Genomic DNA, 51,151 nt, shown 5'->3' with positions numbered 1-51,151 from the left:
GAAAAAAAGAAAGTATTAGGCCATTTAATACTATAAATCAGCTGGTATCTAGGTACTGTATAAAGTGACGTGAGACATGTACATTGACAGCACAGTTGAGTGGAGCGATACCATATGGGCAAATAAGTCCTTTTGCATGCAGCCCAGTTTGTTATGTGACAAGTGTCCCTGAACTGACAAGTTTGGGAGGCAAAATCAAAACTGTAAGTGTTACGAGTGTGTTTGAAGTTAGGGATTCTAGAGAATAGTGTGAAAAGTCTTGAAGATTGTTAATAAATTGCCTAGATGTGGAGCTGTAATTCTTTGAGACAGATTAGTGTCACAGGCTGATATGGGGACATTGATTTCAAATTAACTGCAAATTCCAGTTGGTTCGTTTCTTAAAAAAACACCGTGTGCACGCTACACAATTTATTTTCCTGCAATTTTGCTTATTGTAGTCTTTCCAGCAGACTTAGCAAATTGTTTTTAAGAAGTCTTCATATTGTCCATATGCCACAGACCAAAAAAAATCTGTAATCATCTGAGCAGAATTGTTTCGGTTCATTTGTAATTGTATAGATATGGCTTTCTTCTACAGCAGTTTCTCAGTTTTTGTATTGGTCAGGTAAATATAAAAAGTCCTCGGAGACATTGTTACTGTAGATCGTGCTTCAATTTTTTTTCTTTTAAGTTGATACAGTACATAACAGTAAGTTGAAGATCTGATATATTAGGAAACCTAGAAATAGTGTAGCGTTTTTAGGTTTCTTTTAGGCGATCATCCGGCACTAAGCGGAGAATTAGGGCTAGTATAAAAATATTGTAGGGCTAGCACTGTTACACTGCAGCAATATGGCGGGTGGATCCTGTGCTCTAATACGACTATGGCAAGACATCTGCTCAGAGCTTATATGTTCTCCTTGCAGGTGACTAATGTCAATGGCGTCCACAAGCAGTTTTTCAAGGCTCACTCAAACATTGTCTGCAACCTATTAAAGTCTATGGGAGTTTTAAAAAAAAAAAGAAAGAAAGTGAAATTGGATGTTACATGCATATTCACTGCATTTTTTATGCATGTTGCCAGGAAACTGGTAGAAAAAAGGGAATGTCTATTGTTCATCCTTGTGAGGTTTCTTTTTGCATGTGTGAAAAACTGCTAATATGAACATAAAAACATGCATAAGCAGAAAAAAAACCACTAAAAAAAATGTACATACACACATTTTTCACAGGCCAAAATTGCACACGCCCATGTAAAGGAGGTCATAGACTTTTCTTATACCTGTACTTTGATCGGCAATTTGCCTCTATATTTGTATGCCAAAACCACTACTGAGTCTAAAAACGAAAAGCGATGCAAATCTTTTGCTTACACCGATTCTCTGTAGGTTCCGTTTTATGGTTTTGGCTTATAAAAACGGATATAAAATAGAGACCAGAATACTGCTCTGTGAAAGTGGTCGTATAATAACCTGTATATACTTTTCTAGGACTAGGCGATTATGATAATGGAGTATACAGTATCTGTTCTACTGATGACAGATTACAGCTGGAAAGCAATCATATGTCACATGAAAATGAATCTGCTGTTTGATAAGTTCTTAACGAATGGACAAATTGTCATTTCAAATTAAAGATTTTAGAAGTATACAAAGGTTGCTTCAGTGTGTACAATTTTATTATTTCTTCATACCAACACAGTCTTGATGCAAAGCGAGGTATAGATATCCTACAAATTTTTGCAATTAAAAGAGTTTATTTTAACAGTGTAGTGCCTTGATCACATATCTTTTACAGACAAATTAAAAAGGGAAGCCGCCTTTGGTTAACTGGCAATCTATAACCACTCAACGTAAGATTTAGCATGTATAATATATCTCTGTATTCCTTTTACTGTTTTACATATTTTTCAGCTCATTATTACTTCGTTAAGAGGTGTTTCTGCCTGGGAACTATCAATAAGTAGGGTAATTTATGGTGATGGATTTTATTATACAGCCTGTCTCTTGAATATGTGAAAACTCAAAAACACAATCAATACTCAGAAAAAGGCTGTATTCACTAGGTGGATTTTATTATGCAAGTGTTGTGCATTGCAAAACACACAAAACTCACACAAAAATAGAACCCGTTATTTGCAATGCGTCTATCTACGTGGGAGATAGAACATGCTGCCATTTCCTATTTTTTGGCCGATCTTGGCCATTATTTCCTATGGGAATGTAAAAAAAAACAAAACAAAAAAAAAATTATATATATATATCCATCTATCACACTGGCATGCAGATGTGATTTTCACATGCGTGAAAAATAGATTGCACTTGCATAACAACCACATGTTTACCAATACATTTTTCTCACAAAACGCATTGCACTCGCAGGCTAACTCACATATTTGCAGACACAATATGGGTCTGCACTAGAGATGAGCAAGCATACTCGCTAAGGGCAATTACTCGATCGAGCATTGCCCTTAGCGGGTACCTGCCCGCTCGGAAGAAAAGATTCAGCTGCCGGCGGCGGGGGAGAGCAGGGAAGAACGGAGGGGAGAATCTCTCTCTCCCCCCCGCTCACTGCCGCAACTCACCTCTCACCCGCGCCGGCAGCCAAACCTTGTCTTCCGAGCAGGCAGGTACTCGCTAAGGACAATGCTCGATCGAGTAATTGTCCTTAGCGAGTATGCTCGCTCATCTCTAGTCTGCACTCCTCGGATCAATATCACACTTGCCCATGTAAATGCAGCCTAAAGCCAGCTTCACACGGGCAAAACAAAAACCACACAAAACTTGTGCGTTGCAAGATGCACGAACAATGGTTTCATGCATCACAGCGCGATGCGGGAAACAAATCGCAGCACGTCCTATCTTTAGGCGTGCCCTCACAATGCGTGCTAAGTGCATGCGAGGTCTCCCACTGAAAACAATGGGGGGGGGGGGGGGGGGGGGACTCCACGATCCTCCGCTGCAGCCGTCAGCCATGGCGAAGGATCGCTACTTTCCTGAAGTGACGCAAGGTGGTTTTAACATTAAAAAAAAATAATCGGACGTTGGTGAGTGCGATATTGTACTGATTCATGGCCCGATATCGCACTTGCCCGCGTGAAGTTAGCCTAAGGGTCCTTTGCACATAACAGAAGCTTCAGTTTTCCAAAAATCTTTATTTGGTCAAAATGAGGATTGAATTGCTCCAAAAGCGAAAAGTAGAAACTGAAACTTTCTCTTTATCGTGTCCCCCCCTCTACCTCATTCGAGATCTGTTAAAAGCAGTTTTCTACATTGCATAGTACAGAGGAACTGAAAAATAAATGGAAACAGCAGATGGAAGTTATATTTGCTGGCTAAAATGCAAATGTAAGACACAGTTTTAAACCGTTATTTTCAGGCTCAATAGACGAGACATACCTCTACAGCCATCAGTTTTGGGTGCTCCAGTGCAATTACAACTGGCTACTCTTACATATTACTAAGAGTATGATTCCACATCAGAGAAAATCCACGTGCATATTACAATGACTGGAGTCCACAATACAAATCTATCATTTTTCTGCTGTGGGTTTGTTAAAACGCCATTCATTTAGTTTGTATTGTACATTGTTGTGGAATTTTGGTGTGCATCCCGTAACCGAAGTTCTGCAACAATACCACAATGTGTAAACTGACCCTAAAAAGCATTAAAAAAAACAACCAAAAAACCTATAATGTGGATTATAAAAGGCCACAATAAATCAATTTGGTCGTTTGAATGCATTTCTGTACAGTTATGTCTACACTTCAGATCCAGTCATTGTGGGTCTAGATTTGGTGCACGAATAGGTTAGGCTGTTATATTTCCATTACTCCGTTTATCTCTGGTACCCAAATCTAAGAAAATCATTATGGATAAGACTGACAAGCAGGAGGAAGCTTTCACTTGTTTTCGAAAGATTACCAAGTTTTATAATAACTAATGTTGATTAATATGAAAGTGGCTCCTCGTGTCCTGAAGTGGTAGCTGTACCTCTTTTCTAACTATATTGCCTTCTTTCTTACTATAAAGGACGCTTTCAGCTGAGTAGGATACATGTATGCCATTCGTTTTAATTCATCTTCCCACAGAGAGGCGTAACTTAAAGCTCCTGGGCCCCAATGCAAAACCTGTAACAGGGCCCCCAACTATAATGCTTTATTCGTAGTACTAGGCTACCTATAAGGAGAGGAGAGGCCTTATGGGCCCCCTAAGGATCCTGGGCCCGGGTGCAACCGCATGCCCTACACCAGTATTCCCATAGACTTCTCTCTATGAAAAAAATGCATGTAAAATACAGTTTGTAATTCATGGCAGTGAAAAGTGGAAAAAGCCACAAAACACTGTGTGAAGGAAGCCTTGGAGACAGAGTAAGATACAGAAATGCAAATACAGACTTTTTTGCATAGATGTCATGTAAGAGAACAGTAGTGAGCCATAGTATAGCACCCACAGACTTCTAAGTGGGGTAAATATCTCCATAATAGAACCCCATTAGGGGCACAACAAAGCTGAGCTGCACAAAGGCCATGTGACCAATGAACGTGACCAAATAGGCAAGAGAAGAAGCTGTGACCTCTTCAAAAAGTTCATCGTTGGCCCGTGACTAATCTGATATTGATGACCTAACCTGAGGTTATGTCATCAATATTTCCATTCAGGAAAACCTCTTTGGGATTCTCTCAGAGTCTGCTTTTTTTTTTTTTTAAAAGCCTGATATATTGCATCCGATTGTTTTTGAGGAAGGTTACACTTTGAGGGTATGACATTCCACAACATTTTCTGCGATGTGGGGAAATACCCTGAGCAGGGATGTTCTGGTGGCGTTTTCGTGTTCACACAGATTTTTCGTTTGGCTTTTTTTTTTCTCTCTCTACAGAAGCTATAGGAAAACACGTGACAAGACCCAGATGCGCTGCGATTTTGAAAAGTGTAATGGACTACAAAATAGTCACCAAAAGTGAGTAAAAAGACCACAAAAAATGCTGTTTGTAGGGCTCTTTATATCTTACTACTGACTTACACAATTGCATGCAGCAGTTACAAAAAAAAATGCCAGCGGGAAATATGCTTTTGTGCGCAAATCGCTATTTTAGTAGCCCATGTTTCCCTATGGAGTCTGCAGTTTTCTAGCACCGCATAGCAGCCACACATGCTATGTGAGAAAACTGCCTGCTATAGAGATCCACGCAAAAAAAAGAGAAAGGGTTAGAGACAGTTCATTCACAATTGGTCTGATAATTAATTCTCTTTGCGCATAAAAAAACCGCACGATAAAAATCGGGACCACACGCGATGTTAGAATTTTCCAGAGAAAATCGCAAGCGTATAGCTGCGATGCAATTTTCCTGCATCCAAATTGCTATCGCCAGTGTGCAAGAGGCCTTAATCTGATTACACACAATTGAACCACTTGTGTGGAAACTTTATGAAAATGTCCCCACAGTAGATAAGACAGAAATATATCAGATAGAAAAAATACTATTGAATAATGAATTGCAATCTCTCTAAATAAGTTAAAGGGGTTTTCTGAGAACCTCAAGCATTGGTGGCAGTGGGGGGACACATAACTAAAAACACATAAAGACACATAACATAAAAAAAAAAAAAGAAACATAAAAAACAACAGTCTCTACTCGCCTCCTGTTGGCAGCACTGCTCTCCATCCTCCGATTTACAGGATATCACCTGTCAGATGCCGCCTTGCCAGACTGCCGAAACAGCCATCCGGTGCTGCTGGGAGCACGTTTCTTTTATATAGTTTTAGGCATGGGGAGCCCAAAATTATGTAAAAGAAATAACTCGGAAAACCCTTTCAGGGCCATCCAAGAAATAAGAATTGATTCTTAGACCTTTTTAAAGCAAGTTCTTTTCATATCCTTCCTTGATATTTATCTAACTTTGTAATATACACTTCTTTCAATCCTTCGCTATTTTTAAGATTTCTGCTTGTTAGCGAATCAAACAAAAGTATAATTAGAAAATTCTATAACTTTTCATTACTTCATGATTAAACTTTATTTACATAAGACTGGACAATCCCTCAAGACAACGTATAGCTGAAGCACCCAAATACTAATAAAAACTCAGAATGATCACTATTTCAGTGCCTTTCACTTACTGTATACAGTGAAGCATTGCTGATAACATGTAATGAATCTTTAGATGTCTATACACTGGTTACAAGGCACTTCAACCAACATCAGGATAAAAGGCACAAGTCATAAAAGTGTTATTTGGGATGTGATCCACCTGAGGAGGAGTGGGGAGAACATTCACAAGCTTATAGGGAAAGCCATAGCAAACAGGGGTGTCAGCTGGAGTCTAGTGGTGTCCACATTAGTCAATCATCCAAAGTCTGCGGGTAGTTTTAGGATGTTAAAGGCCAGGCTGGAGAATTAATTAAATAGGAATGTCGCCAGTCCGTGTTTTAATCAGTTCTTTATAGGAGTTTAAAAAAAACTTAAAAGCAACCCCCGGGTCCTGGAAAAAACAAAAGATGGCCGCACGGCTTCTCTGACTACCTGATAAACTACCGATGCACAGTGTAATACACTACACGCTGCTCTCATTGGCTAGTGCTGCTTACATGGGCAGCACTAACCAATCATAGCAGCATGCAGTGTCTTAGACTACCGATATATACTAATGCATAGTGTGTATCAGGTAGTTATAGAGGAGCAGTGCGACAAGGACCAGAGAGACGCTTTAAAGGTGTATGTCTGGGATACAAAATTATTTCAAGTCCTTTGAATGGTCAAATAAGACAAAATGATGCAATGTTTTTGTTGAATAACCCCTTTAACATTTATCACTGATCAATAAGTTACATTATAAATCTGTGATTGCTGGGGTCTGACTGCTGGGACCTTCATAGAACTTGAGAACAGCGCAACCCAAGTCCCCTTAGTGAATGAAGCAGCAGTGTGTATGCGTGACCACCGCTCCACTCACTTGTGCAGCATTAGCCAAGGATATTGCTCTGCCATCTCCATAGACCGTGAACGGAGCGGTGGTCACATATGTGCATCACGGCTTCATTCATTACATGGATTCAGGGTGCACAGTTTTCATGATTCTTTGGGATTCCTGTGATCACACCTCCAGCAATCATTCATCATGGCGTCTATCTCGCTGCGGAGCAAGTGGTGGCATATACTCACAATATGTTATCGGTCTGTAAGCCTAGAATACCCCTTCAATGAACACTATGATTTGGTTAGAAGGTAAAAAGCTTTTTCCAAACGTAGTAGAACTGTTAAGACTGATAGAAGATGACACTTTTTGGAGTGTCAAAACTAAAAATCTATATTACAAAAGTAAAAAAGGAGGCCAGTTTTATTATTAAGCCTCATTCACACTTGTGTCAATTGTTCAGCAGATCAGTATTGTTAAGCCAAAAACAGGAACGACTCCAAAAGGCAAAAGACAAAATCTTTCCATTATACTGAATTTCTTTTTGTTCCTATCACTATTTGGCTTAGAATTACTGATACAAAATACTGACTTAAACATGGCCGTGTGAACGAAGCCTTATGTAGATAATACACGTATTACAGTCTTCACATTATCCAAGAAATTAACACCTTGGTGCTGGAGATGAGCGAGCACGCTCGTTTAAGGCTGCTACTCGATCAAATAGTCTTGTCAAGTAACTGTGTACTCGCCCGAGCAGCATGCAGGGGGGAGGCGGGGGGAGAGAGAGAGCTCTCTCTCTCCCCCCACCCATTCCCGCCGCCCATCCTCGGATGCTGCTCCGGCGAGTACAGTTACTCGCTAAGACTGCTACTCGATCGAGTAGCAGCCTTAAACGAACGTGCTCGCTCATCTCTACTTGGTGCTGAATGTGCGATGAAGGAAGAATTTGGTTAAAAAAAATTAAATAATCAGATTATTTTGTCTACAAGCTTCACTCTGAGAAATAAATAAGACTTTAATAGTGTACTAAGCTTAACATCTGTTAGTTGCTCTACTTACTGTCCCCCCCTTAAAGGGGATTTACTGTCTCACAAAACTGATGGCATATTGCTCAGATATGTCAGAACTTCATGATTGGTGGGGGTCCATCCTCTGAGACCACACCGATAAGGGGGGCAGAGCATACGGTTTTCTCCTGTGCAGGGAACTGTAGAGCAGGTTGGCTGAAGTTTCCTGCACAGCCGGGTACCCAGCAGAGCTGCGCTGCAGGAAACAAATCAGAATAGGATGCAGGATAGGTGGGGGTCCCAGAGGTTGGAAGCCCCCTGATTAAAAAAAGACTGTATGAAATGGGAAAAAACTCTTTAAGAGAGGTGACCACTGATTAATCACATCTTGAGCTTATTAGAACTCATGATTGATATACTTTCATCTAGCACGTAAAAGATCATCCAAGCATTCCAGGTTTATAAGGGCCAATACAATCAGTAAGCGCCGCCTGCAGCCTCCATACAAAGCATCAGCTCTTTGCACTGGCAATTCTGAATTCAAGCCAACGGCTGCCACTTGCCAAACAGCAACCACCAAGATACCCTGGGCACAATATTGTTAAAATGGGAACCCATCACTAGGATAGGCTTTTGTATATATGCCCTACCAACAACTACTTCCTCATGGACACTTCTACTCAACTTCTTACACATGCCCTAATCCAAAAGTGAGCCTCTACTAGTGTCGCAATTTGTTTAAAAAGGAACATATCAGGTCTTTAAAGGGACATTAACCTTCCAGACAACTTACAGTTTGTAATAGCCTATATATCTCATCAATTTTGAATATACTTCCATGAAAAATGGTGTTTTATCACTGTAAATCAAGTGTCTGCCACTACGAGTCTCCCATCCAGCTCCTCTGCAATCCACTGTCTTGTTTAGCTGTGGGGGATGATGCACAAGCTGCTCCCTGCACTCACAGGCTGACAGATCTGCAGGCACTGTGTCTGAAATTGCCACAGTCCCTGCTATTACAGCATGTGTGTACATTTTATATTCTTACTACCATATGGCAAGAATATGTCTGAATACCTATCTCCTCCTCCCTGCTGATTAGTCCAGAGACAGAACAATTCAGCATGAGAAGTGAGGGAAAGGAAGTACAGGACAGTGAACTACTAATAGAATATGGGATGCTTACAACACGCCCCCTCCTTGAAAGTGAACTGCAGGACAGAGGAAAAATGGGAAAGGCCATTTTGAATTTAAAAGCATGAAACGGGGTGCAAACAGCAACAAATGAATCAAAGAGGAGAATCTGTTATGTTTTAGAAAACGTAGGTATGCTATAATCATTTCTGGACTGCAGAAACTACTGTGTAATGAAAAACGTACTGGATTTTCAGCGGTCTGTCTCTTATACTGATAGGTTCAGCTGTTTTGGAAAACTTATGGTTGAAAGTGTGCAGGGCTGGTCACAAATTTACTCCTTTCTTCCGCCTTCCACTATCCCCTTCCGCAGACTGACAGGTCACTCCATATGCACAATAATGCAGAGAGACCATCAGTCAGCAGCAGGAGGTGGGGTGAGCAGTGACTTTATGAATACTCATAAGTCATACCTCTTTGCCTGTGCTGCACACTTCCAAATGTAGATTTCCCAAGACTGTTGAGCAATCAGTATAAGTGATAAACAGTTGAAATCAGTGTCTACCACAATGCTGTAGTGCCCGTGGTCCGGCGACCTGATAGATTCCTTTTAAGGCTTATGTTATACCAAATGGATTCCTACACGAAAAAATATCTTCTCTTTCCTTGTCCAGAACATACTCACATACCGCACCTCATATTCTCAGGGTCCACCCTAAAATGAATTTGGAAAAAAAACAATATATAGGGACGTGATATAGGTGACATTTACAAAAAAAGAGTTAATTTCATATGGATGAACAGGACAGGACCAGATGTCACGTGTAGTAAAGTAGAATATAAGATACTATGTATTGTCAGATGATTGTACTCAATGTTCTTGTGGTTTGCACCACTCCAAGCGATTAAATAGATTTCCAGGCAGCAGCAGACACTGTGGAGGTATCTCAGGAGTTAGCATATGTATGTATAGCTCTACTAGTTTATCTTCTTAGTGTAGGAATACTTTGGCCCATTTAGAATCTTGCTGAACGTTGACGGAATTTTACAAATGCGTAGATGGCCACAGCAGCTAGAATTACAGGCACCACAATCGCTGCCAACGACGTCCCTTCAGAGTCTCTGTCACTTTTACTTCCCAAAGGACCATTTAGATGATTCTAGTAAAAGAAAAATTTAAAAAAGGAGTAAGCGGTGCAAATATGACATTTTTTTAAAATTACACACAAAGAAAAATAATCCTCAAAAACAAACAGCATCTTGTAGTAAAACATTTTGGTGGCTCTTGACAAGTATCAAGAATTCGGCAATAAGCCCAGGTTCCTGGTATTGTACCCGAACACCACACAGTTGTAACTGACTGTAGAGATCAGCCCGGGAAGGGATGACTACATGGAAGTGGCTTCTCAAGTCCCCGTTAAAATAGAGAGCAGGGCAAATATGTTGTTAAGGGTACTGCACCTGGTACATTTAAAGCAACTCCCTATTGTTTTCAGGATAAAAGGTCTGTCACATGCTCTGGCCAATCCAGAGCAGTGTCTAGATGGCGGCGGCCATCTTGACCAATCAAAATCGGCACGGAAACCTGCAGAACAGAGGGGGGGGGGGGGGGGGGGGCTTCCAAAGTCAAGTGCAGGTATTTAGGGGCCCTAGAAGTTAATTCTCCACCAATCATTAAGTGATGGTCTATCCTAGCAATATGTCATCACTTAGGCCGCATTTAAGCTCTTAGTGATGGCGCCATAGTGTTTTTACATCCTAGCCAAGTGGGCTTTAATCCTGTGGGACGAAAAAAACATGGACCCCCTGAGGATTAAAGCCCCGTGGGCTGTGAACGTGACAGCTCCTTGCTGTTGGTTCCCAGAGATAGCCAACATGGAGCAGTTATGGGGGGCTGTGGGAAGCTGGCCTCCCGTTAATGCGATCGGCGCTATCAAAAAGATAAAATGTTAGAGTTTCAGCTCCCCTCACGGATCACATTCATGACAGGGGCTAAAACTACTTACCCCCATCCTCTGCAATGTCTCGCTATGATCTGGTCTGGAACGGACCCTCCATTGTCTTCTGCGCATGCGCGCCCAAGTGAAAATGGCGACGCATGCGCAGACAACCAGATTGGCGCAGGATATTTAAAGAAAAAAAAAATCTATTTCCCGGCTACTTAAAGGTAGCCAGGAAGCAGGAGATGTCACTAGGAATCACGGTGGCCAGTTTCCGGTTCGTGATCACCGCTATCCAATGGATAATAGTGATCACGGAATAGTTGTAAAAAGTACAAAGAGGATTTTTTTACTCAACGTAAAATCTCTTCCTAGTCTTGTCATTGGGGGACACAGCAAAGACCGTGGGATATAGCTACTACTGCTAGGAGGCGACGCTAAGCACAAAACGTGTTAGCTCGGCCCACTGGTTATATTCTTCACTGACGACATTCGGCTAATCGGTTTGTATGCCAGCAGTAGGAGCAGCCATGCGGGAACCGAAAAAAACAACAACAGATAGCAATATGACACAAAGGTTCTAACGGTGCTGAAAACACAGCACCATGTGCAACTTACAGAACCAGGGTCCTGGCCAGGACACAAAATAGTGTCATATAGAAAGGAAGAAAGAGTGGGTGCTGTGTCCCCCAATGACGAGACAAGAGAGATTTTATGGCGAGTTGGGGGACACAGCAAAGACTGTGGGACGTTCAAAAGCAGTCCCCGAGGGAGGCAAAAAGGAAAATCCCCAACACACGTTGTCAATTTACAGCCACCTGTAACCTTCCGCCTAGCAAAGAGTCGGCTGACGCAATAAGTATGCATTCGGTAGAACTTGTGTAGGGAAAATGTGTAGGGACAAACAGGAGCCTCCCCCCCCCACACCCTTGCAAGGCGGAGGCACCATTGCCGACCGCCAATGAGGCTCCCACTGCCCTTTGAGAGTGTGTTGTCACCCGAAATGGCGGTGTCTTACCCATAGCCCAGTAGGCCTCAACCAGCACTGAGCAGATCCAGCGTGAGATGACGACTTTTAGAGGCCGCAAGACTATGACTCGGACACTCCAGTATCACGAATAGAGAGTCAGAGCGTCTGAATGACGAAGTCTGTTCCAAATAGATCTTCAGAGCTTGCACTAGGTCTAAAGCGTGCAGAGCCCGCCCCCTTGGGTGGACTGCCACCAGACAGAGCGACGGCAGCACAAGGTCTTTATTGATATGGAAAGACACCACCTTGGAGAGAAGAGAAGGAACTAGACGCAATACAACCTGATCCTAGTGGAACCCTGCACAGGGTGGCTTCGCTGTGACCTAGAAGACCCTTCGGAGGGAAGTAACCGCCACCAGGAAGGCTACCTTCTAGGATAACAATCACCATGGTACCCTTGCTCGCCACACGAGATAACATGTAGCTCGGGGTAAATCTAGTACCGTATGCAGGTACTCTTTCCCCATTTTGGAGGAACCACATGTCTCAGTAGGACCAGAATCACACTAAGGTTGACCGCAGTTGCCCTCCTGAGTAGGGGTAGATTGGAGAGTAATACTACTCCATCAACCTGCAGGAGGAGGTGGAGCCATGCCGCCTAGGAATAGGGCACATAGCCATTGGTCAGGTGGTTCGGGGAACACAGATTATGCAAACACAATAGATCGCACAGCAGCTAATACCTACATGCCCATGGCAGCACCAACCAAGCCATGTGACTGCATGCAGAACACCCCTGGCTACACAGAAACCGCCGCGCAGCAGCTACCCCTACCAGCGGCCGGGCCATACCTTAAAAGCCGCACGGCAGCTGGTCTATATCTTAAAGCCATCTATACATCAAAAGCTGCACAGCGGCTGGACTATACCACATTAAGCCGCATAGTAAAACACAACATGCTTTACCCACAATACCTGGCTTAGGAGGCCAGTGCCTTATCCATTAGGCCACTGGGGCTACATGTACTGACGGCGGCAATCAGTTCCTCCTGGATACATCAGACACGCAGGAGAATGACACTGTTCACAGCCGGGTATAGCAGAACAGACATACAGAAGTATGACACAGAAATTGCGCAGAAATGCAGGAACAGACATACAGAAGTATGACACAGTTCACACACAATGCGTGACGGAGTGCCAGCACATCCGCAGTGTGTGCAGAAGCCTCTGGAAAGGTACTCTGTGGTCACCGGCCGGGCATCGGGTCAAATTCTGCTGTGGGAATCCGCATGCGGGGTCCGACCCGCCCGTGTGCAGAAGTCCTCTGGCGATGTCCCCTGACGGCATCTTTATCAGTTGACCTTTCCCCAACTTCGGCGCATGCACAAGTCGGCAAAATGGGGGATGCAAGCGCAGAAGCTGGGAAGGGTATGGGAAATGTAAAATCTCCTTGCTACTAAAAGGTAGCCAAAAGCCTGGAGCAGGGATTGAGGGCCGCTGTGAGGGGTCACGTGATAAAATATGAAAGTTTATTTTTTGTACTCTAACTTGCATTAATTCCTGGGAAAAAAATGGAGGTCAAAATACTCATGACACCCCAGTGAATATATTAAGGGGTGTAGTTTTAAAAATGGGGTCATTTGTGGGGTATCTATCATTCTGACACCTATGAGCCTTTGTAATCTTGGCTTGATGTAGGAAAACAAAGTGTTCCTCAAAACGTTGATAAGTAATGTTAAATTTGTATGTCTCCTGAATGGTATAAAACATATACATACATATCTTTGCAAAAATGTGTACAGTATGTTTGCACATATTTAAAGGGGTTGTCCCGCGGCAGCAAGTGGGGTTATGCACTTCTGTATGGCCATATTAATGCACTTTGTAATATACATCGTGCATTAAATATGAGCCATACAGAAGTTATTCACTTACCTGCTCCGTTGCTAGCGTCCCCGTCGCCATGGAGCCGTCTAACTTCAGCGTCTAATCGCCCGATTAGACGCGCTTGCGCAGATAGGCCTTTTCCCTTCGGCTCGGCAGCAGCGGCGTTCTGGCTCCGCCCCCTTGTACGCGGCACCGCGTAGCTCTGCCCCGTCACATGTGCCGATTCCAGCCTCCTGATTGGCTGGAATCATCACATGTGACGGGGCGGAGCTACGCGATGACGCGTACAAGGGGCGGAGCCAGAACGCCGCTGCTGCCGAGCCGAAGGGAAAAGGCCTATCTGCGCAAGCGAGTCTAATCGGGCGATTAGACGCTGAAGTTAGACGGCACCATGGCGACGGGGACGCTAGCAACGGAGCAGGTAAGTGAATAACTTCTGTATGGCTCATATTTAATGCACGATGTATATTACAAAGTGCATTAATATGGCCATACAGAAGTGCATAACCCCACTTGCTGCCGTGGGACAACCTCTTTAAGATATTACAGTTGAAAATGTGAAAAAAACAACATTTTTTCCAAAATGTTTCCAATTTTAGCATTTTTAATAAATATTCGTAAATTCTTTCAGTCTATTTTTGCCACCTAAATGAAGTACAACATGTGGCGAAAAAACAATGTCAGAATTACTTGGATATGCAAAACCTTTACAGAGTTATTCTATGTTAAAGTGACACGTCAGATTTCCAAAATTTGGCTCCGTCACTAAGGCGCAAACAGGCTTCGTCACTAAGGGGTTTAAACGGACGAGTGAAATATCGGTCTGAGAAACAGATAATAGTTGTAAAAATGTAATTTTCATAGCAAATGCGATGCGATTTTTAACTTGCCCATAGCAAATAACGGACGTTTTTTTCTGATCTCGGCCTGCTGCATTTTTTCAGTCTCCCAGCAAAACAAGAAGGAGAAAAATTTTTTTTTAAATTGCACATATAAATAGACCTTGATTTTCTTGCACAAATATAGCTTCAGTGAGACCTCTCAGGGTCCGCTTATACTGCCGTTAACCATTTCCAGTTCTCTGTTCCATGAGGAACAGAGAAACTGAAATAAAAACAGAGTTAAAAGTTTCTGCTTTATTCCTCATGGATTTTAATTTAATTTTTTTAAATGGAAAGATTTCCGTATATTTTGATTCTGTTTTACTTCAGTTTTTCAAACTGCACTATATCTTCTGTATGAAAAATAGAACCAAATGAAACTAAATTCAATGGAAATATTTGCTTTATTTAATTCTAAAAAATTGAAGTCACAGGGGAATAACAAACATAATTCTGTTTCTCTGCTCAGACAGAACAAAGAACAAAAAAACTTCAGTATTGCAGTATATGTTTTTTCTGCAGGCATTCTATTAGGACAAGTCACAGGCCAGTCTTAATAGGCAAAAATTAATGACAGCCCTGGGTGCCTTCAAGAAGGTCCCTGGTTGCCATACCCTGATGGTGTCTCCCGATCTCATTGCGGGTGGACCATTCTGGAGCCTTGAACACGGATTGGAGCATTTAAATGCTGTCAGAATTGTCAACTGCATTTAAAGGGTTAGCAGCCCCAATCAGAGGCAAACATTGATTGCGGACGGGTGTCAACTGTCAAAGACAGCTTACATGAGCCGTGTATGGAGCAAGCTTGTGCTCCATACAAACGTTGCACACCCACGATGTGTATGTATGTGTGTGTATAATAAATAAATATATATATATATATATATATATATATATATATATATATATATATATATATATATACACACACACACACACATATACACATATACACATACATACACACACACATTCTGGGGCACTAAGTCAATGTGCCAATGTATCTTGCTGGAAACAGTAATTTAAGATCACGTCTAAGGATAAATGGACAATCACGCGTGCCTTATTAATACGGACACCAGGATTGTGAATTTAACAAGTGTACCTAGGTGGTCTGTAGTATTGCAAGGGTTAAAGTGAGATCAAATCTGGAGAAGAAAAACTTTAACATAATGCTGAGAAGTTAAAATGGAACATGGTGAATTGTTTTATGTTGTGAAGCAGAACTCATCACCCATGGGAGAAGGCCGGCAGGTCAAACCTGTAGAGGGATCCTGGCACAGAGCTGACAGCAAAAGGCAGAGCGAAAGAGCTGAAGAGCAAAAGGCCGCTTCTCTGCGTTCATAGCGGTAACATCTAACGGCTCTTATGTGCATCCCTATTTGTAGAATGACCAATGCAGGGGTGTTCTATAGAACTCCCCTCAGACAGAGCAGGAGTGCAGAGGCTCTGGAGGGAAGCTGGCCTCCTGTTCTGTGTAATTCATGTTAGACCAAGGCAGGGAAAGAGTAAAGAATCAGAGCTGACAGCCTGTATGTCTACTGAGATCAATGGCTGACGGAGTTAGGTGGAACACATCTGCTGCCATCTATTTTTAATGGGTAAACCCAGATAAAATCTGTTTCTATGGCTACAACTAAAAATTGTGATCGTACAGAAGTTATTCTGGCAAACACAAGTCACAATATATCTTTCTTTGTAAAGTCAATTTCACTAATTAAATGTAAATATATTAACAAAGTGGACAGGAAATAAAAATAACCCCCCACAGCGGTGGTCACCAAGCTGTTCCAGACTCCTGAATGGCTAAAGCACCTGGTTTTCTTATGACTACATTTGGAAAGTTTTCAGACCCGGTCACTTGTTTTACATTTTGTTATGTTGTGGCATTGTGCAAAAAAAAAAAAAAATTTCCACATCATTCTGCACTCAGTACCTCATAGTGACAAAGTGATAACAGAACGGTAAAAGTCTTTGTAATTTTTTAAATAAAACACGAAAAACTAAAGTTTTGCATCAACTTAAGTCTGTACTCCGTACTTAGTTGAAGCTCCTTTGGCAGTGATTGCAGCCTCCAGTTGTCTTGGGTATGATGCCACAAGGTTTGCACACCTGGATTTGGAAATTTTCCGCCATTCTTCTATGTAGATCCTCTCAAGCTCTGTCATGTTGGATGGGGGCCGTCTGTGGACAGACATTCTCAGATCTCTCCAGAGATGTTCGACAGAGATCAAGTCAGGGATCTGTCTGGGCCTCTCAAGGACATTCACAGAGTTGTCCCTAAGCCGCTCCTGTGTTGTCTTGGCTGTGTGCTGAGGGTCATTGCCTTGTTGGAAGGTGAATGCTCTTCCCAGTCTGAGGCCTCTAGCACTCTGGATCAGGTTTTCATTTACTGTACTTTGCTCCATTCAGTTTTCCATCAATCCTGACAAGTCTTCCTGTCCCAGTCATTGAAGAACACCCCCACGACATGATGCGGTCTTCTTTGTAATTAAATAGGCAGGTCTGCTATACAGTAGCCTGGAGATACATCTATTATCATTCCAGTAGAGGTTAAGCAAGAATAGCCGACTAAATGTGAATGTAGCGAGGTGGCCTCATTGTAATTGTAGGTTTTATAGAACCGTGCTCTCTCAATGCAGGGATGGTATTGAGCAGGTGATGAGCAGCGCCTGTTTTCCTCAGACATAATGCTTAGAATTGAGGCCAAAAAGTTAAATCTTTGTTTTGATCAGACGAGAAAATCTTGTTTCTTTCGGTCTGAGCCCTAGAGAAGCTTTTTGGCAAACTCTAGGTGGTCTTTCATGTGTCTTTTACTGAGCAGGGACTTCTTTCTGGCCACTCTGCCATAAATCTCAGATTGGTGGAGTGATAGTTTATCTTCTGGAAGTTTCTCCCATCTGCACACAGGATCTTTGGAACTTGGACAGAGTGACCATTGGATTCTTAGGTCATCTCTCTTACCAAGACCCTTCTACCCAGATTACTTAGGTCGGTCAGCCAGCTCTAAGAACAGTCCTGGTTGTTCTAAACATCTTCCATTTAAGAATTATGGAGACCGCAGTGCTCTTGGGAACTTTTAGTGCAGCAGAATTTTTTTCGTAACCTTCTCCAGATCTGTGCCTTTACACAATCAGATCTTTGAGCTCTACAGGTCATTTTTTCTACTCATGGCTTCGTTTTGGCTCTGATATAAATTGTGAGTGGCGAGATCTGATTTAGACAGGTGGGTGTCTCTTTTAAATGAATTCCAATCAACTGAATTTACCACTGGTGACTCCAATCAAGGTGTAGAAACCTCTTATAAGGATAAAAAGAAATGGGAGGCCCCCAGAACTAAATGTCAAGTGTCATCCCAAGGAGTAGGAATACTTATATCAATGCAAACGGTTTTCATTTTTTTAAAAATGCACAAGATTTCTTCCAGTCTGTGTTCACTTTGTCATTATGGTGTATTGAGTGCAGAAAACGTGATTCTTTTTTTGTATTTGCACAAAGGCACAACATAAACTGTAAAAAAGAGAAAGCGTCTGAAGACTTTCCAAACAGATTGTACTTCTGCCAATAATTGGACAACAGACAAGTGGGCATCATTTGCATTTCAATCTTTAGTATAAGAATTGGGGCAGTACTAGTGGGCAAACAACCACTTATGTGATTTCCATGTATATGATGAGGTCTCATGAAAAGGAACTCATCCCCCTATCCACAAGATAGGTAATAAATATCTGATTAGTGGGGGTCCAACTGCAAAGGCCCCATCTATTACAAGAATAGGGGTCCCGAAAGTGTCTTGGAGACTTGCTGGGATAGCAGAGTATAAGCACTCAGGTAGTGTACACGCATGGCCACTACTTGTCTTCAGTGGGGGTCCCAGCAATCAGATCTCCAGCAGATACTTATTCCCTACCCTGTGAATACATGCTTTTCATGGAACCACCCTTTAAAGTTTTAATTGATAAAAAGCGTGGCTTATCAAGACAACTCCTTTTTAAATAGCAGCTGGCACAGCAATTAGCTGTTCAAGGTGCATCTGGCTGCGAAAACCCTCCTTCATAAAATGATCAATTACTCCCAAATGACCCCAATACAAGAAAAAGGGTTTCTATTGTGGTCTTCTTTCTAATTAAATAGGCAGGCCTGCTATACAGGAGCCTGGAGATACATCTATTATTATTCCAGTAAAGGTTAAGTAAGAATGGCCGACTAAACGTCAATGTAGCGAGGTGGCCTCATTGTAATTGTAGGTTTTATAGAACCCTGCTCTCACAATGCAGCTGAGATCTGTCGTGTCTTTAGGGCATGCTGTGTTTGTTGTGGATTTGCAGCGGGTTTTCTGCACAGACATTAATAAGGAAAGCCATGCGATTAACTACTGATTCTTCCAAATGGCACTGGCACACAGGCCCGCAGCCTACACACATTTATGAAATTCCACTGCTGCAGTTGAAGGGATTGTCTGTCATTGTGGAGAACCATGAACTGTATATCTAGTTTAAACTGTATTTTACAAGTCAGACCAAATTGAACTCTGATCTAGCTTTTATCCAGGATTGTGTTTCTCTACATTTCTCAAAAATTTTCGGGATGTCCGGGAATCTGACGTCACAGACATGCACAGTGTTTTTTTTTTAACTTCAAATTCTTGCAATGCCTGTGTAGGGGCAGCGTTTCGATACGGAACCCATAGAAGGGCTCCGTATCACATGCAGAGAAATAGTGCGAGCTGCGATTTATTTCTCTGCTGTATGTAAACGTTGTGTCCACATGCTGGTGTGCATTGAAGAATGAAAGCCCATTGACTTTCATTGCCACCATTCACTGAGTATCACGCATGCGTAATACGCAGTGAAAAAACGTCCATGGACATTAGCCTTAAAGGGGTTCTGACATGAAAAAAAAAAATTGTACTCACCTTGCCTGGCCTGGCCCGATCGCCAGGCATGTCCCCTCCAGCCGGCATCTTCTTCTGTGCCTTTAAAGCAGAGCAGGAGCGGTCAAAAAGACCGCTTCCTGCTCTGGTCCGTCTGTCAGGCACTTCCGAGGTGAACGGACGGACCGCACAGTGCTTGCTGTGGGCGGCCCGTCCGTCCTGCTGAACTCCGGAGTGCTGAGCATGCGCAGTGGAGACGCGGCCCGTCCTGACTCCTGTCAGAGGGCACCTCTCCACTGCGCATGCGCGCGATCCCGGAGCGGCGCGGCTGCTGGAGGAAGAAGACTGCCTGCCGGGAGGCATACTAGCACTTTCTGCTTAGGTTAAGCAGCGCTGCTGATTAGAGCCACCTGATTGGCTCTTCGGCACCACGTGACTGCACAGCGTGCACCAATCAGGTGGCTCTAGTCAGGCTGCTTAACCTAAGCAGAAAGTGCTAATATGCTGCAGGGAGATGACCCCCCGATGTCAACAACAACAGGAGAACAGGTAAGTATAAGATTTTTATGCTTTAGCAGCCATTAACCCATGGGTTCCCTGGGTCCATTAGGCAGACCAGGGAACAATGGCTGCTAAAGCATAAAAAAATTATTTGTGTCAGAACCCCTTTAATAAATTATGTCAAAGTACCCCCAAAACTATAATCATATACTGTACTGCACATTAAAAGAGGAGTGTAAATACCCCTAGAGACAGAGCACATACCCCTTAGTGCATGTGTACCAAAGTTTGCAAAACCGGGCCTTAAACTGTAGGTTATGAACCCAAGGTACATGTACCCCAGATGACACATCATGTCTCCGAGGGTACTTGAAATGTCCTTATGCTCTACATTTAAAGGGAACCGGTCATCAATTATAAGCACCCTAAATTAATTTACGGTGCTTCTAGTTTAGGTGATGTGGAGTCTGGGGAGCCTTTTCACACTCACCTGGTCCCCTGTCCCTGTGGTGTCCTCGATGAGGTCAGCACGCGCAAAGCAAGCTTGGCTGTTTTCAGAAGACTATCCGTGTGCCGCTTTTGCCAGGAAACAGCACAGGAACGGGAAACCAGATGAGTGTGAAGAGGCTCCCCAGAATATACAAACTATAAGAAACGTAACCTAATTGAAGGTGCTTATAGTTGATGACTGGTTCCATTTAATAGGGAAATGCTCCCTCTGTGCCCTGCTCAGAACTGACAGCCCAACAAGGACGACGGGGATCCTCGGTTCTGGACTTTTGGGCATATAGTGCGCCTTTTCTCTAGGTAAGAATAGAATGTACAATTTATATGCGGAGTTACGCAGCACAAAAGTTAATAAAGAAACAATCTACATATATCATTTGTGCAGCTGAAAACTGTGGAGTTGACTAGTAAATGTCACTGACCTGGTGTCGGACTTTTAGCAGCACGCGGTCACCAGAACTCCGGAAGAGGTCCACAGCTGCCTTATGCAAGAGGTTTTCTAGCTTGACACCATTTACCTGAAAACAAAGATAAAAAAATTACACCCCAACGTCAGATGTAAGCTGGGGCTCATACATGGGTATCTTCAAGGTCCTAGCTGAGATGGGAGCCCTTGAGGTGTTTGCCGCAGGCAGTGGGTGTCAGATGGAGGCGCCAAAAGCTCACTCTACCTTAGGGCTCATTCACACAGGTGTATGCAATTTTAGTTTATGAAAAACAGACAGATTTCACTGCATGTTTATGTATATGTGCTTTTGTTGTGTATACCATCCATGTGTCGTCGGTTTTTCGTGTGCGCCAAAAACGAAAGAAAAAAAAAAATGTAGGAAGGCCCGTAAATGGGCCATTGGCCAGGCAGTAAAAAAATATTTGGTGGAAAGAGAGCCTAGTTACAAATTTGGCAGCTTGTAGCCATTTTAGATGTCAATCTTTTAAAATATTTTTTTTATAGGTATCTCGAATGAACCTTTGAGGGCTGATAATACACAGGTTGGGATGTATGCATAGAGATGCATGTGTGTATGCCGTTGATGAAGCCAATGGTAAGTACTGGCGTTCTGTATTCAGCTGTAACATAGACTATGTCCTGGGGTCTACTGCAAACAAAGTGCATCTCTGCTTTGGAGCTACTTTAACATTAACACAATTACTAAGCGAATAATAGGGCATCTACAAGGAATTCTGTCAACAAGCTATAGACCATCATTTACAGCAATGTCCAGAGCTATGCAGTAGATCACATTGGAAACATCTGCACCACAAGGTTATTCAATGCTGCCCTCAGGGCAGAAGCGTCATCTCTTGTAGCATTAAGATGCATCCATGACAGCTATGACGTGACCTACAATTATATGTGACCTACAATAGTTTATAAGCACAGCAGGCTGTCCAAACATCACGATGGGGAATATCTGCCTAGTCTTCGTTTTGTACTGTACTAGGTCAATGCAGAAAAGAACTAAATGAAGGTGTTCAAGCTGCAAAAGAAGCAAAGTGCAAGTTAACAGGTCAATGAAAGCAGCAGGCATGGGCATTAGAGATGAGCGAGCACGCTCGGATACAGCAGTTACTCGAGCGAGCATCGCTCTTCTCAAGTAACTGCTTACTGGTCCGAGCAGGCCGAAAATCGCGACCATCTGAAGCATAGGATTCCAATGGCGCATTTTCTGGCGCATAAAATTGTGCGGCCAAAATAGCTGCAGATTCCGGACAGAAAAGATAGGTCTTGCCCTATCTTTTGGCTGCGATCAGCCGGTGGCTCCCATAGAAGTCTATGGGAGCTGCCGGCAAGGGGAGGTGGAGTGACTTTAGCAGCGGCTCGCTTAGGTTTACATGATCCGCTGTGTGGAGACAAATAATCCTTAATCTGACCGTTCATCCAATTCCAAAATGCATTAATCGGCAGTACTTCTCCACAATTACACCGGAGACATGCTGTTATGGAGTATTTTTATGCTCATATAAAAAAATGCAAATCAGCTGAAAAACAAGCGTTTGCAGCGTGATCGCGTGCACGGAGTTGTGCACATGCTCCAGCCAGAGAGTAGGAGGCTTGTATACAAACAGCGGCATACAGGTGGTTAGTGAAGCAGAAGGTAGGCGTACTTCTAGAAGATAGATTTGCCTGTCTATTATTTTCCAACTAGTACACTTCAATTAGGGGCAGAATGTAACTAGGTTGCCATAGTAACTAGAAAATTAGCTTCACCAAGCAGTTTCTTGCTTCCTGTCAGTCATGCATTCAACAGCCTGGTGCCTCCACCTTGTGCAGAAGATATGAAGCTGGATGCTGGCAGTGGTCATGCTCCATTTCTCCTTGCGGTCACCGACTGTCAATGTGCGCTTCTTCTGCATCAGTCTTTGTTAATAGAGTGTCATGGGAAGCTACACACAGTACCTGGCAATAGGCTGCTTGTACGTAGCTTTCTGCTACCTGAGAGCACACAATGTAAGTGTATAGCAGGTAAGTACATAGGGGAAAGGGAGACATTGCTTTGCAACTGTGTTGCTTGTTATGACTCGCGTGAACTGCTATAGGGGACATAGAATGGTAGAGATGCTCAATGCAGGACCACTAAATCATCCCAGACAGAGGTCTGTCCAGCCTCTGTTTGAACACTTCCATTGAAGGAGAACTCACCACCTCCCGTGGTAACCTGTTCCACTCATTGATCACCTTCACTGTCAGAAAGTTTTTTCTAATATCTATTCTGTATCTTCCCCCTTTCAGTTTCATCCCATTGCTTCTAGTCTTTCCTTGTGCAAATGAGAATAGGGCTGATCCCTCTGCAGTGTGACAGCCCTTCAGATATTTGTAGACAGCTATTAAGTCTCCTCTCCACCTTCTTTTTTGCAAGCTAGACATCCCCAGACCCTTTAAAGGGGTTGTCTCGTGAAATCAAGTGGGGTTCAGCACTTCTGTATGGCCATATTAATGCACTTTGTAATATACATCGTGCATTAAATATGAGCCATACAGAAGTTATTCACTTACCTGCTCCGTTGCTAGCGTCCCCGTCGCCATGGATCCGTCTAAATTCGCTGTCTTCTGGCGTTTTTAAACGCGCTTGCGCAGTCCGGTCTTCTCCCTGGTGAATGGGGCCGCGCGTGCCGGAGAGCTGGTCCTCGTAGCTCCGCCCCATCACGTGTGCCGATTCCAGCCAATCAGGAGGCTGGAATCGGCAATGGACCGCACAGAGCCCACGGTGCACCATGGGAAAAGACCTGCGGTGCATCGTGGGTGAAGATCCCGACGGCCATCTTGGTAAAGGAAGGAAGAAGTCGCCGCAGCGCGGGGATTCGGGTAAGTAATAAACTTTTTTTTATAACCCATCCCTTGGGTTTGTCTCGCGCCGAACGGGGGGGGCCTATTGAATTTTAAAAAAACCCGTTTCGGCGTGAGACAACCCCTTTAACTGTTCCTCACCATCTTCCTAACTCTTCTCTTAACTTGCTCCAGTTTGTCTATGTCTTTTTTAAAGTGGGATGCTGAGAACTGTAAGGGTAAGGTTAAGGTTGCTTTTACAAGACATAACTGTATGGCGCTTAGGGGTCTGACAGCCATTCCAATGATGTAAGGCCCATTTACATGTAACTATTATCGCTCAAAATTCATTCAAACAACCGAAAATGAGCAATAAGCCATCTTCACGGGAATCAGCAAATAACATTGTAATTTGCCGGCAACCGCAAGCAGAACAATGCAGCTGTGTGCACAGCTGGGCGTGTGATTAATCACACACTGGACTCTGCAAACAGCTCCTGAAGGCCCTTTTACAAGCAAATGAAGACGATTAAGTGGTAAAATGCAAAAAGATAGCACAATCTTTAATTCTTTTGAAAGATTATCTTTGCGTGTAAATGGGCCTTAGCTCCTGATCTTTCACACAGAAGTGCCAGTCATTCAGTGAATTGAGGCAAAGTGCACCAAGATTTCTTCTGGCCTTCTTCCTCCATTCACTGTGAACAGGCAGTGGTTCATAGATGATTGACTGCCTGTTTACACTGATCAAGAAGTTGCTTACTGGCTGCTTTGTTTCAGTGAGCTGAAATGAAATGACTAAGGCCCCCTGTCAATGGCAGAGGCGGAATATCGCTAGCGATATTCTGCCGCAGAGGATGAGGGTGGAGAGCTGACAGATCTCCTCCGTAAGCATACCTAACGGATAGGCACACTGTGGAGAATTGCGGAAATCGTAGAATGCTGCAATTTAAATCCCGCAAGCAGAGAATCGCTATGATTCTCCGCTCGTGGACGCCGGCGCTGCACTTTCCAAAGCAACACTATGGAAAACTTTGCAGAGCGTGATCTGTGGAGGATTTATCACCCGTGGAATATCACCCGTGGACAGGCAGCCCAAGGAGTTATTTCTTGCTTAGTACCCTGCCTGGTTCTGCTTTTACACGGGATGACTATTAGTCCAAATTGCTTATTGGAGCAATTTTTCTAGGCGATAGTTGTGGCCTGTGCAAAAGTACCCTTATGAGAGAATGATAAATGTGGACAATGCTGTGACTATCATTGAAAGCAATTACTTCTACGGTGCTTAAAGGGGCTGCCCAGCTTTAAACGATTGATGGCCTATTCTCACGATAGACCATCAATAGTAGATTGTTGGGGGTTTTCTACCAAGGACCCCTGCCAATGCGCTGTTCACTGGGCCAGTGCACTCATGCAAGAAACAGACAGTGCCGTCCCAGGCTTTTATTACAGGCAAAGTTCCTGCTGAAGTGAATGGGAATTTTGCTTGCAATACTCAACTTTGCCACTGCAGTGGGAATGGAGCTTTCTGTTTCCGGCAAAAATCATGTCTTTGCACGAGCACACTGGCCCTGCAAACCACCGATCAGTGGGGGATGGATATATCTATATTACTCCCCAAATGCACACCATTCGAAGCCTGATTGGTTGTTTGGATTTACTCATTCCCGGTGATTGGTTATTTGAGTTGTCTGATTCACGGTGATTGGTTGTTTAGGTTGGCTTGTGTAGAAGTGGGGAGTAATAGGCTAACATGGGACCTAGATGGCAAACCTCCATCAATCTACTACTGATGGCCTATCTTGAAAATAGGCCATTAATAGTTTGAGACTGGACAACTTCTTTAACTCATAATTATAATATTGTAGATATTGGCAGGGTTGCTAAAGAAAGCCATATACATTGCTCGTTGACTGACTAAGCCTTAAAGGGGTTGTCCCGAGGCAGCAAGTGGGGTTATACACTTCTGCATGGCCATAATAATGCACTTTGTAATGTACATTGTGCATTAATTATGAGCCATGCAGAAGTTATAAAAAGTTTTATACTTACCTGCTCCGTTGCTGGCGTCCTCGTCTCCATGGTGCCGACTAATTTTCGCCCTCCGATGGCCAAATTAGCCGCGCTTGCGCAGTCCGGGTCTTCTGCAGTCTTCTATGGGGCTCCGTGTAGCTCCGTGTAGCTCCGCCCCGTCACGTGCCGATTCCAGCCAATCAGGAGGCTGGAATCGGCAGTGGACCGCACAGAAGAGCTGCGGTCCACGGAGGAAGAGGCCATCTTCAGCGGTGAGTAGAGAAGTCACCGGAGCGCGGGGATTAAGGTAAGCGCTCCGGTGAGCTTTCTTTACCTCCCTGCATCGGGGTTGTCTCGCGCCGAACGGGGGGGGGGTTGAAAAAAAAAAAAACCCGTTTCGGCGCGGGACAACCCCTTTAACCCTTTCCAATCCATTTATTTTTTCTCACCCATTCTCCCCAGCTCCAAATGTGTCTGCCGATCGGGTGCAGATTCACTCCTACACTGCAGTGTCAGGCCTGCCCCGACATTGGAGCTGTGGAGGAAAATGATGATGTCGGGGCAGGCCCAACATTGGATTGGAAAGGGTTAAAGGGGTTGTCTCGCGAAAGCAAGTGGGGTTATACACTTCTGTATGGCCATATTAATGCACTTTGTAATATACATCGTGCATTAAATATGAGCCATACAGAAGTTATTCACTTACCTGCTCCGTTGCTAGCGGCCCCGTCTCCATGGCTCCGTCTAATTTCGCTGTCTTCTGGCGTTTTTAAACGCGCTTGCGCTGTGCGGTCTTCTGCCTGGTGAATGGGGCCGCTCGTGCCAGAGAGCTGGTCATCGTAGCTCCGCCCCGTCACGTGTGCCGATTCCAGCCAATCAGGAGGCTGGAATCGGCAATGGACCGCACAGAGCCCACGGTGCACCATGGGAGAAGACCCGCGGTGCATCGTGGGTGAAGATCCCGGCGGCCATCTTGGTGAAGGAAGAAGTAGGAAGAAAGAAGAAGTCGCAGAGCGGGGATTCGGGTAAGTAATATATTTTTTTAGTTTGTTTTTTTTAACACATCCCTTGGGTTTGTCCCTTGGGTTTTTCCAGGGGGCCTATGGAAAAAAAAAAACCCCGTTTCGGCGCGAGACAACCCCTTTAAGGAAGGATTCATAAAAATCATATCCATGATCAGGTCATAAGAACTCTGCTGAAATGAGGTAAATGTAATTCTTATTGTCATACAAAACTACAATTTTCAAACAATCAAGTCCAAAAATAAAAAGGAAGAAATAAAACCAGTCTGAACCACTGCAGGTATTTATTTAGTAGGTGAAAGAGCTATTCATATCTACTACAACACCTACTAGTCATTCTTGGCTTCTGCACACACCCAGGTGTTGTCTATTCATCCAGGTGCAGGAGCAGGTATCCTGCTGAGGGCTCTTTTATGGCTATATGCTCACTCAACCCCTTAAGGACCAGGCTGTTCTGTATCTTAAGGATCGTACACTTTTTAGGGATTTTACCCATGTGGTGGTTTAACTGCCCTATTTTTTTTCCTTTAGCTACTAAATTAATTTTGCTGCTTTTTTTCCCCCGTGACATATATTTTTTTAAAATATTTTTTTCACTGTTTTTTTTTCCTTTAAGTTTTATTGGGGGTAAAAAGCTAAAAAAAAAAAAAAAAAAAAAAGTTTTTTTTTAACATTTCTAGTTTTTTTTTTTTAACTAGTATATTTACGCTAAAATAAAGTAAGGGAACAGGTTCTTAATTTTGTTTCGGATGTTTTGATATATAATATGTATTGTTTTGGATTACAGGGAGCATATAGCGACGGTTTTTGTTGGCATCGGCTTTGGGTTATTTTCTTTCTTATGTATATATTGTTGTTTTATTCTGTAATTTTGTTTTACTTGTGTATGTAATTATGCTTTCCCAGTCGTCTCCTTGACAGCACCACCTGAGTTAGCCTCCTCCACGACAGCACCACTTGAGTTAGCCTCCTCCACGACAGCACCACCTGAGTTAGCCTCCTCCTGATAGGACTGGAACACACAGAGGTTTAAAGCTCCCCCCTCTCCCACCTTCCTCAGTGTTCTTCCTGTCCTGGCAGGAGGCAGGATCACAGAGAGGTGCTGGTGGAGACACCAGCAAAAAAGAAAAGAAAAAAGAAGCTAACAATGGATTGGAGGGCAGTGGATGATAGCCTGTCCTCCCTTCCTGAGGATCGACTCCTGGGACGCCACATAGGGTGGTTTCCCCAGGCCAGATTCCTCCCACGGCGGCCTATCGGGGGTTTAAAGTGGGGACCACTGCTTCCTCCTGCATTCGGAGCGCGGGCTCCTGCAGTCTGGTGCCAGCCTAGGGGCCGGACGAGGCGCTCTCTGACTTCCTTAAGAGGGGCGGAGGGTGTCGCCACATGACCGGCGCGAAGACGCCAGCGTCAGCGAAAAGGAGGCTTTGCCAGGCGCAAGAGGCACCAAATTCAAAAAAAAAAAAAGAAGGACATAAAAAGGAATCTGAGAGAAGTCTAGTTGGATACTAAGCTAAGTTCTACTGCTGCAGGCTTATTGTCCCATGGTGACTGCAGTACTAGAGGAGAATGAGTACTCCAGCACTGGACATTCCCAAACCGGCTGCTACATCGGGGATTGTAAGTAGCCCATTGGGTAAAGAATGTAAATTTGTATTGACTCAAAAGTATTGTTATGCTAATTTGCATTCCTCTATGTCTGTTGCCAGGGGGATAAGAAAGATGCCCCTCCCAAGACAAAATTTAAAAAATGTGCAGAGTGCGTAAAAAAGTTGCCTTCCACGTATAATAGACCGCTGTGCAAGGGATGCATAGCTAAACTAGGGAAAGAGGAATCAGGCAGTTTTATGGAGGATGTTAGAAAGCTGGTTAAAAAGGAAGTCCGTTCAGCTCTGACATCACAAGCATCCAGGTCCACTTGCCACAGGTCCACTCGCCACAGGCAGCCTTGTACTCCAGAAAAATATTCTGATTCCGAGAAAAGTTCAGTATTTTCGGACTTTGAAGAGCAGCCAGCTCCCAAGGAATCCTCAAACGAAGAAGACTATAAAAAATATTTGTTTCATCAGGAGGATCTTTCAGAGCTTATAAAATCCATGAGGGACACCCTCAAGATGGAAGAGCCCAGGAAACCTCACACAATTTAAGACAAAATTTTCGGAGGTTTAGGGGAAAGGCGTAGGCATACTTTGCCTGTCCATAGAAATATATTATAACTAATCAAGAGGGAATGGAGCAAACCAGACGTAGGGTCCATTACCACCTGGGGTCTCAAAAGGCAATACCAGTTCAAGGAGGAGGTGTGTGCAGACTGGGAGGAAATACCCAAGGTGGATGTTCCTGTAGCCAAAGTGGGGGAAACGAACAACACTGCCATTTGAGGACGCCACACAACTGAGGGACCCTACGGACTGGAAAACGGAGGGTCTTGTTAAGAAAATTGTAGATCAATGTATCAGTTAATTGTTTTCGCTATTAGATTGTACACTAGGAAGATATAGCATCCTGCTAGTATAAGTAGTGAAGGGGTTAAACAAAATCTTTTCTATATACCAGTGAATGGTACTGGATAAAGACAGACAGAAGATAAGACAGTCTCCCAGACCTCCCCCCTTGCATACCTTCTCACGGAAATCATAACGGTTTCTTTGTTATAGTTACACCTTTAAAGGTGTAACTTATGCTAAACATTTTAGTTGTACCCCATCATGTATTCTTTTTAATCTTGGAGGTATGTACTTTTCCTGTGATGTCATTTATGGTATAGAAACCACATACAACTCTGAATACATTAGAAATCATTTGATACCACAACAAAGCTGATTTGATTTGTATTTCTCTTATGGGCTCAGACTTCTACACGATCTGGGATTGTCTTCTCCTTGGTAAACACATAAATTCTCCTTACAGGTCTATTGAAGAAGACCTAGGAAGCAGCAGCTAGCCTGCTCAGACCCAGGGCAGAGGCCTAGGGGTATGGTTGGGGCAATTGGAGCTTCATTTAAACAACAAAATGCCAAGAGAACAAATTCTGGATTCACTCCTGATCCTAAAGATGACCACAAATTTTCTGGCAGATGCATCAGCAGAAGCTGTGAAACTCTCAGCATGAACAATGGCACTATTCAACTCCGCCAGAAGGGTGCTGTGGTTAAAATCCTGGTCAGGTGACCTAGCTTCAAAAAGCAAACTATGCTCACCACCCTTCCACGGGCAGTTTCTAGTCAGTACGGATGTGGACAAGATCATGGAGAAAGCAGCCAACAAGAAAAAAAGGGTTTCCAGAGGAAAAGCAGCAAAAGAGGAAGACCTTTTTTCGGACCCCAGCGCAACACCCCGAACCTTACAGGGGAAAATGCAAGACAGGTAGATGGAGTTACCCCAAAGGGGGTAAGGGGAGGAATTTCCTCTTTAACCCTCACCAGAGGCACCCGGCCAAGCAAAAACCATGACGCCATCCCAGTCGGGGCGAGACTGGGGAGCTTCGCAGATTGATGGGCCCCAATCTGCGAGAGCTCTTGGATCCCCAAAATTCTGCAACACAGATACCGAATAGAGCTGGTATCCCATCCCAAGAAAAACTTCTTAACTACGTGGGGCTCAACACATCAATTGTGCTCACCCCAACAAGGGGTTCAAGACCCGTTACGTTTAAAAGCTGTATCTTCAGTACCACAAAAAGAAAAATCCAGGGGTCATTACTCCAGGCTTTTTCTCATAAAGAAACCTTGCGGGAAGTCGCGCATGATTATCAACCTAAAACCCCTGAACACATACATCAGTATCGGAGATTCAAAATGGAGTCGATATGCTCAGTGGTGAAGCTAATAGGAAGAGGGACATATATGGCATCCATAGATTTGACGAATGCGTACTTTCATGTACCAATCCACACGGATTCCCAAAAATTTCTCAGATTTGCGCTAAACATGGGAAGAGGAACAAAACACTTCCAATTCAGATGCCTTCCCTTCGGGATTTTGTCAGCGCCCCAAATTTTTACGAAGATCATAGCAGAGCTAGCGGCCTACTTGAGACAGAAATCGATCTCGATCGTGCCATTCCTAGATGACATCTTGGTCATAGCAGAATCCAAGGAACTTCTAGTGGAACATCTGGCAACGACCTTTCATCTGCTGCAATTCTTGGGTTGGATAATAAATTGGGAAAATCCAGCCTAAACCCCAGCAGAAAAAAGTTGTTCCTACGCATAATACTCAACTCAGAGAGCCAATGCTCCTTCCTTCCTCACTCAAAAGTTCAGGGAATACAACTACTGGTCAGAACATTTCTAGGGAAAAAAACATGTACAATCCGAGAAGCCATGTCCCTCTTAGGGAGCCTGACCTCTTGCATTCCAGAGGTAGCCTGGGCTCAAGTGCACACCAGACCTCTACAAAACGCAGTTCTTTCAGCCTTGTGCAGGAGGCAGTCCTCTCTAGGGACGAGGATGTGCATGGAGAATTCGGTAAAGGTGTCCCTGCGCTGGTGGATGTCATCAGCGAACCTGTTGAAGAGAATTCACTGGATTCATAATCCAGCTATATGTGTCACAACAGATGCGAGTGCCTGGGGCTGGGAAGCTCGTGTAGGAGACCGGTTTATGCAGGGGTCATGGCCCTTAGGGGTGAAAGATCAATTATCAAATTACAGAGAACTCCGGGCAATTTGGGAGACCCTTCAGCATCTAGGAGAAACCGTGCACAATCAACATCTAAAAATCCTATCAGACAATACCACAGCAGTAGCCCATATTCGGCATCAATGAGGAACAAGGTTCCCAGCCTTACAAGATGTCTCACAGAGAATCTTCTACTGGGCGGAAGCTCGAGTCCTATTAATTTCTGCAACACACTTAAAGGGTGCTTTGAATCAGAGGGCGGACTTTCTCAGCAGAAGGCATACAGACCCCAGAGAGTGGCCTCTCTCTCAGGAAGCCTTCGGGATTCTGAAGGACAGGTGGGGGTTCCCACAGATCGACCTATTTGCGGCAAGAGAAAACTTTAAAGTAAAGAACTACTTCTCCCTCAAGCCAGGGGATCAACAGACAACGGTAGATGCCCTAAACCAGAACTGGGGCAGAAAATTAGTCTACGCATTTCCTCCAATCCCTCTAATCCCGAGGGGACTCCTAAAAAAAACAAAAAAAACTTAAGCTTACAGGATCCAGTCCTCCTCCCTACTCAAGCGAACCTAATAACGCAGGGCCCTCTAAACCACCCAAACATACAGGCTCCACTTGGCAGCATGGATTTTGAAGAATCCATACTGATAAGGAAAGGATTTTCCGAAAAGGTAACCCAGACCTTACTGTCTAGCAGCAAAGCAACAACTAACAGTATCTACCAGAAGGTCTGAAAGAAGTATATCCTATGGGGTTGAAAGAGGAAATTTCAGGTTTCTTCCCCAGACATCTCCACAATTCTGGAATTTGTGCAGGAAGGCCTGGACATGGGCCTCTCCCCAAGCACACTGAGGGTCCAGATAGCGGCACTTAGTGCCCTGTTCAACACCAAATTATCCGAAGTTAATTGGGTCAGTAGGTCCATGACATCGGCAGACAGATTGAGGCTAAGAAGCACAAATGTATTCCCTGACTAGAACCTAAATTGGGTCCTCAGGGCCCTGTCTTCGGACCCATTTGAACCAATAGAATTTTTCCCAATAAGAATACCAACAATAAAAATAGTTTTCTTACTGGCTATTACTTTGGCCAGGCGAGTTAGTGAACTATAGGCTCTATCTATCCATCACCCCTTTCTTAAAATCATCAATACTAAAATAGTGTTTAAATCGGATCCAGCTTTTATGCCCACGGTAGTGTCACCTTTTCATAGGGCGCAGGATGTAGTGATTCCCTAGTTTTTGGATAACCCTAGGGACACTCAGGAAAGAGAATTCAACTGTCTGGACATTAGGAGAGCAGTCCTGCGATATATTGATGCCACGAGTCAGTGGAGACAGGATGACAATTTGTTCGTCCAATTTTTTGGCCCAAATAAGGAGAGGAAAGCAGCAAAGAGCTCCATAGCCAGATGGATCCACCTGGCTATTACAGAAACTTATAAAGGCATTAGATAAAGAGGTCCCCTCGGAACATAAAACCCACTCCACATGGGCTGAACATAGTTCAGCGTCCGTAGAACAAATACGTAAGGCCGCAGTATGGAAAAGCCTGCATACTTTCATTAAGCATTACAGGGTAGATGTGCGGTTAGATGAGGATTTGGCCTTTGGCCTAAGGTCTTCCCGCCGGCGATCCGACCCTGAAAAATTTTTTTAGTTGGTACATCTCAGGTGGTGCTGTCGTGGAGACGACTGGGAAAAGGTAGATTGTACCTACCCGATAATCGGGTTTTCAGGAGTCTCCACGACAGCACCCGTACATTACCCCCTAAGGAAAACAATATAATTTAATTTTCATTTATGAAGACATAGGTAAAATACCAGTTTTGGTAATAATTTCAGTTTAAGCTCCTACCCCCGGCAATTCGTTAAAAATCACTGAGGAAGGTGGGAGAAGGGGAGCTTTTAATATCTCGGTGTGTTCCTGTCTTATCAGGAGGAGGCTATCTCAGGTGGTGCTGTCATGGAGACTCCTGAAAACCTGATTATCGGGTAGGTATAATCTATCTTTTTTTTACTATCTATGTCTCCCATGATATCATACAAGACCTCAGGGGGACATGGACATGTTTTTGTTTCTTTTATTTGACACTTTCCAACTGTAGCTGGGGCATCCAAAGGAACCCCAGTTACAAGGAAAAACAACCCCTGTAGTGACAATAGTCACTGGCAGAGCTGTAGCTCTGCTGTAGCTGTGAATCCCAGCGGTTACGTGACCCCCGGGCTTCCATAGTGGAAGTTACACTTCCACTTTCACGTACATAGCGGTCATTGAACGCTGTGTACTCGGGAAAGGAGAAGACAGAAAGGGTTAAAAACACAGTTACAGCTGACAACACGTCCTGCTTCTGATTGATTGCAGAAGCAGGAGGCGTTAATCCCCGCCGTAATTTTACATACGGCTGGGCTTAAAGTGTGGGACCAAGCGCCACACTTGGTTCTTAATGGGTTAAGTCAGCAATAAAACAACAATTATATAGGTGAAATAGATGACACTGAAAACCGTGGCAGCTAGACAGCTCACATTTACCAGTGGTGCCTCACCTCCAATATCCGGTCTCCTTCCTTCAGCCGGCCATCAACTGCGGCAGCTCCGTTCTCCTTGATGCTGCTGACATAGATACCACTATCTCGGGAGACATATTGTTGGTCTGTACCACCCACAATATTAAACCCCAGACCTAAAGAAAGAAAACATGGATGAATGGTCTAGGTATATAATAAGTGCCTTATCTAGGATGCCTCAAAAGTGTAGAAACACCCATATAGAGTAAAAACAGATTGGCAGACGGTGATCCGATTTTGCATACAAGCTGCAGAGGAAGGGGGGAAAACCTGATAAGCCGTGGCACCAGTGTGATGGCCATGTTGAATGCCGGCAGCTTGGAGACAACTTTTATTTTTCCAGTGGGAAGGTAGGTGTGTGATATATCCAGCTGCCAGAGAATTTCAACAGAAAATAGTGTTTCATTTTGGCTTTATCTTGAGGAGAATGTGTTAAGATCATCCTCCACCAGGTGTTTGCGCATTTGCAACTTGCAAGGATGCCATTTAGGCCCAATGTCCAACGGCAGATTTGATTTGCGGAATCCACGCGGGGCAACTGCGCAGAAGATTCACAATTCAAGCCGCCCATAGGTAATCATGGGCGTCCGCAACTGTATTAAAGCATGCGGATTTGTTTTGTGGACCTTTTGGGTGCGAAAAACAAATTCCAGCATGCTCTATTTCAGTGTGGTTCTTGCATGGACGGCTTACATTGAAGACAAATCGAATTCCACAAGAAAGCACAAGTTTAAAAAAAAAAAAAAAAAAAAAACTACTGTGCACGTGCGCCGGCCAGCCAGCACTTCCGCACACATCCGCAGTACAGAAACATGAACACTCGGAGAGGTAAGCAGGGTCCTGGGCCACGGGCTGGGTCGGATTCCGCTGTGGGCTCACAAATGCAGAATCCAACCCACCCGTAGATTAAATTTGGTATATAGAGGCATTTCTAATGCCACAATTATGAGACAGACAAGTGCTACATTGTGGGCTCTTGCTGAATGAATAATGGTCTTTGGTTGTCCAAATTTTGTTTTATCAGCGACAGGACCTTTTTCTCAGATTTTGGAAATAAGGTTGGACACTGCAATAGGAGGTCTATTTGGGTGGCGTTGCCTGAAATAAGCCACGCTGACAACACATTCTGTTTTGATTAATGCCCTCATTCACATTGCCATGTAATCAAGAAAATTCTCTGTGTTAATAGGAAAATGAAAAAACTTATGTCGCACACCATTGGTTCCCTTGTGAAATCCTGTGTCAGACTGATATACCACACACCCAACTTCCCTTTGGAAAAATTAGAATTGCATCCAAGATGGCGGCATTCATAGTGGCTGTCATTTTGGTGACATGGCCCAGCGGGGTGTCCCCTCCCTCCACAAACAGTTTTCATTCTATATGGGCGTTTCCACACTTTTGAGACATCCTGTATAATACACACATAGTAACAAAGTGGTGGCGATATAATCTATATATTCTACCATAACAGCCCATGTAGAAAAGAGGGTGGGTAGCTGCAGTTACTACTGGAGAAGTGAAGAAATACTGCTGCGACTAATGGCAGGCCACTGCATGTGTCCTGAAGAACATGAAGGGCTGCTGCATCTACAAGGCAAGCGAGGACCAGGCCCCATTATGACTAGCTCCTAAGATACAAATTATTAACTATGAACTGCCTTATTTGTCAAAACGGTCTACAAGAAAATGCCTGCTCCCCATAGCAACCAATCACAGCACAGCTTGCATTTCATAAACTGCAGAGGTAAAATGAAAGCTGTGCTGTGATTGGTCAGTACAGACCAAACCATTTTCTCTGATAAATGAGGCCTCTAGTCAACTGCTTAGCAGATAAACACACTGATTGCCTTCATCCGAAATGCAGAAATGACTAAACACTTCTCAGCAGTCATAAAAACTATTTTTCTCTCACGGTTTAAGCGAGGTCTCCCAAGGCGGTATCTGGGAACATGGCTGCTGCACGCTATAGAAGGCAGTGAGCAGTGCTGTCTTTGGGGACTGAGAGGAATCCATGAGCAGACAAGATGTCAACAATATTGCTTCTAGTCAGCACATCTAGCTTCTTCCTGACACATTTTCACCCCCATTACTTCCATCTGGTCGCAGATTGGCTGCAGTTTTACTTCACTGACTTCTATGGGAAAAACTGCAGCACTAAAAATCTCATGTAAAAAGCGCAATTATATCTATACACCTCCTAAAAAACGTCTCTAGAAAGACATTCAAGGGGTATTCCGGGCCTTCTACGATGGATGACCTGTCCCCATTGATCGAACGGGGCCACTGCTCGGGATCCCCGCTGATTATTAGGCCTGCTGTCAGTGCAGTGGGCCGGATGTCGTCATCAGTGGTCAGCGCTGGAATTGTAATCAATGGCAGCACTGCTTCCTATTACACTTTTGGTTCCTCGATGCACTCAGGGAGTATGTAAAAAAACAAAGCAATTTCATTGTGCGTGCATTGCATGCAGTCTTGTTGCGCATGTGCACTTTTTTTTGGAGCGCTATCCTTTTTTCACATGTACAAAAAGATAAATTTTTTTTAAAAGACCAAATGGATGTCACTTCTATTTCACTCTCCAGGCAGCATGCGTAAAAGATGCAAAACACATCCCTATGCATTGTTTTGGGTTTTTTTTAAAATACAATTTATATGCCCAACCAGCGTTTGCAGATCTGTCAACCTGCAGCCTCTGAATGCACAGCAGAGCAGAGCGATAGCTCCTCCCCCATTGCCAAGGAAATGTCCATGTCCCTACTGCTACAGAAGCTTTACATCCAACAACAGACAGTGGACTGCAGAGACCCCCTAGTAACAGCCACTTCAAACATGATTGACCGTTGTAAATCAACAAAAAGTTTATTGTGAGTATATTACAGAAACAATTAGAATAACACAAGCCAGTAGAGGAGAAGAAATTGTCTGAAAAGTTAGTGCCTCTTTAAACTAGATTACCATTAAAACATTTTACAGTCTCATCCTCCATAACTACAAAACCTTTGCAATAACTCCATTTACTGTAAACCATTATCCTAATACCAAGTACTCTTCTCTTTGGTGGTCAATGTTGTGGGTTTCTGAAATACTGCAGACACCATTAAATATCTAGTCTGCAAGACGTTGTCTCTGCAGAATCAATGAAGCCCATTTTAACACTATTATTGCATCTTTCACTAAGTCTGCAGCCCCCAATGTCATCTAGATCATGTTACATGTAACCTGCAGATCGATGGAATATAAATTATCATCTGACTGCTTCTATACAGGATTCTGCCACTAGCATCTTCACACATGACAAAACAAGGCTAAACCAAATAATCCAGAAGTCAAATTTGATCTGCATAGAAGTGCAAAGAATTAAAACATAAAATGTGTCACATTGCTAAAGTATTTACCCTTTCCAGAGCTCCCCTATTACTGCTTAGTTATTATACCAGATGGTTGCACAAGAATAAGATTTTTTACTTTGTTTCAGACCTATCGCATGATGCATGAGCAGAGCATTAACTAAGGTTATATCATTCTGCTTGCTAGGGGCCAGTTTAATTATCTCCCATATTCACCTATATAAGCTACAGACCCCAAGTATACTGTCAGGAGGATGAGCTGTGATCTCCTCTATTATAACTGTGTGATCATCATTATTAAGGCCGGGCTCACCCAAAGTGGTCGGATTCCGTAGCGGAAGACCTGCAATCATTCACGAAAAGTAGTTGCGAATGATCAGGGAAGATCGCGGATGTGAGCGTTTTTTTCCATGTGGATGTATGCTATGCACAGCTTATCGTCCATACAGAAGAATGATCTCATTCTCCCCTTCAGCTGGCATTAAGGCTCTTACTTTGATGTTGCGAGCGTTTCTGCCACTCATACGCAATGTTATTTGCATATGGGCGATAAAATACTTGCATCCATTGACTTCAATGGGAGCTGTCCGCAAGGCATCCCCGCTCACGAAGAGCATGCTGCAATTTTTCTTCCGTTCGCAGACTACGCAATTCATATTCGCGGGTGTGACCAAAAAAGTGAAAATGTATGCCTTTCAATGGCCAGGGATTAATCAGGGATCTTCTGCACTGGCCGGCGAACGTGGATTCTGCAATTAAAATTCACCCAGATTTTATACTGGCGGGTATGGAGGCTCTAGTACCCTGTTGGGCCACCTCTAGCTTGGATGCAAGATGTGATACGGGTGGCATGGAGGCTTTAGTAGACTGTTGTACCGCCTCTAGCTTGGATGCAAGATGTGATACTGGCGGGCATGGAGGCTATAGTACCCCATTGGGCCACCTCTAGCTTGGATAAAAGATGTGATACGGGCGGGCATGGAGGCTATAGTACCCTGTTGGGCCGCCTCTATTTTGGATACAAGATGTGATACGGATGGGCATGGAGGCATACAGGTTCCATATGGTATCCTATGGCATATGGGTCCACATTTGTTGTAACTCAACCTTTAGATCGTTCAAACTCGTAAGCTGGCAAAGTTCGCATTCCAGATGGTTCCATACATGTTTTATTGGCGATAAATATTGTGAAGGCATTCCTGTGATAGACTTGCGTGTGCTGCCGAGCATTATACTGCCATGAGAGGAACACATGTAGCAGCATTGTCTCTCGTACTACTGCTAGGGGTGACAGACTGTCGTATGCGATGAACCCCCCAGATCTTCACACAAGCAGTGAGGACAGTGTGCTGCTCCACAGCAAAAGCAGGACTGATGCGCTCACCTCGAGGTCTCCGGACACAAACATGGTCATTATCAGTGCCCAAATGAAACCTGGGTTTGTTGCTTAAGACAATCCGGTTACACTCTGTAGCAGTCGAGGTTTGTCATTCACTACACTACTGCAAACAAAGGTGGGTGTCAAAGGCAGTACACAAAATGGGTGACGTGAGACGAAATGTCCTTCAAACAAACGCCTGGAAATGGTTTTGACAAACACGGGGGCTGTATTGATGGTGCAACCTGTCTCTGGAAGGCGGACAACAAAACAGTTGGAGCTGCTCATGCTTGTTGGACAGTCAGACAATCTGCTGTATTGGTGGTCTATCGAGGGCGTCCTGAGCCCGTTCGCCTTGTGTGCGTGTCCTCACGCATCCACTGGTTCCAACATTCCTGGGATAGAGCAGTCTGGATAGAATTGCACAGATGGCGGGCAGTTCGTTGATAGTTGCATCCAGCTTCTCTCATTCCAAAAAACGCACCCCTCTCAAACTCTGTTAACTGGGCGAAATCTCTTTGATTGCACAACAGAGGCATTTAGTGGTCAACAAGCACAAGCAAACAAAGAGGTCACTACACACAGGTAGCCTCTGAGAGCCTTTTTATAGACCAAGGGTGGAACCATTGTTAGGGCCTAAGGTAACAAGACCGTTCATCTAATCACGCCATAACTAATCATTTGCATAGCAGCCTGAGATGTAACTGCATGCCGAGTTTTGCTGCAATACTGTTAATTGACTGTTATCAGTGGGTACAATTAACTAGATTCCTGCTAGCACTCATTGCACAATTCCAGATATTAACTCTTTTCAATGAGATAAAGTGGAGCACAATGTACTTTTTGGCTGTCTGCCAGACTTGGCATTTACATTAGTGCGCCAACTTACTGGGTAACTTGGCAGCTGCACCAACAGTTAATCTCCAGTGCAGCTTTATGTAAACTTGACAATCACACCGTATCCCATATCACAGCTAACAAGTCCAATGGGATGTCTAATTGTAATATAGGGAAAGGTGTCATTATTTATAAGGCATGCAGTTCTGATGATATCACTTGAGGGCTGGTCAGAAATTGCATCCTCCATCGTAGTCAGCCTTTTGATTTCCTAGTTATAGCAATCCTTTACGAGAACACCATTCGTTACGTATGTGCCCAGTGCCGTAATTTGGATCCCTTGTACTTTTTCCTTCAGCTGGTTTTGAAGGGGGCATTGAAAGTGGACCTACACCCACCAAATGACACATGATCCTCCAAAGTGAAAGCAGTTTCATCTCCACCCAGTTGGCTCTTCTGAGCCTTCTCAAGCAATCGGCCAAAAAGTGCTCATGTGGTCCAAGTTCTGCCCGTATAGCCACATTCACAAAAGATGCTGGGTGACAACGAATATGACTGCTACTCCAACTCTTACTGGGGTTGCCTCAGGTTATACAACTACATATGAGAATTCACACGTGGCAGTCTTGCTGCAGAAATTTCTGTGACCAAAAGCCAATTCCATACATGTGAAAGGGGAAATTTCTACATTGCGTGCATGGATTTCTGCAACAAGAATATAAACCGAATGGCCTTACACGATTGGGGCTTTCCTGTATTAAAATTAGACGCGCTTGCGCAGTCTGCCCTCTTCTGTCCCGCTCCGGAGCGGCCCCTTCAGCGGGACAGAAGAAGCAGACTGCGCAAGCGTGTCTAATCCAGGCAGAAGAAGGCTTCGGTCGGCGCCATGGAGACGGGGACGCCAACACCGGAGGGGGTAAGTATATAACTTCTGTATGGCCAATATTTAATGCACGATGTATATTACAAAGTGCATTTATATGGCCATACAGAAGTGCTTAACCCCACTTGCTTTCACGGGACAACTCCTTTAAGGTAAATTGAACTGAATACAACGCTGGTTCTCCACCAACTAGTGTCCGATCACAAATCTCGTCATTCCTTAACATGGATGAAATATAATAGCAGACAAGTTTGATTGCCATTGCTGTTTAAAGGGAACCGGTCACATCCTATAAACCCCATAACCTAAGTTATGGTGCTCACACGACAGGGAACAAGGAGTTCAGAAATATGCTTTTTATACTTACCAGGCTCCCTGTTCCCACACTGTCACCCTTAGAAGTCAGCACTTGGTCAGGCAGTTTGACCCTCTTCTTCCTGTCGTGTGCACTACTTCAAGAAAAGCGTATAAAAAGCCCAACCCCCAGACTCCTTGCTCCCTGTCCAGCAAACACCATAACAAAGTTTATGGTGGTTATAGGATATGACAGCTTCTCTTTAAAAGCCCCCATTCACACTATACTTTAGTCATCCAAACCCGCTGATTTTGGCAGGACTAGATGACTACTGAATATGTATAGCGACCTCTCAACCTTCACGCACCAAGTAATGTTGGGGGGGGGGGGGGGAGAAGAATTGGGTGTGCTAAAACTCAATGCCTGATCCTTTTGTCCCTTTGGAGATATGCCGCCACCAAAGCTGTCTGGCTGCCGCTTTTTTCACAAAACACATGAATGCTCGTGGTAGAGATGGCTGTCCATTGAACAAGCATTTGTGTGTTGGCTATTAAAAGGTGTATGGGCACCCTAAGTGGAACAGAAAGACAACTCCAGTGGGGACAAAAATGCAAAAATTGGATCACTGAGCAGTAGAATAACATCGCCTGGTCAGATCAATCCAGATTTGTGTTACACCATGCTGATTGCAGGTCAGAATTTGGTGCAAGCTACAAGAATTGATGCACCCTTCCTGTTAGTGGTTTAAAGCAGGCCAGCACCTCCATCTAATTTGCAGTATCTGGAAGAAGCGATCCTATATGCATGGGCCAATATTCCTGCAGAGCGATTTGAACACCTGGTGGAATCTACGCCACGATGAATTACTGCAAGTCTGAAGGCCAAAGGAGGTCTAACCCACTACTGGATGGGGGTCTCTAATACAGTGGCCAGTGTATCTCTCAGTGGCTAGGCATATTTGCCCCTCAAGGTGTTGGGGAAGTTAGAAGAGAACTCCGTGGAAGTTTGAATGGCAGCCATACTGATGGTCACTCCTGGACACAGACATAAGTTGCAAATTAGTTAATAAAGGAAGAATGAAGATTTCACCCTTTAAATTGAAGGAGTGAAATCTACTGCAAATCTGCACCAAAATCCGCACCCTAAAAAGTCACCTGTGGGCAATATATCTGACAGGATTAGGTTCTATTACAGTTTAGAGAGTCAGGCGAGTTGCGTGTGTCTTAGATGTCATTTCATGTTGGGCAACTTTCTTTCCCCGTGTGAAAAATGCATGAAAATGCCACAAATGGGTTCATCTGTACACACATCTGCATGTCCACAACTCCACTGGTGACTCCCAACGTCCACCAACAGCAAATGTCGGGTATAACGCCGATCACTCATGATTATTTCGCCATGCCCGATCCTCCATGTCAGAACTTTTCACTAGTAGACTGTCTCCCAGTCCATTATTACATACAGCCGATAATGCGTTTAGAGCCATCGTATGTGTTCCGCCAGCTTCAGGCCTTATTATGCTGCATTTTATTTCTGTATTGGCTGCATACGGGAGTATTTATATACATTGCCTGCATTCTGAAATAGGCAGCACGCCATCGATATCAGACGGCATATTATGAACATTTGTTCCCCATGAGCTCAGTGGAGCCTTGATATTAGACACGTACTTCCACATCTAAACCATATTTTCCATCTAGATACTCGCAGAGAGAGCAGGAAGTTTCCCTGCCCACAGCGCTCTGCAAAAATATAAACAATGCATGGAACAAAGGCAAAAATAAGAAGCATTCATACTAAATATGGAGGAAATGACATGTACTTTTGGGTGCGTTCATACATTGCCGGTTTGCTGCAGATTTTGGTGCAAAATTGAAGGGGTTAAATCTGCTATAGATCTGCAGCAAATCCGTAATGTGTGAACGCACCCTTAGGCTGGGGTCACGGGACGTAAACCTCACGAAATGACCGCACAGAAATACTTCGAGATTTCCGTGGGAGAAATGCAGCTTCAAAACTCGCGGCCTTTTGCGCTGATTTTGGAGCGGCTTCGCCGCCGGCATTCCGCTGCAGCCATCTCTCCCCATAAAGAGGAGAGCAGCTGCCGCGGGAACGGGGAAAGAATTTACATGCCGCGTCTTTGAATTCTGCGCTGCATGTCAATTTCAGCGCGACTTGGCCGCAACGCATCGGCCGCAGCGTGTGCATGAGATTTTTGCAAGTGTCGTCCACTTTGCTGGCTAATCCCAGCTGGAGATTTTCGGCTCATGTAAATCGGGCTGCACTTTCCATAGTTATCCTATGGAAAGCGTTCATTGCGTTACCTGCATGTGGATTATCGCCGCGGATAACGCAATGGACAGGAGGCCTTAAGGTGCCGCACACATGAATGTTCGGCTCGGCCGAAGTGTTTGTGCATCAAGGGTGTTAAACTGCAACTGGCTTATCTCCCAGGGATTAAATGTATCGAGTGTTCAAAATCAACATCCCTGATCCTGCTTTGCCCCGACACCATCTGTCAGAGGAAAGTTTAGGTACCCCCATACACATTAGAGAGTCATATGGCCATGCCAAAATAGGCAGATTCAGACAACCAAAAACTCTAATGTGTAACACGTACCTTTAGGCTCTGACACACAAGCGTCTTCACTACCAGGCGAGATTACGGTTCTGGCAAACCAGTTTTCACATGGACTACCTACACAGCTTACTACTAATAATGGAGCATATCAGGTTCTTGTATTATTCCTGAGGGCATGATCAGCACTGCAGACCTTCTGGTGGAAAAATAATAATGCCAGTGTGAACACGGCCTTAGTGGCAAGACATGGTGCAGACACAGGGCAACCCCTTTAAAAGGTGTACTGTATGGTTGGCAGGCAGGAAATCTCTACCATTGGGCATTATCTATGAAAAATGGCAATCAGCCTGATAGGAGGGGGAGTCTATGTCCCCTCTGACAAAATGACTGTGGCATAATCACATGTGCCATGTCCTGACACTGGCACATGTGAAGAGCTGCAGCACCAGGGACTACTGAAGGAGCCCCTGCAGGCCAGAAGAGGTCCTACTAGCACCTCTAGGTGGGAGCACATACAGGTAAGTATTTCTTGTTTGGGGAGAGGCACTCTTTTTTCAGGCGGCTCAATAAATATAAAATTTATTGCAGGGGGCATGGTGCTTAATGTGATTAATTTTAGGAGGCACGGTGTGTATAATAATTTCAGGAGGGCACGTGTGTATAATTAGTTGGTGGGCATAGTGCATAAAGTTTTGGTGGGCACAGTGTAGATTATTATTTATTTTGGCAGTCATAGTGTAATTAGTTTGGGGGCTCAGTGTAAATCACTATTTCTGGGGTACAGTGAGTCGCGATAGTTTCAAGTGAGACACAGTGTGTGATGGTATTTTCAGAGGAGCCAAAGACATTTGGGCCGCAAACTCTGCAGAGGCAGAAGTTATGTGGAGAAGTCATGAAAGTCTGGGACTAATGGAGAAGAAAAAGACAGTCCTGTGAGCCACTACATGTTTTGCGTTTTCCGCCTCTGCCACATCTGTATTATATGCACATGTAAGGGCTGCAGCAATCTAGCGAAGCTACAACACTCAGCATATCCTTACCATTGTTCGGGTCATAGTGGGAGCTGTAGCTTCACATGGTGCTGCTGGGAAGGTATATTGCGTTGCACTATATTCATTTGATGCTAGTGGGGAGGTATTTTGGACTGTATATGGTGTTTCTGGAAAAGTATTATATGCGGCATTGTAGTATGTAGCGCTATTACAGAGGTATTTTCACCGCACTGTGTTGTTTGGTGCTGCTGCAGAGGTATGTTGTGCTATATGGGTACTGTGCACTACATGGTGGTATATGGTTGGTGCTGCGCAGTAGTACCTGTTCACTGGTAAGGTCTGAGTAGAAAATTCTCAGAAGCCCTGATCTTGTGAATTTCTCCAGTAGATAACAGCTGATACCCAGTTTCCCCAAAAATAAGCTCTAGCCTAATTTTCAGGAAGGCTTAAAATATAAGCCCTATCCCGAAAATAAGCCTTATTTACATTACATAAAAAATAAATAAATACATTACCTAGCAGGCTTGGTCCAGGTCCCTCCCGTTGCTCTCTAGAGGTTCGGCATGGTTCGGAGTGGTTCCCACAGTCCTCAACCGCTCGTATAACATCACTTTCTGATTACGAGATTCAGAACTCCCCCCTCCAGGAAGCGATGACTGTGATTGGTTGTTCGACCGCTGCTCAGCCAATCAATGCAGCGCTGGATGAACCAATGTGATGGCTGAGACGTGGGCAATCACAGCCAATTCATAAATCCTGCCTCTACAATGCGATGGTTGTTGATTGGCTGAGCAGTGGTAGAAGAATCAATCAATGCAGCGCTGGATAAACCAATCATAGCCATCACATTGGTTCTTCGACCGCTGCTCAGCCAATCAATTCAGCGCTCGATGAACCAATCATAGCCATCACTTCCTGGAGGCGGGATTTATGAATTCCATAACCAAGAAGTGATAATGTATGAGCAGCCGAGGACTGCAGGAAGCGCGTCGGAGCTCTAGAAGACAGCGGGAGGGACCTGGACCGAGCCTGCTAGGTAAGTATAATAAGACCTCCACTTAAAATTTAGACCTAGTGCCTCTTTTGGGGCAAAAATTAATTTAAAACGGGATCTTATTTTCAGGGGAAATACTAATACTACGGTCTCTCTTCAGCTAATCTTCCACCCCAAAAGTAAAGTAAAATTTGTTTTAATGTGTACCACTATTTTTTTTTGTGGCGCAGATTCCCAGGACGCAGCATGTCCTTTCCAAAACCTGCAGCTAAGTGCCGTGGGTTTTAAAGCTGCGCTTATTCCGTGGAAATCTCGCGTTTTTTTCTCTGCGGCAAAACCGCAAGATTTCCACGGTGAAAGCGTCCCGTGGGAACCCAGCATAAAAGTAATAGACCACCGCTGAGAGATCTCTAAGGGCTCACTGACACGAGCAGATTTCGGCTGTGCATTATTAACGTTTGTAATGTGCAGTGCTAAAGCCCCAATTGAATCACACTGGGCCATTCAGACCTGCATATTGCGCATGTATAATAAATAAAAATCACAGTATGTCCTTTTTTGGTGCATAATATGCACCATTGTAATCTATGGGTGCATAAAGTATGCAGAGAATACGGATGTAACATGCAGCCAGAATACACTGATGTGAGTGAGCGCTTACACCTTATCTGGGTTTACACCTAAATCCGGGCAGAGTCCGCTGGTCTTAATATTACCCCCGTCAGCGCACACTGCACCTAATATATGGCGCATGTTCTGTGCGCCTACACAAATTAATGCCACCTAGTTTCTGGCATAAAGTATGCATAAAGGTAAAATGAGTGGGTCTGGCCATGGCCCCTCCTGTCCAGCTACACCTTTTCAGGAAAGTGGCACAGAGTGGTGCACTACTCAAAAAAGTTGCAATATTTCTGCAAAAAGCAAAGCTTGCACCAATTTTTTAAAGCCGGAATGCGCTTGATAAAACTTTCCTACAGTTTAGATTATCATTTGCTTCTAATTCTACCTGATCCGTTTTTTGACTTCCTAGCCTTCTGCGCATCCTCATTTAAAAATGGATCCGTTAAACGGACGTCAAAAACTAAACCAAATGGAAGCCCTTCCCTTCAGTTCAGTCACCCATTGACTGTCACCCGTACGGCTCGGTGCCGAGGCCCACATCCTGCACCTTGATTGTTATTAGAGGCTTGTGTCTATACAGCACAATTCTCCAACCAATGTCTCTGTATTGGTTGCAAAACTACAACTCCCAGCATACCCCGACTACCGGCAGCTGTCAGGGCATGCTGGGAGTTGTAGTTTTGCATCAGCAGGAGAGGAATTAGTTGGAGAACACTGCTATGGGAAGTCCATGACCCTGCAGAGGTGCATGTAATGCGGACACATCCTCCTAGCTGGCAGCCCTACAGATGTCCACGGCGCGGCCTGCTCAGCCCCATGACACGGCGGTCCATGAAGTGCCCCACCGCTGTCCTCAACCATCCTGGTACCTGAGGGGCCCCTGATGAGCTCGATCTCCTCCTCTGCAGCCCGGGATCCCGCGCTCATGTCGGCTCTGGCCCCCGGCAGTCTATGATAAGACGAGGGCTGAAGGTGAACGCAACCACAGCACTTTCTGTTCCTGCAGCCAGGCGGCCCCCACGTGGGAAGGATGCGGCGCACGGCATCATGGGACTTGTAGTCCCGGGCTTAGAGCCGGAAAGTTCAGGGCAGTCCTTGGAGGGTGAAGGTTGATCGCTGTGGACACTGATGGATACGTCAAGCTACGATGTAATTGGGGACTCTGACGACATGGAACCTGGGAGCACATTCATAAGAGGGACGTTTTTGTTTTTTTTACTACTGTTTCTTTAACCATGTTTTGCTTTTCTATTCTTTGGCTCCCCTCCCCACTTCAAAAAATAGTTTTTTCTCTATGAGACAAGTTGTATTTTTTAATGATACAATTTATTGTAGCAAATAATGTACAGAAAAACTTTTTAAAAGTTCTAAGTGGAATAAAATGTAGAAAAAACCATAATATCGCCATCTTTGGGGTCTTGTTTTTGCAGCATGCACACTACAACACTTTATTCTTTATCTTTCCATCCATGGGGTTGTGTGGGGCTTCTTTTTTTGTGGGATGCCCTATTGGTACCATATTGGAGCACATGTGACTTTTTTAAAATGTTTTTTTACTAAATTGTTTCTTTGTGACAGGGTGATCAAAAAAGCGCAATTCTTGCGTTGTGTATTGTTTTTCTGACAACATGCACCATGCATGATAAATAATGCATTATTCTGATAAATTGTTTTGTAAACCCAGTGACATCAAATATGTTTTGGAGTTTTTATTAGAAATACAGGGAAGGGGTTTTTCGCACCTTTTTTTTTTTTGCACAATGACATTAAAGGGGTTAACAGCTACCATCGGCCTGAACTCCAATCGCAGCTGTTTTGGCTAGGTGCCAGTTGTCGAAGACAGCCAACACCAGCTGTGCATGGAGCAGGCTTGGGTCCTGGGCTGGCGCCATATTAACCCCACACGTCTGGGAGAGAGGTTTAAAAAGAAAAACCAGCATGCATTTTTTCAGTAGGTAGTCGCCGTACTACTGCGTATATGAAGGCACATGATGCCTGACTTCTATAGTAGTTTACCAAAATACAAAATGGCATATAAGGCTGGGTTCACACGGTACTGAAATCTCGCAGAATGACCGCATAGAAAAAATGTGAGATTTCCGCAGGATAAGCGCAGCTTCAAAACCCGCAGATTTTGGAGCGGCTTCACCACCTGCATTCCGATGCAGCCATCTCTCCCAATAGAGAAGAGAGAGGCCGCTGCGGAAACAGAGAAAGAATTGGTATGCTGCGTCTTTGATTTTCGCCCCGCATGTCAATTTATGTGCGGCTTGGCTGCAAAGGATTGGCCGCAGTGTGTGGACAAGATTTTTGGAAATCTCGTCCACTTTGCTGGCTAATCCCAGGACTAAAACCGCGGGCAGTATTTCCGTGCAGAAAGTCCACATGGACATTCTGCGGCAATTCTGCCCTTTGTGAACCCAGCCTTAGGCTAATGTCATAAGGCTTTTTTTTCTTTCAAAAAATAGCTTTTTTTTTTTTTTTTTTAAAGGCAAAACCCACCCCATGCAGATGTTAGCTGTAGGTCTATGGGATATGATAGTGTATTTTTTTACTAGCGTTTTTTTCTGACTGTTGCAGTTTTTTCAAATCAAGAAGCGATGAAGGAAAGAGTGTCAGAAGGTAGGCTAAGGGCACTGAAACACTGGCGAGAAAATTCTGCGAGATTTCTGCATTGCGAGATGCACAAATATGAAACCCATTCCTTGGAATGGATTTATATAGATGAGCGAGGTTTTCCTGTATGGAACCGTGATGCTATGCTGGAAACAAATGCAACATGTCCTATCCTTCTGTGAGGTCGCCCATTGTTCTCAATGGGTCGGCAGCGGCAACACCCCCTATTGAAAGCAATGAGTACTCCACAATCTTCTGCCGAGACCTCTCTAATCCACTTCCAGCTTTGGCTCAAAGAACTGCCCCAAAAGCCTGTGTGAAACCTGAGGGGTGCAGAGGATGCAGTCACACCCAACCCTCACTTTGCCACATATAGGCCTTTTCCACAGGCAGATAATTGGGAACCAGCATTCATTTGCCTGATCACTGGGCCGTGTGAAAATGCCTCCAATCAGTTTGAATGTTGCTAGGCTGATCGGATCCTTCTTGCAGCCGTGAAGACCATCATAATGACTGTATGTGTATTTGCGCATCAGTTGTAGTGTATTTGTGCACAACTACTTTTTTTACTTCCCTTTGTGCATGCAAATTGAACGCACTTGCACGTAAAAAAAACCCTGTAGCCACAGTCCCATACATTGAAATGGTTTATTAGCCTAGATTCCTGTGTTCTATTTCCCTGTGCAAATGCTTAAGAAATTGGACCATGCGGCATATTTTTTTGCTTTTCAGAATTGCGCATGCAAAATACATGATTGTGAACAAACCCATTGGAATCAATGGACTCTCTTCACTGTGTATTGCACATGCAAATAAGTACAGGTGAATAAGTCCTAACTAAGGCCGGATTCACACAACTGTATTTCTGCGCATATACGTGGTGAATAGAACCCATGTGAATTCCCAGCAGATGTGAAGCGCTTATGTTAAAACAGCCTCGCATCACTTCGGGGGAAGACGCAATCCTCTGCTGCCGTGGCAGTCAGTCACAGCGGAGGATTGTGCAGTTCCTCCTATTGTTTTCAATGGGAGGCCTCGCATCGCGTGTACCTAGCAGTGGTGCAATGCTGCCGCCGGCCCCAAGGGTTAGGGTCCACAGCAGATCCACTACAGTAAACTGAACCAAGTAATTTGACCATTGTGGTTTCCCACCGCATTTGTGCTGCGGAACACACACACAGCAGATACAGGGTATATGCAGCTGTCCTAAGGGTACAGGTAGACTTTACAGTTACCTCCAATTTTTTTCTTTATCATTTCCAATCAGACAGGAACGATAGATAGACAGATAAGATAGATAAGACATAGAGAAACTGGATTCCTGCACCATAAATTTGGATTTATTAAAGGCCACTTTGGATTTTCAGAGGAGTCTCATTCACACAGCAGACTCCTCTAAGATGTTAGTTGAATCTATTATCCACTATCCATTCACTTAGAGCACAGGGGTTTTATTTCCTTCTGTTCTGTTACAATACTTAACAACTTTGAGCCCCATAAACTATGCCATGCAATGGGGAAATTTGGGTAACTGAGTTTCATACTCGCTGGGCTCCCTGTTCTGGTTTGCGCTGTGTCCCCACAAAGTTGGCACACCAGCAGCTTGGCTCCTTCTGCACACGCACCTCCCACAGAGGTGAAAAGGAGGAGCGTGCAGGCCAAAACACTGGCGTGCGCCAACTTCGTTAAGAAACAGCGCTGGAATGGGGCGGCTAGTGTTCCTCATCGATAACCACCGTATCAGCATGGTTTATTACGCCTCTACTATGACAGTGTACGACGCAAAATACAAAATTAGTCAGCACATCCTAACAGAGAAAAATGCGCTGGTGTTAAATTGCAACACAAACAAATCAAATTAGGGGGCCCAGGTCATGTGAGTGGTTTTATATCTGCTTCTATGTTTGCCTCAAACTGCATGCACTCCTTTTTTCTGAGGGGGGGCAAGGAATTTAATTTTTACACATGTATTTATGGTTTTCTCATGTGTACAAAGAAACATCCAAAATGCTTGCTGTAATGAGATTGATCTACGTTTTTCCTGCACATTGGTACTCCGTGCCATCCAGGGAGCTGCAAGCTGGCACCCTTGTACTTGCGCAGGGCCATACTGCTTTTCCGTGGAAAGTCGGATGTCTAACAGCATCGGGGACATGAAAAAAAACATTGAAAGTGACATAGCTCTAACTCGGGGCCGTGTCCTCTTCATTATCATCACTTTATGATCATTAGGGGTTTTATCTCCAATGAGGGCATATAGATTGACAACCACTCATGTGCTGTTTGTAGTTAGTCCAGTGTATGTGACTTGGATGCACTGAAGGGGCCACGGACACACATACAGAAATGAGTTTTGGACCAGAATACCTGTACCCTGCATGCACAATAGTAAGACAATAGTCCCTTGGTGGATGGTCTGGTGACCCATGACATGTAGCCCACAGGGGGCTACAGAGAAGAGGCCCACAGCATCACAAGAAGGATGAATGTATTCGTTAATCAACTGTTCC

General features: G+C 44.2%; 1 protein-coding gene across 1 annotated transcript; it reads right to left on the bottom strand.

The window, feature by feature from the left end:
* Positions 1 to 1,718: 1,718 nt before the first annotated feature.
* SYNJ2BP (synaptojanin 2 binding protein) lies at positions 1,719 to 47,055 on the bottom strand. Its single transcript, XM_066608403.1, has 4 exons — positions 46,895 to 47,055; positions 34,074 to 34,210; positions 21,029 to 21,124; positions 1,719 to 10,204 (listed from the first exon to the last, which is right to left on the bottom strand). The coding sequence occupies exons 1-4, from the start codon at positions 46,950 to 46,952 to the stop codon at positions 10,061 to 10,063; spliced, it is 435 nt and encodes a 144-aa protein (XP_066464500.1). The 5' UTR covers positions 46,953 to 47,055; the 3' UTR covers positions 1,719 to 10,060.
* Between the last annotated feature and the right edge of the window lie 4,096 nt (positions 47,056 to 51,151).

This window comes from Eleutherodactylus coqui, chromosome 6, assembly GCF_035609145.1.
Source record: "Eleutherodactylus coqui strain aEleCoq1 chromosome 6, aEleCoq1.hap1, whole genome shotgun sequence".
NCBI lineage: Eukaryota > Metazoa > Chordata > Amphibia > Anura > Eleutherodactylidae > Eleutherodactylus > Eleutherodactylus coqui.
This window is presented reverse-complemented; position numbering and strand designations above follow the sequence as displayed.

Bases quoted from the DNA above. Each gene is read 5' to 3' on its own strand.
- SYNJ2BP (XM_066608403.1), bottom strand. From the start codon at position 46,952: ATGAGCGCGGGATCCCGGGCTGCAGAGGAGGAGATCGAGCTCATCAGG. The intron at 34,211-46,894 runs GTACCAGGATGG...TTCTTTCTTTAG, and splicing joins GCTCATCAGGGGCCCCTCAG to GTCTGGGGTTTAATATTGTG. The intron at 21,125-34,073 runs GTGAGGCACCAC...CTTTGTTTTCAG, and splicing joins AAGGAGACCGGATATTGGAG to GTAAATGGTGTCAAGCTAGA.